Raw genomic sequence first — 72,089 nt, 5'->3', positions numbered from 1 at the left:
GCAGCTGTTTGAGCCACCAGAAGTAAGACCAGGGGGTGGTCAAAGACAGGAGGATGGAAAAACAATGGACATATGATTGAATAGCAAACTTAAAATAATAGTAACAGAGTTTGAAATGGAAGTCCTCCTCTTGTCATTAAGACTCTTATATTTTTCTCTTTAGTTGGTCAAAGTGAGTGAATTTGAGAAAAATACCATGTAGATTAAGCAGGATAATGCAAACTGAAGACAGATTATGACAAATGACAAGAGGTGCCAAAGTGTTTGGATTTCCATGACTTGGATTCAAGAAGGGCACGGTGATGCACACCTGTGATCCTAGCTACTTGGGAAATTGAGGCAGGAGAGCACTTGAGTTCTGGAGCTCGGGACAAGCCTGGGCAACAGAGTGAGACCCAGTCTCTTAAACAAAAACAAAACAAAAAGACAAAATGAAGACTTGGACTCAATTCTATGTCTTAGGGGGTAAAGGAGAGAGAAGAACATAATGTAAATGGGGTAAATGATTCCACTTGCCTTTGCACCTGCTGAATGAGCAAGAGATGAGAGATGGAAACCCCAGGTGTCCTCTGGCGGTCTCAGTTCTTAGGTGCTTCCCATACTGAGCATCTCTCTGCAGCATGGGTGATTCAAATGTTTAATGAGACAATTTTCATACGACATGGCCACTAAAAGCAAGCCGACAACTTCATCTGATGCTCAATCAGAAAAAGAACTGGGGGAAATGGAATTATAAGCCTTCCTAATGGATTTTTTTCCCCAAGAGTAATTTTAGCTTTGTATGATTTTTGCCTCCAGTGCTAACCCTGGAACTCAATTTCCACAAAAGATGTAACTTCACTGGAATACCCAGCCAATGGTTGGCACTAGACAAATATTGGTTAAATAAGTGAATATGTGAATATTTGAACAGAGTGGTAGGGGACCCTGTTTCTAGAATATTCAATGGCTTTGCGAAAATGCCTTTGAGGATTTCCCTGGCTATCATATGTATATATGTATCCTTCCAATTTCATAAATACTTATAGTTACCACCCAAGCTGAGTATTAAAGGCTGACCTTTGTAAATATTTAAGTATTTGAGTTATAATATTGAGTGGTCTGTTTTGTAGTTGCTCATCTTTGGGTTTAAAATAAAATTTAATCAGTCATTGAAAGGAATAAATTCAAGAGCAGTTGTTAAACACATGTATTTTAGAAATGGTCTACATAGAAATTCAGTGTGTGACGTAGAAAGAGCACTAGAACGGGAGCCATTCCAAGCCCCCTGTTGAACCTTCAAGTTGATTGACCTTGGGAAAGATATAGCCCTTCTACCCTCACTTTTCTCTTCTGTAAAGTGAGAGGGTAGGATCAGAGCAATCTCTGAGACTCTTTATCTTTTTTTCCACATTTTTATAGGTATATTACAGTCATACATATTGATGGGACTATTTATTATATATTCATACTTGCACACAATGTAACAATATAATTTGGCCACTATCACTCCCCAGCTTTTTCCCCCTCCTTCCTTACCTTTCACTCCTTGGTCCCTTTTAACTTTTTCTACTGATTTCTAAGGCTCTTTAGTTTAAAAATTCTGTGATGAGTTTTTTTTTTAAATCAACTTAGCACTTTAGTGAACTAAATTTTTTTAAATTTTTTTAATTTTTTTTATTGTTGGTCGTTCAAAACATTACATAGTTCTTAATATATCATATTTCACAATTTGATTCAAGTGGGTTATGAACTCCCATTTTTACCCTGTATACAGATTGCTGTATCACATCAGTTACACTTCCATTGATTTACATATTGCCATTCTAATGTCTGATGTATTCTGCTGTCTATCCTATTCTCTACTATCCCCCTTCTCCACCCCTCCCCTCCCCTCCCCTTTTCTCTCTCTACCCCCTCTACTGTAAATCATTTCTTCCACTTGTATTATTTTTCTCTTACCCCTCCTTTCCTCTTATATGTAATTTTGTATAACCCTGAGGATCACCTCCCATTTCCATGCGATTTCCCTTCTCACTCCCTTTCCCTCCCACCTCTCATCCCTGTTTAATGTTAATCTTCTTCTCAAGCTCTTCATCCCTACCCTGTCCTTGGTTACTCCCCTTATATCAAAGCAGTCATTTGGCATTTGTTTTTTAAGGATTGGCTAGCTTCACTTAGCATAATCTGCTCTAATGCCATCCATTTCCCTCCAAATTCTATGATTTTGTCATTTTTTTAAAGCAGAGTAATACTCCATTGTGTATAAGAATATTTTATTAGATCACTTTCCTTTTTCAGAGTCTTCAGTGTTGTATTTTGATTTTAACACAAGAGGCTGATCTGTGGGAGCTAAAATTCTTACGTATATATCTAATTTGCATCCTGTTAGCAAGACCTAGCAATGTTGTTTGGAGGTCTCTTAAGTGGGATATAATATTTGTACACCTTTATGGAAAATGTTATGGTAATTCAATGCAGGTATATAATTCATAAGTATCTAATGAGGGTAATAAACACTTCTACCTCTTCAAACATTAACCACTTTTATGTTGGAAATTCGGTAGTCTACTTCTCTATTCACTTGAAATATGTTATAGATTGTTTTAGTCAATAGTTACCGTACTATGCTGGTGAAAACCCAGCACTCTTTCTTCCCCTTGGTTTGGTGTCCCTTATTGAACTTCTTTGTATTCTTTCTACTTTTGGCTCTTCTCAGTCTCTAGTGAACACTATATGATTTTGTTCTTCTAAGAGATCGACTTTTTAGTTTCTACAAATGAACGAGAACATATATAATTGTCTTTCCAGAAGTTGTTCCAGACGTTGTTCTTAAATTTTAGGATGTGTAAATGTCAACAAGGAAGCTTGTTGAAAATTTGCATTCTGAGATGTGGCCCAGGAATCTTACTATTTACTAATTACCTTGAGTAATTCTGCAGTGATGTTCCCTGGATTCTTTGAGGAATATTTCGAGTAGGTAGGCAAAAAGTGGGCAAGTAACCTCTCTCCTAGGGATTTGTGCAGGTGTGGACAGGGGCCCAGGTTATGTGGGGTTGGGAAGGGGTGGGAAATGAGTATAAAAGCTCTTAACTCCCAGTGCTTGACTAAAGGCTCCAGTTAGTCTATGTCTAGACTTTCGGCCCACAGATTGCACTGAGAGTTGTTTTGAAGGTCAGGTGTGGCTCACAACTTTGCCTTAGGCGTGGTGGGGGTGGGTGAGGTGTTGGTGGAGCTCCTCAATACCTTTTGTCCTAAGTTTACATGGGCAGGACCCTAGAAGATGTGTTGTTTATTCTGGCTTCCTGACCACCTATCTTTCAGTGGGAATGCTCTCCTGAATCTTACCTTCTCCCAGAGTTTCCACAATGGCTGTCCTGTCCACAATGGTCAGGGGGAATGCAGTTTTGGTTCTCTCTCGTCAGCCCTTCTGACCTCCAAAAACCTATCCCATGGGTAAGTCTGTTTAACTGTCTGGTCTGGAGTTGGAATTAGGAGTTCTGATCAGGAAAAATAACAGAGTCCAGTGAGGTTGTCCCAGGACGTCAGAAGTAAACATCAGTGTTGATAGAGTCTTGGGTTGGTGTTTTCAGAAAACATTTACCACTTTCTTGCTCTCTCTCTTTTCTCTCTCTCTTTTAATGAAGCAAAATCACATTCCTTTGAAAACATTTTTTTTTTATTGAAGCACAATTAAGAGAGCCCTAAAAAGAAACACCTTTTGCTGGTTTGTTAAACACTTATGTGTGAAGTCATTAAGTTTATCCTTAGCTTCATAGCTCGGTACTTACTCAGAATTTATCCTTGTGATAACTTGTCCTAAGAGTTTTAGAGTTTGTTGAATTAAAACAAATGACTTGAATAAATAATTTCCGAAGTGAATGAGTTTCCCCAAATCCTTTTGCCTTTAATGAAATAAAATTTTCTCAATGTTCATATTGATGATATAAAAATAATAGTGTTTAATTGAAATGTATTAGATAAATCAATACTAGGGAAAAAGTCTTTTTTATTCTTTTTCTTCAGAGAAGAGTCAGTGACCTCAAATTTAGACTACATTTCCCCCCCCCCCCAGAAATTTCTGAAGCCTAACTGGGTCTTGTGCTCCCTTTCTTTGCTCCTACCATGTCTCTTAGAGACCTGTATTACAACTCTGTGAGTATTAGGAGAAAGTAGCACAGCAAGTATTTGGAAACTGAGAGCCTGAAGTCCAATCCCAATTCCTTCATTTACCATCTGCATTGTCTTTAGATGAATGAATTAACTCCCTTAGACTCAGTTTCTTCATTTGTCAAATGAGGATATCACTAGTAGTTACTGAGCTAGCATGAACATTCAGTGAGATGATAATTATAAGGTGCTTGAAGTGCTTGATGCCTGGCATATATTGGCTTCTCATTAAAAGTCAGCTAGCTACAAAAATTAATTTTTTGGCTCCTTGTGTGAAGCCTACAAGATCCCATTGATAGGTCAGTGTTCATGTCTGTTCCTCTTTCTTGGCATATATTTGGTGCTCAATAGATATTAAATAAGTACATGCTTTGCTTTGGTGACAGTGTGGGATTGTTTCAAAACAAACTAAACAAACACACCAAGTATTCACACCAAGACCACAACAGGTCCATGTTATCCCCAACCATATTACCTTGCATGTGGCAGGGTTAACAATGGAAGTCAAACAGCATATCTTTTACTTTAGATCTCTACTCTCTTCCAGGACCTCCTGGGCATTACTAAGTTTTAATATTTGAGAAAATATTTGTGGTACTATCAGGTCGATACAAGACTCTAACAGGATTGTGGAATTTGTTGTTAGGAGGGCATCAATCTCTCATTTCATAGATGTGTCTTTGAGCCTAGTGGCTCTGTAGTTGATCAAGAGACATTCAACCAATCATAGGAAAGTCTGAAATAACTACCAGGATACATGACTTTTTGGCAAAGGCTTGTTTGAACAAACATGCATAACTGAGGAAAGAGTAAAAATTTGCTGGGTAATCTTAATCAGTAAAGAAAAGTAAATGGGGTTACACACCAAGCTGAACATAGATTCAAGATCCCAAGCAACAAAATAAGATACTCATGATCAAGGCCCTGGGTTGCTGTTGGGGTAGCAGGAAAGCTTTGGCTTTGAGCTAAAGGGACAGTATTGCTTTAGTGGTGTGAAGCCTTTACTATGAAGTTCTAATCTCAGTTCTGCCACTTATGATCTCTGAACACTTGGAAAACCTTAAACTCCCCAATCTTCTGTTTCCTTAACTTTAAAGTACAGGTAATATCTACCTTGTAGAGTTATTGTCAGTACTAAATAAAAACAAATTTATATAGAGGATTTAATGCTTAATGGCAGATGAGCTGTGTGGCCTTTGAAAACTTCATTAGACTCTCTGAACCTTAGTTTTCATATTTATAAGTTGGCATAATAATATGTAATGTGCAAGACAATTTTGAGAATTAAATGAGATAATGAATGTAAAATTTTAATTAACATTCTTTTGGAAATACATCTGTCTGGATGCATTGTCCCCTTCTCCTTTTCCCTACATTCCTCTCTTTTCCCAACCCCTACTCCAAGATCATGGACCTCATACTACACTGGAGATCCAATGCTTCTTAGTGGTTCACCAATTCAAACCTCACTTTCTTGTCAGTGCCCAGTGCCTCTAGGTTTTATTCTCCCAGTCAAAATTCACGGTTCTTTCCATGTTCATCTTATCTGGGTATCAGTAAGGAAAGCAATTGGATTAAAACAATTCATAATGAGATCTGAATAATTGATAAATCAACTTGGAGACTGTTGCATTTTACAGTCCATGCTAAGAGAAATATTCGTACCCACAGAGTCTGTTAAAGAAGTCAGTGACATCTGTGAGGAAGATAATGAAGAAATGTTTTGTAGGAGAAATATTTTGGGACAGTGTACCTTTCCTCCTTTGGCAACACATTTCCCTCAGTGCATACCAAGAAGGAAATGAGTCAGCATCCTCACTTGTGAAAGGTGGCTGCCAGCAGGAGTGGTTTTTTTTTTCACAGTGAGAGTGGATGTAGATATCTGTATGTGCGTCTCTCCTAGGTTTTACTGGCTCCCATTGGTATGCCTTCCACAGAGATGTATTTTGTAAGGTCCCATTTTTTTTTTTGAGACAGTCCCAAGTACCAAATACATAGATTTTTTTTCCCTTGAGAGCACAATGGAGCCCTCTATTTTTGTCTTGGCTGAAAATGAAAGGGAATGCTTCCAAATGTTTCAAATCCTCAGATGTCTTTAGTTTGGATGGAATAATATGAGAGATGAAGGCTGGCGGGAGTGTGATTGAAGTCTACAAAGTCACGAAGGGTCTGAGAAGAGTGAATACAGACTTGATCACCAAATCTCTGAAGGCTGTACAGCCATGGTCAATGCCTTAAAGTTTAAAGGACTAAACTCATTGCACTTATGGGCAGCTTAATGAATATGAGTTTTCAGTGATATAAAGGGCATATTGTAGCACTCTAAGAGACAGATCAACAAATTCATAGAAATTTACCTCAAGAGATATACACAGCTGGACATGCGATTGATATTTCTCATTGACTCTGGAATTAAAGACTTGCATTAGAATATATCCAAGAGCCTTTGATACTCTGTGGCTCTGTATATTATTAGGGAAAGTTATGGGATATTTGGGGTATATCCCTACTTTTCACAGGTTGACATATTGGAAGAGAGAAAAAGAAAAGTCCCTAGTGTCAAATTTGGAGACTGCCTATTGGATCCAAAGGGTTTTAACTTCCAGGTCCTCAGTTCTCATGAGATGAGTTTATCCCAGGGGAAAGTGAGTCCCCTTTAAATGAATTTATGAATTTGTAATTGCCCATATTGTCATGTGAAAAAGCAGAGCAAGAGATTGTCTGAATATCTGCCTCCTATTCCAAGGTGTTCCTGATTTTATCAAATCCTTGAATTTGTCTGATGCTCCCGATGAGATCACCTTATTCTTCGCGACAAGACAATGATTATATGTGTTATATATCTTTAGTTATGTTCCAATACTTGTTGCTTGACCTGCAGTGATTTTATTAGTCTCAAAAAACATAGTGTACAATTCAAAATGGATTGTGTACTTATTATAGCAAATGTATATTGATTCGATTAAAAATGCATTAATTTCTTTAAATTTCAGTAACACTGGATTCATTTTCAGAAAGAAAAGGCTGGAAATGTGCAGTCATGTAACCTGATAATCTCAGATAAGTGGTATTTAATATTTCTCAACAGGAATTTTTTTCTCTATACATTTAAAGCAAAAATCTCTAACATTAAGTGCTGTATGTAGTGCATATAAAGCATTTAGAAGAAAGGAAAGCTCTCTAATTTAACTCAAGGTCACATGCACATTGTCAGAGTAAAGAGGGAGTTGCAAAATTATCCAGGGAACTTGAAGCAGTCTAGACAGTCAATCCAGATCATTTAAAAAGATATGTTAAAGATTCTCATAAGAGTAAGAGAGTTAGCTGCTAATATGAAGATACAGTTTGGGACAAATCAAATTTGGTGGTAGAAAGCCTTAAGGTCTTTGCTTGAAATCCATTTTAGTACAAACATATACACTTAGAATATTCCGATAAACAGGAAATCATTTAGTACATTTACATATTTTAGTCATTTATTACACACACACTCAGCCACAGAAAAATCTTTTAAAATAGCTTAATGTGTGTGAACATTTGTTTGTTTTTTTCATGTCAAATGGATGGAATTAAGCAAAGCCTGCAAAACTCAGCACATTGTGTAAATAAACAAGCCCCAGAAGAAATACTTGCCTGCAAAGGGGATGAAATGAGGATTCTCTCAGATCTTTCATTGACTATATTCAGGAAAGTCTTCATTCTTATTCAGTTATTCACTTGTAAAATGAAGAAGTTGGAGCTGAAAGGACCCTTAGACTAGATAATCTCTGTGACTTAACATAAAGTCTAATAAAATATATCTGCATACTTTTATGACACATAGACATGCCAAACTATGTCTGTAACAACCGGCTAATTATATAACCAGGAGAATAACTAGAAAATTAATACATTTTGCTTTTGCTTATTCTTCTCCCAAGAATAATTTCTCAGTGGCTCAAGCTTCCAATTAGTAGGAACTCACTCAATAGTTGTTGAATTCACTGTGACCCATAGTACATAAAAATGGGTTTGAATTCTACCAAGTATGCTTAAATTTCACAAATCTTGCACTCAACACTGGGAATCAGCCTCAGAAGTACTTTCACTATTTTCATGGCTTGGATAAAGGTGGTAGATTTCACTAACAAATAGTTATCTTTGAGAACAGAAATATGAACAAAATCACAGCTTGTATGTGAATCGATTCTCCTTTCCAATGCAGACTGAAGGCCAAATGTGTAAATATACATTTCCAGTGCTGAGGCTCTCTCAGATAAGCTGACACACTAATTCTGCCAGTGGAGTGTCATGCACTTGCCTTTCTCGCCATCCTCAATACTGTCATCATTTTCATCACTATTATCATCCTAGATTAGTCCCAGATGATTTCTTTGCTCCCAGAGCTAAAATGTTCAGTATGGTAGTCACTAGCCACTGTGACTATTAAGCCCTGGAAATGTGGGTAATTCAAATGAAATGTGCTTCAAGTGTAAAATACACTTGCTTTCAGTTTTGAAAAGAGGAGTTGAAGGAACATCCTCCAAGGGCTCACATGATGGAAGCTTGGTTCTCAGTGTGGTGGTGTTGAGATGGCGACATCTTTAAGAATGGGAGGTTAGAGGATCATTAGGCAATGCTGAGCTGACGTGGATCTGGGGCGAACAGTCTGGGCCTCTCAGAACACACACTGAGCCTGGATCGGCTGAATTCAAGCTCCCCTTCGCCTGCTTCCCGCAGACAAACAGCTGTGACTCAGCTAATCCATCTGGCTGAAACAACTGGTCAGCCCTTCTGATCCTACGGAGGTAAATGCCAACCGAGCCTTCATAGGTAGTGGCCACAGGATTGAAACGGGGCTTGGGAGAGACAGTAAGGACCCATCCGTTTCATTGGTCACCCGGCAAAGGGAAACGAACTGTCGCCATTTGCAAGAGATACCACCATGGCAGAGAACTGACGTCACCAGACTGCGTCGAGGAGATAACTTCATTGAAACCTGCGGATACAGGTGTGTAATCCCCTAGCCTTCCCTCTCCACACATCGGGGAAACCTTAAGGGCACCTCCCAGCTCTCCCGTGAGCGTGATAGCCAGACCGAGGGAATCCGACGTGGCGCGGGACTGCCGGCTACCGCTCCCACCAGTGCTGACAAATGAGGTCTCTTGCACCAGCTACCACGGGCGTGGCTACCAGAGGGCAAGTAAAATTCGCTGAGGATTCTCAGCCCCAAGCTCTACAAACTTAGGGTCTGAGGGAATGGCAAACATGGAGAGTGTGCCCAGTTGTTCATGAAAACAGGGCTCCCGGGAGCAGCAGACCTGGTGTGTAGCCAGTATTGTGGTGAGCGTCACCGGTGAGAGGGGCCTGGCTAGAGGAAAAGTGGGAAGTGACTAGACACAAGAGGAGGCCCTAGGCACTCAGGATTGGAGACTCGCCCAGTCTGGGAGGAGGAGCTGCTGCACAGTGATTGGTTCCCGCGTATTGACAGGAGAAGCTTGGCCTGGTGGGCACAGCTCCACCTACTGGAAGAGAAGTTAATCGAACTCTAAGACTGCATTTATTAGTTTTTTTTTTTTCTTTTATTCTTTTCTCTTTTTTGTTGATTTGGTTTTTTTTTCATTTTAATTTTTCTTTCTTGTTTTTAAATTTTTTAAATTTTTTTTCTAATTTTAAATTTTTTATTATTTTTTAAAAAAAATTTTTTCTTTTTTTCTTTCCTATTTTTTTTTCTTCTTTTGTCTTTTCATTTCTTTTCAATTTTCTTATTCCCCCTTCCTTGAATTCTACCTGCTTACTCTCATTCTCTTTAGTGACTTCTTCCCTGCCCTTCTAATACCTTTCCTCCCAAGCATCAAATAAATCTATAGGAGTAAATAGTAACTCAGCAGTCAAACAGAACAAGAAGTAACATGAGCAGCATGAAAAAGCAAGGAAGAAAAGGAGTACAAACAATGCAGGACAGCCTAAATATTCAGGAGGACCTAGAGTCATCAGAAAAATGGTCATATAAAGAACTCAAGGAACACCTTAGACAGATGGAATGGAACCTTAAAGAGGATACGAGACAGCAAATTCAAGCAGCGAAAGAACACATTGAGAATGAATTACATAAACAGATAAAAGAAGAAGTTAAGCATCTTTATCAGGTCATAGAGATTACAAAAAATAATCAAACAATAATTCTAGAAATGAAGGAAACGATAAACCAAATTAAAAACTCAATTGAGAGTATCACTAACAGAGTGGAGCAAGTAGAAGCCAGAACATCAGATAATGAAGACAAAATATATCATCTTGAAAAGAGTCTAGCCAACTCAGAAAGGCTGGTAAAAAATCACGAGAAAAACATCCAAGAGTTATGGGATAACATAAAAAAACAAACTTACGAGTCATCGGGATAGAAGAAGGTACAGAGATTCAAACCAAGGGAATGAGTAACCTGCTGAATGAAATAATTACAGAAAACTTTCCATAAATAAAAAAGGAAACAGATACACAAATTGTAGATGCATACAGGACACCGAGCACACAAAATCACAGTAGACCAACGCCAAGACACATTGTTATGAAGATATCCAATATACAGAACAAAGAGAAAATATTAAAAGCTACAAGAGAAAGGAGGCAGATTACATTCAGGGGTAAACCAATAAGGTTAACAACGGATTTTTCATCACAGATGCTGAAAGCAAGAAGGTCATGGAACAATGTATTTCAAACACTGAAAGACAGTGGATGCCAACCAAGAATTCTGTATCCAGCAAAATTAAGCTTCAGGTATGACAACGAAATAAAAATCTTTCATGATAAACAAAAGTTAAAAGAATTTGCAGCCAGAAAACCAGCATTGCAAAGCATCTTGAGCAAAACACTACATGAGGAAGAAATGAAAAACAATAACCAAAACCATCAGTGGGAAGTGCCTCGGTAAAGACAGAGGGCGGGGGGAAAGATAATCATGGAGAAAGAAACTAAATTAAAAAAAAAAAGGATAAATAATCAAACATGGCTGGAAGTACAAACCATATATCAATAGTAACTCTAAATGTTAATGGCTTAAACTCTCCAATAAAGCGACATAGGCTGGTATCATGGATTAAAAAAACAAATCCAACAATATGCTGCCTCCAGGAGACACATCTGATTGGAAAAGACATACACAGGGTGAAGGTGAAAGGATGGGAAAAAATATACCACGCACACGGTCCTCGTAAGCAAGCAGGGGTGGCCATCCTCATATCGAATAAAATCGACTTCAAGACCAAGTTAATCAAAAGGGATAAGGAAGGACATTATATACTGTTAAAAGGAACCATTCACCAACAAGACATAACAATTATCAATATTTATACACCAAATAATGGTGCTGCGACATTCATGAAACAAATTCTCCTCAAGTTCAAGAATCAAATAGACTACAACACAATAATTATGGGTGACTTCAACATATCTCTCTCACCATTGGACAGATCCTCCAAACAAAAGTTGAATAAAGAAACTATAGAACTCAATACCACAATCAATAACCTAGACTTAACTGACATATATAGAATATATCAACCATCATCAAATGGATATACTTTTTTCTCAGCAGCACATGGATCCTTCTCAAAAATAGACCATATATTATTCCATAGGGCAACCCTCAGTAAATATAAAGGGATGGAAATAATACCATGCATTTTATCTGATCATAATGGAATGAAACTGGAAATCAATGATAAAAGAAGGAAGGAAAAATCCTACATCACATGGAAAATGAACAATATGTTACTGAATGATCAATGGGTTACAGAAGACATAAAGGAGGAAATAAAAAAATTCTTAGAGATAAATGAAAATACAGACACAACATATCAGAATCTATGGGACACAATGAAAGCAGTTTTAAGAGGGAAATTCATCACCTGGAGGTCATTCCTCAAAAAAAGGAAAAACCAACAAATAAATGAGCTCACACTTCATCTCAAAGCCCTAGAAAAGGAAGAGCAAAACAACAGCAAATGTAGCAGAAGGCAAGAAATAATTAAAATCAGAGCGGAAATCAATGAAATTGAAACAAAAGAAACTATTGAAAAAAATTAACAAAACTAAAAGTTGGTTCTTCGAAAAAATAAATAAGATCGACAGACCTTTAGCCATGCTAACCAAGAGAAGAAGAGAGAGAACTCAAATTACTAACATACGGGATGAAAAAGGCAATATCACAACAGATGCTACAGAAATACAGAAGACAATTAGAAATTATTTTGAAAACCTATATTCCAACAAAATAGAAGATAGTGAAGACATCGATAAATTTCTTAAGTCATATGATTTGCCCAGACTGAGTCAGGAGGATACACACAATTTGAACAGACCAATATCAGTGGATGAAATTGAAGAAGCCATCAAAAGACTACCAACCAAGAAAAGCCCAGGACCGGATGGGTATACAGCGGAGTTTTACAAAACCTTTAAAGAAGAATTAATACCAATACTTTTCAAGTTATTTAAGGAAATAGAAAAAGAGGGAGCTCTTCCAAATTCATTCTATGAGGCCAACATAAAGAAAACTATAGACCAATATCTCTGATGAACCTAGATGCAAAAATCCTCAATAAAATTCTGGCGAATCGAATACAAAAACACATCAAAAAAATTGTGCACCATGTTGAATGGGCTGAAAGATGGAAATAGCACCTTTGAATTACTGGGGGGAAATCTACCAACCCTAAGTTCTGTACTCATGATTTTTTTTTCACAAATGGCAGCAAAATAAAGATTTCTCAGACAAAAAATAAATAAATAAGAAAGAAAAAAAAAAAAGCTGAGAGAAAATAGCTTGATATTTAGCACATTAATTTTTATCCCAAATTAATTGATCCTATGTATTTGGGTTTATTTCTGAAATTCATTCTGTTTCAGTGATTATTCATTTATTTCTCCACCAGTACCAAGCTTTATTTATTTATTTTTTTTATTACAGTACCTTTTGTATATTTTGATATTTGGTCAGACTAGTTTCCTCTTCTTGGTCTTTTCCCAAAATTTTATGGTTATTTTAACACATTTGCTATTGCATTACATCTTTATATAGCTATATTTCTGTGGGAAACAATGAGTTTTCCAGTGATTGGGATGACATTGAATTTCTATATTAAGTCAGAAGAATTGAGAAATTTACATTATTGTTCTTATCCAAATTATATCTTTTGATTTATTAAAACATTTCTTTGAATTATCTCAGTAGAGGCTTATGACTTTATTCATGTAGGTACTCTGGATTCTTAACTTTATTCTTAGGTATCCCCACCCCATTTCATTGCTAATTCTGTTTTCCTGGATGTATTTTCTCCCAGTTACTATGAGTATGAAAAACTCGATTTTTGCATATTAATTTTGTAAGCATCTAAGAGCAACTAGGAAGTTGAATTCTTATTGTTTTCTAAATTGCTTTTTGATTAATTTTCCTGTTTCAACTAGGTATAAATATACTAGTATATCAGTAATCAATAACAATAAATTATTCCTTACTTTCTTTTATTTTCATCTTGTTTTCTTTCTGTTCTATAATCCAATGGTTGGTATTTTGAGAACAATGTTAAATTGTAATGAGTTTTATCTATTTTATGACCATTAGGCATGATATATACTTTTAGTTAGAAACATAAATCTAATTTCATTAAAAAAAAAAATTGTGCACCATGATCAAGTAGGATTCATCCCTGGGATGCAAGGATGGTTCAATATACAGAAATCAATAAATGTTATTCACCACATCAATAGACTTAAAGATAAGAACCATATGATCATCTCGATAGACGCAGAAAAAGCATTTGACAAAGTACAGCATCCCTTTATGTTCAAAACATTAGAAAAACTAGGGACAACAGGAACTTACCTTGACATTGTAAAAGCTATCTATGCTAAGCCTCGGGCTAGCATCATTCTGAATGGAGAAAAGTTGAAGGCATTCCCTCTAACATCTGGAACAAGGCAAGGATGCCCTCTATCACCACTTCTATTCAATATAGTTCTCGAAACACTGGCCAGAGAAATTAGACAGATGAAAGAAATTAAAGACATAAAAATAGGAAAAGAAGAACTTAAATTATCACTATTTGCGGATGACATGATTCTATACCTAGAAGACCCAAAAGGGTCTACAAAGAAACTACTAGAACTAATAAATGAATTCAGCAAAGTGGCAGGATATAAAATCAACACGCATAAATCAAAGGCATTTCTGTATATCAGCGACAAAACTTCTGAAACCGAAATGAGGAAAAACACTCTATTCACAATATCCTCAAAAAAAAAAAAATACTTGGGAATCAACCTAACAAAAGAGGTGAAAGATTTATACAATGAAAACTACAGTACCCTAAAGAGAGAAGTAGAAGAAGATCTTAGAAGATGGAAAAATATGCCCTGTTCATGGATAAGCAGAACTAACATTATCAAAATTGCAATATTACCAAAAGTTCTCTATATGTTTAATGCAATGCCAATCAAAATCTCAATGGCATTTCTTGTAGAAATAGATAAAGCAATCATGAAATTCATATGGAAAAATAAAAGACCCAGAATAACAAAAGCAATTCTAAGCAGGAAGTGTGAATCAGGTGGTATAGCGATACCAGATTTCAAACTATATTACAGAGCAATAGTGACAAAAACAGCATGGTACTGGTACCAAAACAGGTGGGTGGACCAATGGTATAGAATAGAGGACACAGAGACTAATCCACAAAGTTACAACTATCTTATATTTCATAAAGGAGCTAAAAGCATGCAATGGAGGAAGGATAGCATCTTCAACAAATGGTGTTGGGAAAACTGGAAATCCATATGCAACAAAATGAAACTGAATCCCTTTCTCTCGCCATGCACAAAAGTTAACTCAAAATGGATCAAGGAGCTTGATATCAAATCAGAGACACGGCGTTTGATAGAAGAAAAAATTGGCTACGATCTACATATTGTGGGGTCGGGCTCCAAATTCATTAATAGGACACCCATAGCACAAGAGTTAATAACAAGAATCAACAAATAGGACTTACTTAAACTAAAAAGTTTTTTCTCAGCAAGAAAAACAATAAGAGAGGTAAATAGGGAGCCTACATCATGGGAACAAATTTTTACTCCTCACACTTCAGATAGAGCCCTAATATCCAGAGTATACAAAGAACTCAAAAAATTAGACAATAAGATAACAAATAACCCAATCAACAAATGGGCCAAGGACCTGAACAGACACTTCTCAGAGGAGGATATACAATCAATCAACAAGTACATGAAAAAATGCTCACCATCTCTAGCAATCAGAGAAATGCAAATCAAAACCACCCTAAGATACCATCTCACTCCAGTAAGACTGGCAGCCACTATGAAGTCAAACAACAACAAGTGCTGGCGAGGATGTGGAGAAAAGGGTACTCTTGTACATTGCTGGTGGGACTGCAAATTGGTGCGGCCAATTTGGAAAGCAGTATGGAGATTCCTGGGAAAGCTGGGAATGGAACCACCATTTGACCCAGCCATTGCCCTTCTCGTACTATTCCCTGAAGACCTTAAAAGAGCATACTACAGGGATACTGCCACATCGATGTTCATAGCAGCACAATTCACAATAGCTAGACTGTGGAACCAACCCAGATGCCCTTCAATAGATGAATGGATTAAAAAATGTGGCATTTATACACCATGGAGTATTACGCAGCATTAAAAAATGACAAAATCATGGAATTTGCAGAGAAATGGATGGCAATAGAGCAGATTATGCTTAGTGAAGCTAGCCAATCCCTAAAAAACAAATACCAAATGTCATCTTTGATATAATGAGAGCAACTATGAACAGAGCAGGGAGGAAGAGCAGGAAGAAAAGATTAACATTAAACAGAGTCATGAGATGGAGGAAAAGGGAGAGAAAGGGAAACTGCATGGAAATGAAGGGAGACCCTCATTGCTATACAAAATTACATATAAGAGGTTGTGAGGGGAATGGGAAAATAAACAAGGAGAGAAATGAATTACAGTAGATGGGGTAGAGATAGAAGATGAGAGGGGAGGGGGGATAGTAGGGGATAGGAAAGGTAGCAGAATACAACAATTACTAATAGGGCATTATGTAAAATTGTGGATGTGTAACCGACGTGATTCTGCAATCTGCATTTGGAGTAAAAATTGGAGTTCATAACCCACTTGAATCTAATGTATGAAATATGATATGTCAAGAGCTTTGTAATGTTGTGAACAACCAATAAAAAAATTTAAAAAAAAAGAAAAGAGGAGTTGAAGGCCAAGTTCAGACCTAAGGAACTTACTGAGCAAATATCATGAAGAGAAGGAATGTAAAATATCGTATTACTAACTTTTATGTTGATTACATGTTATAATGATAATATTTTGGATAAGTTGGAATAAGTAAATGTTATTTTGATGATTTTCACCTGTTTATTGTTACTTTTTTAAAAACGTAGCTTCCAGAAGATGTAAAATTGCATAAGTGGGTCCATGTGTGGCTCCCATTATATTTCTGTTGGGTGATGCTGTTCCTGAGTATCTGCTGGAAATGCATCTTTCCTGTGTTCTCTTTCTCAAGAATTTCAGTGGTGCTCTCTTCCCATCCATGTGACCTACAGGTTCTTTTTAGCTTTCAAGGCCTTCCATCTGCATCATTTCTATGTAAGCGTTTTAGGAGGAAACTGCCCCTTCTCTTCTTCAGGGTATCATTTCCTGCCTTTCCCTGGACCCTTTTCCCAGCCCCATCTGTGCCAAGGCCCTGAGCAGTTTCATTCGTGGAACAATTATTGGTTTTGGGTTCTGAGCAAGAGGCTGTGCTGGAGGAATGCAGTTCGGCCCTTTTCTCAGGTTTTAGTTTTGAAAAAAGGAGTTGAAGACCTAAGTTGAGGCCTAAGGAACTTACTGGGCAAATGTCAGGTGAGATGGGCGAGGGAAGGTCCTTCTAGGAAGATAGATGTGGCCTTAAGCCAGGAATTGAGAGAACACCTATGTCATCTAGTGAGATGAAGAGTGTAATACTAGTGGGAAGGAGACAGGAAGCTCAAGCTGTAGGTCAGAACTGTCCAGATCATGAAGGTCATGCCTAAGGAGCTTGGCCACATATTCTTTGCTGTATTTTTTTTTTCTCTTACCCACATGCTGCAGATTGATTCTATTCATAGATTCATTTCTTACCCCTTTGTATATGCTTGTCCTTTGCCAATAAAGTTTTTCTCATTAAATAGATGGGTGTTTTTTTATTCTCCACTCTTGAATCTGGATTTGGCTATGTGACTTGTTTTGATTAAGAAGTCAGCAGATCTTGAGCTTTGGGCTTAGTTCAGTGGTATACAGTTTGTGCTTAGAATGCATGAGGTCCCATCACCATCCCAATACCCTGCTCCCCTCCCAAAAAGAAAAAAAAAAAGAATTAAAAAAAACTAGCAGATCTTATTAAAGAACACTTGTGAAGTTTGCCTATAATTTTGCACTTTGCTGCTGTCTGAGAGGGACATGCCCAAGCTGGTCCCTGAAGGAGAATGAAAGGGAGCCCAGTAATCCTGATCAATCTAACCAAGGCTAGACTACAGCCCACCTAAGCCCCAGACATGAGAGAACCCAGCCAAGATCAGCAGATCTGCCTAACAACCCCAGATACACAAGCACAAAGTGCTTATTTTGCATGTAGCTATTTGTCATGCAGCATTATGGTGGGAATATATAACCAACACCCATGTAACTGATTACCCCAGTAAATTGTATGCTCCTTGAGGGATGATATATTTTCTGAATTTTTAACAATGCTCAATATATAACTAGTAATTGACAGATATGGATTTGAATTGTCAAAGATTTTAATGAAATAGTTGTAGTCATGAAAAATGGGAATTTTCTTGAGCAAATGTTGATGACTTTTCTAATCCTTTCCAGCAAGGGGGAAGAAAGCACCTATCCTTCTCCCTTTACTCTTTTAAAAGGCCCCATAGGTGACTCTGAAAGGGCAAAGATGAGAAGGATGAGTGGATTGTTCTGTGGGTTTTCTGCACCAAAGACAATCACCCCCTACATCCACCAGAGGAATGTTGGACTTTAGGATACGTTACCTGGTACACATACATTTTTTTTTAAAGAGGCTGACGGGAGCAATACCCAGTACAACGTCTGGAATCTAAATTGACAGTATTTCAAGAACACCTGCCTTCCAAGGAGAGCTTGGCTCTGACAGATGCTAAGTAGACAAGACGAGAAGTTCGCTGAGCTTTCTGGACCTTGCTCAGGTGGGTCAGAGTTGATGGCATTGTGTCATAGTCATTTTTCATCATCAAAGGAGTAAGGGCCATTCTCAGGATCCAACTTCACTCTGTTTTACGTAGCTATACTTCAGAATGACACCGAAAACCTAAGAATGCTGTTAGTCTCTGTTTCAGATCTCTTGGAAAACTTGCTGAGATTATCAGGACTTATTGAACATCTGAAGTCCTTTCCAAAGATAATAAGCCAGGTTGATAAACAGATCCTGAGATGGGCATGCCCAAGAAGATATATAAAGATAATCAGTCCCCTTTGTGGATCAGTATAATCCTCTGCTCTGAAGAATGGATTCACATGAAATCAGGTACCAAAGTCCACATCAAGGAATTTCTACCTTTATGACAGGAATCTTCCTTTTGTATGTCAGAGAGATAAAGTGGCTTTGGGGCCACATGGTCTGGTGTTGAATCCAGCTCTGTTAACATCATGTTATCTCAAGCAGGAAAAATTATTCTTTGAGCTCACTTTTTCCTCTCTCATAAGATGGAAATAGTCATAGTAGTGCCTGTGCTGAGTTGTGGTGAGGACTAAATCAAAAAGGGCATGAAAAATACTTCACAAAGTGAATGACAGTGAATGAGTTCTCAGAAAAAGGTAGCTGTTTTTATTAATGATTTCTTCAGTCTGTGTTGACTCTTAAGAACCAGATAGTAAGAAAAATAATCCAGTATCTTCTATTGGGGGCTGGCTGGCTGAACGCTTTATTGGCAAGAGATGAATCTTCGGGGGAAGTGAATCTTCAGTTGAACAGTGTATTGCTTGTTCCCCTATCATGCTTGCACTGACTATAGATAATGCTGTAGCAAAACCAAATTGTCCTGAGGGTCTTTTATGCTCACCTACTCTTACTGTCTCCAGGATGGACTGTAGTCTACTGTAAAAGGAAATTGTTCAACTATAGAAGCTACTTGCCACTTTCACTGCTCAGGGATAACTATTCACTCCAATTGGCTAGAGTCTGGGCATGACAGTAACTTTGGATGATACAGAGCATTGCCACAATCCAGTGGCCACAGATGTCTTTTATGGTTTTAGTAAATGCAAAGTATGTGTCTATATAGTGTTTGTTTGCGTGTGTGTGTGTGTGTGTATACTCATAAAAAAGGATAGCTGGTTTTACTTCTTTGGTGATTGAATCTTTCAATAAATATTTATTATATGCTAGGTGTTATGGTCTCAGTGTAAGTAAATTAGACATTTCTTTACTGTCAAGCTGTTTGCAAGCAGATTCATTTATTGATCTCTTCTGCAAACTATTTCCAGTTTCCCTTCCCAGGTAGCTTCTTGCGAGGTTTGATCAGTGGGATACATTATAAAGAAATAGTAGAGCAGAAAGATGAGAAGCAATAGTATTTCTCACTGTACCCCCACTTCCTACTTTGAGAAGTTATAGTATCTTCTTTGTGTCCCATCTCTTGCCATAGCTTCTGCTATGAATCCAGCCCCCACAAGATAATTCAGATCTTGTGATCATGTAACAGTTCTTTGTTCTTATAGCTCAAGGGATGACAGCAGCATTTTGTTTTTTGTCTAATTTGCTTTTGTCTAGGTTATTTCACTCTCAATTTCTCCAAAATTTTTGTAACTAGTTTCCTAAGTTAAATTCCTTCTGTTCAACTACCTGTTATTGCCTCTTTACCTGTTCTAGACTTTGAGTGATACAATTTCAAAACTTTACATTACAGTTTTTTTTTGTGTGTGTATGTGTGTGAAACAGATATCATTCAAATAGATCCACAAACATGTAATGACTACTATTATAATGACTTTATATACTATGAAGTTCAGGTACAATGTAAGCAAATAACCCAGAGTCTAGGTCTTGCTAATCCAAGGTCTTGCTATAAATGAAAAACTCAGATCCCAGTGACAATGGATTCATAATTTGCATTTTAGCAAGCTCCTCAGCTCAGAGGAGCAATCCCATGACATAGCATCTACTTTCAGCTTGATTACTATGGCGCAATCTTCCCAGCTCTCGTGTATTGGGATTGTACAGAGTCAGTGGCATCCCTGAATCATAGCGCCATCCAAATGATGAAAGCTTGCTTCTTGATCCTGCCTGAGCAAACACTGCAGGACAGATTCTGGCTAACACAAGTCAGAGAGGAGATTAGGGTGACTGTTGGGATAATTCCCTTAAAAACGCCAGAAAAATTGCTTCTCTGATGGCTATTTTGGGGTAGCTGGAAGCCAAGCTCTAGAAGACTGAGTCTTTGAAATGCATTGAAGCATGTTGTGGGAAAGCACATATTTTCCCCAAAGTGACCATATCTTGTATCACCAATGTAGCACATTTGCAGCTCCATATCTTTTCCACAGCAGTAAATTTACACACTTTGTGTTGTGAACCACAGTGGAAGAAGCTATCAGAGAGACAGACATGGGCATTTGAAGCTAAGGCAAGGCAAAAGTTATAAGAAGGTTTTTAGTGATGATCTTTTTAAACTGTTTGAAACTTCCCCCTATCCCTTACCCCCAGACCTAATCATTGATTTTCAATGATCACTTCCTTTTTCTTTGTCCATCACTGAGAAGTGAGTATAGTAGAAAAATAGAATCTGAAAGTAAAAATCCATGTCAAGTTCTCTGGGCATGTAATGCAGTTGGTCTTTGTCCCCAGTTTCTGTCACAGAGCTCCTAAAACCTTTGAATTTCTTGAGTGACAGGAGTGTTCTTCACATCCTTCCCCCATACTTTGAGGACATGTCTTCCTTCATCTGGGTGTTCATCCACATCCTTTATGATAAACCAGTAAACATCAGTGTTTCCCTGAATTCTGTGAACCATTCCAGCAAATTAATCAAACCAAAGGAAAGGGTGGTAGGAATACTGATTTCTTAAATGAAAATTTAAAGTTTTCTTGGCAAAGAAAAGTCACATACAAACGATTCTATTTTATGCTAATGATGGGTCAAAACCACTTAATTTTGTAATTGAATTTGAAAGAAAAATGCATACAAATCATTATAAACCTGTTAGTGGGTATGTGATATAAAATAACTGAAACATCAATAACATAACTTTGAAAGGATATATAAATATACTGAATGTTTACAATGTATTCAAGTTAATTTGTTACCATTTTAAAATGCAGTGTAAACTTAAAGTGACCTGGATAAAATTTCAATGTAAATGACAAACTACCATAGAATATATAAAGAGAAGTGGGAGAGGAAACAAAACATGTCACTAAATCAGCAAACCACAAATTAAACTATTAAGAAAAGTAGGAAAAACAATTATAGAAATATAGAAAACAACTTACAAAGTAGGAGTAGTGAGTGCAGCTCAATTCATTAAAAATAAGCTATAGTGTTGGTAAGGATGTGGGGGAAAAGGCACACTCATACATTGCTGGTGGGACTGCAAATTGGTGCAACCACTATGGAGAGCAGTATAGAGATTCTGCTCTCATATCTGACCCAGCTATCCCATTCCTTGGTTTATACCCAAAGGACTTAAAATCAGCATAATATTGTGACACAGCCACATCAATGTTTATAGAAGCTCAATTCACAATAGCTAGACTATGGAACCAACCTAGGTGTCTCTCAATAGATGAATGGATAAAGGAAATGTGGTATATACACTCAATGAAATATTACTCAACTTTAAAGAAGAGTGAAATTATGGAATTTTCCAGTAGATGGTTGGAGTTGGAGAATATCACACTAAGCAAAATAAGTCAATCCAACAAAACCAAAAGCTGAATATTTTCTCTAATATGCAGATGCTAATTCACAATAAGGTGGGGGTACTAGGGAAGAATAGCATTACCTTAGATTAGGTAAAAGGAAGTGATGGGAGGGGAGGGGAGGGGATATGGGGATAGGAAAGATAATAGAATGAAACAGAAATTATTACTGTATGTATATATATTGACTGGATGACCAGTATGATTCTGCAACATGAACACTCAGAAGAATGAGAAATTATATCCCATCTATGTATATCAAAGTGCATAAATGCATTCTACTATCATGTATAACTAATTAAAACAAATAATATATATTATATATATAAACTAAGCTATAATTATATGTATACATATATATAAACTAAGCTATAATTCTATACACACACACACATACTAATACACACACACAGAGCTATAGAACCAACTGAGGTGCCCTTCAACAGATGAATGGATAAAGAAAATGTGGCATATATACACAATGGAATATTACTAAGCCATAAAAAGAATGACTTTATGACCTTTGGATGGCTCTGGAGACTATATCATGCTAAGTGAAATAAGCCAACCCCCAAACCAAAGGCCAAATGCTCTCACTGATATTCTGATGCTGGCACACAATAGGAGGAGCAGGTAGAGAAGAATAAAAAGTCCAGTGGGTTAGACAAAGGGGAATGAAGGGAAGGAAAGGGGGATGGAAATAGGAAAGACAGTAGAATGAATTGGACATAACTTTCCTATGTTCACATATGAATACACAATCAGTGAAACTCCACATCATGTACAATCACAAGAATGGAAACCTAATTAAAATAAGTTATATTCCATGTATGTATAATATGTCAAAATACACTCTCCTGTCATGTATATCTAAAAAGAACAAGAAAAAAGAAAAAAGAAAACCAATTGAATACTATAGCTTTTAATTTGTTTTTAAGTCAGGAAACAGCATTCTTCCAAAGTTATTTGTATTCTGAATATTTTTGAGGTATTCATACAATTTTGAGATTCCATACAATTTCTAGAGTAGTTTTTTCTGTTTCTCAAAAAAAAAAAAAAAACCATTGGAAATTTGATAGCTATTACATAGCATCTCCAGATAATTTTGAATAGTACAAACATCTTTTAGTTTTATCTTTCAATTCTTGAACAAGACTATGTTCAAGAGTATTCAATTAAATGCCATATATTTATGGATTTTTGTACATCCCTTCCACTTTTGATTTCTAAATTTATCCTATAATATATACAAAATAATTTTAATATTCTCATATCTACTAACACTTTTTTATTCTTGAAGAATAGGTCTATCCAGTATAATATTCCATTTGGTATTGAGAACATGAAGTATATGAGTATAATTGGTTTAAAATATGTTTCAAAGTCTTCTGTTTTGTGATTATCATTTTATGTGACTTTCTTTTCCTTTTTACTAAGTGGGGGTTGATGTATCCTAGTCCCATAGTCATGCTTTCTATTTCTAATTCTCTCCATCTTACCTTATTATATTTGGGAAGTACGATGTGAGTTGTGAGTGTATCTATTCTTATTGCAGTATCCTAGGGAAAGTCCCCTTTTATTTTTATTAGATATTCTAGTTTGCTTCATTTAAATTTATATAAATTTTAAATATATTTTATCTCATATAACTTTTTGTTTTAAACTATGTTTTGCCTACCATAATTTTGCCACTCCAGCTTTCTTTTGGTCACTTTGTATGTAACATTTTTATGTCCTTTTGCTTTCAGTATACTTATGTCCTTAGATATAGAGTTCCCTGTAGATTACAGACAGTTGTATATTTTTTAAAGATTTAATTCTCTAAGAAAAGCTTTTTGTTTTGATTGGTGTTTATTAATAATGCAGTTATAGTCAAATTTCTAAAAGGAATACTGATTTACACCCAATGAATCAGAAGGTGCTACCTATTCTAATTGGCCTCTGAAGTCAGTGGGATAATCTTGTGGGACTGAACCCTCAATCTGTGGAATCTAACGCAACCTGCATTTGGATAGTATCAGAATTGAATGGAGTTATAGGATACCCAGTTGTTGATTCCATTGCTTGGTTTGTGGGAAAAAAACAAAAAACAAAAAACCTCCACATATCTGATCACAGAAGTGTTCTGTGAGTAGAGAGAAAAAAAATTCATTATTCTTTTAAATCCTCTTCCCAAAACATTTAGTGATCTGTACTGCCTTGGGCAATTGTCTTACTATTTGTGATACATTTTTTTTTTTAAATGTTCCAAATGGGACTGAAAACACCTGAACTCATTGGTTTCTAGTGTGGTTCAAATGGTATAAAAATGTGCTCTATAAAATGAAAGGAACTAACTGGCACTGAAAATCCACATTTAAAGCAAACCAAGCTGGCAAAGTTCTTAAGGAAAAATGAAAGATGTCACAAGTGTGATTGAAGTGACGTGCTCTGTAGCTTTTGTGATTGGATCAAAAACTAAAGACTGCACAGTGTCCTCTTACCATGTTTTGTTTTGTTTTTAAATGTTCTCTTGTATGACTTTAAACTGTCCCCTGCCTCTTGAGCTTGTTCTGAATTTGTGATTCCCAGTACTCACTTTTTTCTTATTTGTGGCCATGTATGTTGAGATTCATTCAGCAAAATACGTACTGGGCACCAACTCTGTACTAGGCACCAAAGTATGAACCAAGCCTCTCTCCTCATTCAGTTTATAGTTTAAGGAGCCCAAGCTGACATAGTAGTGAACCTTCTGGTTAGGTTTGAGCTCATCAGTATCCATCAGTTCTGCCTAAAGACACAGATCCCCAGCTGGTCCTAGGTGGATGAGCATGAAAACCTGTTTGAATTGCTTGCTGGTCACAACTGCTGTTGTCCAGCTATGACCTTACAATGAGCAAAAGTATTCCATATTCATTTTATTTATGGGTGTTCTCTCTTTATACTGTCTTCTCTGGTGACAAGCCTACTGTCAAACTTCTGGGAATAGGAGTCATTCTGCTTGTATGATTTTCCTTTATTCATTCATAAATATTTTTCATTCACTCATTCCTTCAACTGATATTTACTGAGAGTACCATGCTAGGCACTGTATTTTACACTGAGGAGATATCTCCTCACATGACAGAAAATGATGTCTTCATGGAGCACCTCTTCTAGCAGGGAAGGCAGTGGTCCAATTAAGCACTCAATTATAATTATGAAGAGGACAGCAGAGAAAAAGTGTGTGGTACTATCAGAGTCTCTCATAGGGTGCTGGACTAGCCTGATTAACTTATCTCCTTGAGGAAGTGACATTCAAACTGAGTTTTAGAGCATGGGTGGTGTTGACCAGGTAAGGGAAGGAAGAGGAACAGTGTGTGTAAAAGTACTAAGGCAAAAGAGAACGTGGTACATTGGAGGATTGGAGGAACTGAAGACTGTATGACTGGAACTTAGTGAGTGAGTGAGTGGAATTAGGGAACAGGATGAGCTGCAGAAGCACATAGCCTTGTAGTTCAAATTTGGCAGTTGGCATTCAAGATTCTAGCTTGAGCATCTGGGTATATGGTGGTATTGTTCACTGAGAGGAGACAATGGCAGAGGAGTAGGTTTTCTGGGCAAAATGATTTTAATTTTGAACACATTAGATTTGCACTGCCTTACAAATATCTAAGAAGAGATTTTAAGCAGATAGTTACTTATAAACATACAAAGTTTAGACTGTGAATTGCTGCTAGTAGCTGTTTTATTCATGGTTGGGTAAATACTCAGGTTCTGGAACCAAAACCTCATATCTATACTGATGGCAAAAGTACCTTATCAGTCTTCTCCCTGAAGTGGAACTTCTAATTGATATTATTTTCATTGCCTCTTGAGATACTGTTAGACTTTGGCAATGCCTCCATATTACATCCCAGGTTTTTTAGATGCAGGATGCTATGTTGGAATATACTGTCAATAAAACTGCCTGATGTCTAGTTACAGTTAAAAATAATGAATTATTGTCTGTTGCAGATATTACTTATTACCTCCTAATATTCACTCGCCCTTCCTCCTTATCAACAGAACATGAACTGCATTTCCTTGGCCTCTTTTATAGTGACCTGTAGCCCTCTATCTGAAGTGACTGCCACTAAGACGTGAAGAGTAGCTTTGTGTGGAGAGAATCATTAACAGGTAGGAGGCAGGGGTGGGGAGAAGCTCATGTCCTTTCTGTTGCTTGGAGTTCAGATGTAATGGCTGGAAAACAAGCTGTAATTTTGGACTATAAAAGTCATGTGGGGCAGAAAAGAAATAAACAAGGAATGTGGGTTCTTGATGACTTTATTGAGTCCCAATATTAGACTTATGTTGATTAAAGTGTCTTTTTTTGTTTTGTTTTTAACCTGTAGACTGGAAAGGAAACTAAGGGAATTTAAGACTTATTTAGATCTCCATCAATACTGATTGAATTGTTTTACTCCATGCATGGCAATTACTTTCATACATTATCATAATGTGACTTATTATGGCATGAAATTTGGTATAAATAGAATAAGTTTGGATCTCATCTAAAGTGCTAGTGGGATCTTGTTTAACATTGTTATCTGTTGCCCAAGGCCTGACCAAAAGCAGAGTAAAAGAAGGGATCTGGAAGATGAGCAAGTGGAAGTAAAGTAAATAGGAACTCCAATGGACAAGAAATGAATTAGTTAATGGTCGCTTTTGTTCCATAGCAAACCAACCAACACTTAGTGACAGCAATGGAATGAGTGTTTGCATCTCCCCCAAATTCATGTTGAAGCCTTAGTCCCTAATGTGATAATATTTGGAGGTGGGGTCTTTGGGTGTTAATTAGGTTAAATGTGTGAGGTGGAGTCCCCATGATGAGATTCATACCCTATATAAGGAGCTTTCTCTCTGCCATGTGAGAACACAGCAAGAAGCCAACTGTCTGCAAATCAGGAAAGGGATCCTCATCAGACCGCGCATTTGCCAGAATCTTGGTTTTGGACTTTCCAGCCTCCAGAATTGTGAGAAAATAAATGTTTGTTGTTTTAGCCACTCAATCCATTTTTTTTTTGAGAGAGAGAATTTTTAAATTTTTTTTTTTTTTTTTTTTTTTTTTAGTTTTCGGTGGACACAACATCTTTTATTTTATTTTTATGTGGTGCTGAGGATCTAACCCAGCGTCCTGGGCATGTCAGGCGAGAGCGCTGCTGCTTGAGCCACATCCCCAGTCCTCAATCCATTTTTTTATTTCAATTTTTTATTTTAGCTGCCTGAACTAACACAGTGACTTAGAACACAAACTATTTATTTAAATGATGCTTTTGCAGATTGATAACTTGGGCTGGGTTCAGTTAGACTGCTCTGTTGATCCAGGCCAGGCTTGGCTGCTCTTGGCTGGAGCTCAAATTTGCACCTGTAATTGGGAACCAGGTCAGCTGTGCTGACTGACCTTTGATTGAGTGCGTTGCTTTTCCTCTACGTAGCCTCTTACTCTCTAGGATTCATTCACATGGTGATAGGGGTAAGTGTACCCCCAAAATGAGAGCAAGAGTGCATAGCTTCTAGAACCAAAGTGCGTCTGCATCCATCTATTGGCCAGAAGAAGTCAGAAGCCCAGCTCAGACTAAAGGGGTGAAAAAAATTTTATTTCTTGATGAAAAGAGAATGTGGGAGTTTTGGTAACTGTTTTTGCAATCCACTACCCCAATACCTAAATATCTAATTTCAAAGGAGAAATGGGAGAATCTAGGGCCTAGCTTGAGTAAGATATCTGAACACCCTCAGTAGGAAACATAACCCAGGGCTTAGGAATGTGGCAGTGAGATAAGCCCTGACTGTGTTGTTGCTTGGCTAGATTCCTTATTTATAATGGCTATCTCATGGGCTTGGGAGTATTATATGTATGTAAATCTCCTAGAACAGTACCTGGCATGTGGTTAAGCAGTAGTAAAAGACAGTTGTTAAAGTTATTAAAGGATGTTGTTGTGGCATAGGGTCTGGACCAGGATCAAGAATGGAAGCCTGGGCAAGAAAGAGGTTGGTTCAGGTTGGCAAAGAGAAGTTATCCTAGGATCAGACAGTGGAGTAGGGCAAGACAGGGTTCAGGTCAGATGGTCTAGGGGCTCTTCTTGTAGGTATAGGAACACAGGTTAGCACATCTTCTAGTACTAACAGTAAGAGCCAACATTTATTGAGCACTTATAAGCACTAGTCTAATTGCTTTTCAGGTATTAACTCATTCAATTCTCATAACACCCCACAGAATTATTGTTATTTCTGTCTTATACTCAGGGAAACTGAGGCACAAAGAGATGCTAGCACTTTGCCCACGGTCACACAACTCACAAGTGATGAGCTAGGATGCCAACCAGATTTGTCTCACTCCCTGATCTAAGCATCCTGCTTCCTCACTACATCCTGGAAAGACTCAAAGTGGAAGCCAATGGCAGGCAAGAGAAGCCTAGAAATTTCTAGACAGGGAGGGGCAACTCAAACAGGCACTTATGGCATCCAAAGAACAACTGAACATCTGCTGGAGGGTGGGGGAGAGAGAATTGTCTTAATAATTGAGACTTCTATGTGGCTCAGTGCTGCCATTTGCACTATTTTTGGCATTGAATTTTCTAGTCCTTAAAATGAGGAAGGTGAGAATTACTTTCCTTTAACAATTGAGCTATTGGAAAGGGCAGTCTCTACTTCTGGTCTTCACTTTCTTCTCTCCTACTCTTTTAGCTTAAGGTGGCCTGACCTGCCAACCTCCGCCTAGGTCCAGGTCGTCAGTGGCCTGGGATGACCACAGCCAGTGGATCAGTCCTCATTGCTTGGCATTGGAGAGCTGTGGGTTATTCATTTACTGAAGGGCTTTCCCTGCTGTCCAGATAATGTGGGCCTGGAGGAAGAGCCTCTTACCCTTTGTTAAGCCTGTTCTCCAATAATCTACTCATTCTCTCTGAGGGGCCAGGGCCAGACTCCTGCCCTCATCTCCAGCCTGTGTTTACAGTAGCTCATTCCTATGGCCAATTTCAGGCACCTTGACTGATTGAATTTTTCTTTCCTATTCCTTTGAATGATAAAAACATAAATACCTCTACAGCCTCTGACTCATGGTCTAGACTATGGGAATCTGAAATGGGAGTGGTAATTATCATCTATTGAGCCCACATTATAGTACTTTACAATCTATGAGATATATGATTCTGGTCTTATTATACAGATTAGGAAACTGAGGCATACAAGAAAATTAACATATATCTGGTAAAGGAGAAACCTGGATTCCCAGGTCATTTGGACACAAGAGCCTGTGCTTTTCTACTACCTCACGCTGCCTCTAATAATGCACACATTGTAAACCACGGGATCAATAGCTTTATCTGCAATAGCATGAGTCTAATTTGCATTTGTTTAGTTGTTTATTATTTGTTTACTACTATTGCTTTTGGGACACAGCAGAACCTAGCTGACTGATTAAGAATTTCAGACTGCTTCCCAATTGCCCAGGGTGTGAATGCCAAAGGTCTGAATTCTATTTGAATGCCCGAGTGCCTCTTTTTCTATAATTTGTAGCCAGAGTCTATCTTTAATTAGAATGTTCCTGGGATTTTATGAGAAGAGGAAAATGTACTGGTGAGATTACAGATCAATAGCTTTTCCACAGGACAGATACAGAGCAAGCAACAGTTCAGGGATTAGAAATTGCAATCCAGGCATGAAGGCACCTTGGAAAAACACATTTTTTAATTGCATCCCCCTTTGGGATCATTGAGTGTCACTGAAGCCAATAAGTTAAAACTTAATAAGTGAAGCTTAATGGGCGAAGCAGCGTATTAAGGGAGGAAAACTAGAAGCATTTCTTGACCTGGTAATTTGGAAGGAGAGTAGGTGAAGTGTGTAAATTAGAGAAAATTCAAAGGTGAGTCATTTTGGAAATGTATAGTAGACATATATCACACTAACTGCATCTCAGAATTGTGAATCCCACCCATGAAATCCATTAAAGTACGGCTTCCTCACATTTTTACTTGCATCATTATTTGCTTGATTTTGTCATATGTGGTCTATGTTTATTTAAAACTTCAAATGAATTAAAATGATTCTTTTGCTGAAGTTTTAATGATGCTCCCTTGAGGTGGTAAGAGGCACTTTGGTGGTAAGAGTCCCAGGGCTGAGAATTATGGTATTATAGAAATGAAACCCACGTGCTACCTTCTTTCATTTGTAATTTAGAAGGAACAGCTGGATATAGTGTTTCAGAGCTTAAGGCAAAAAAGACAGGAAATTCAGTGTTCTAATAGCCTGGACTGAAAGGAGAAGTGAAAGAGTAGTGACCAGTCACCTTTGACCTTCTTGCCTAAATCTAATCCTGTCATTTCAGGAAAGGAAAAGATATTCTGTAAGGAATTTCATACCGCCCAAGTCTTAGGATCTTATGTCTAGAAGTTTATTTATCCAACAAATATTTAGTAAGGCTCTATCATGTGCCAGGTTCTGGGCTATACCACAGGCATTCAGTGGTGAAGCCACTTGGGCCGTTGTCCTCAAAAAAATGACATTTTCTTGTGGGCTAGACTGACAATCAAGAAATAAGTGTGGCACTCCAGTCAGAATGACAGTAATCAAGAATACAAATAATAATTAATGTTGGAGAGGATGTGGGGGAAAAGGAACAATTTTACACTATTGATGGGACTGTAAATTAGTACAACCACGTTGGAAATCAGTATGGAGGGTTCTCAAAAGACCAGACATGGAACTGCCATATGACCCCAGCTATACAGCTCCTTGGTATTTATCCAAAAAATTAAAGTCATCATAATAGAATGATGCACACACACCCATGTTTATAGCAGCACAGTCCATGATAGTCAAACTGTGGAACCAACCTAGGTGTCCATCAATGAATGACTGGATAAAGAAAATGTTATATATTATACAATGGAGTTTTATTCAGCCATCTGAGAAATGAAATTATGTCATCTGCAGGACAATGGATGGAACTAGAAACTATGTTAAGAGAAATAAGTCAAACTCAAAATGGCAAGGGTGGTATGTTTTATCTTATATGGATAAACTAGAGAGGAAAAAGGAGAAGAAAGGTGAGGAGGAGGGATCTCATGAAAATCAAAGGGAAGATGAGTAAAGAAAAAGAACCAAGAGGAGGGAGAGGGAGAAAGAGAGGGAAGTGCTGGGGAGGGATACTGACCAAATTATATTGTTATATTTTGTGTGTCTACAAATATGTAACAGCAAATCCCATTAATATGTACCACCATCATGCACCAATAGAAAAAGGTGAGAAGAAATAAGTGTGGTATTATGTCAGTTTATGCTAAGTACAATTTAAAAAGAAGCAGGATAAAGGGAGATATATTTCTAGGGAAGAGATGTTCTCTTATTCAGAGTGATTAGGAGGACTCTCTGAGATCATTCTGCTGTATTTGAACAAAGAATTGGTCTGTACTAAAACTCAGTGGAGTAAAAAATAGCTAGTACAATGGACTTGTAAGTCTATATCACAGGGAGATTAAGAGAGAAAGATCACCAGAATTCCTTTTGAAATCCATAATGCCTTTGCTGTACTATTGAATTAATATTTAGGAAAGGACCTTAGGTCCCACAGATATCATTGCCAGAAAGTTCCCACATCCCGGGCTTGAAAATGCAGAGTTCTATAGCCCTGCTAAAAATAGGAATCTGTGACGGTAAGGACCAATGAACACCCCCAGTTTGGATGCTGACTTAGTTTATCATTTTACCTGGTTTCTTCCCAATGACAATAGAAACAAGCAAGGCAATTATCCAACTCTAGGCAAAGACAAATCGAGATGCTTGGACTACACAATGCACAGTAGTCATTCTTTTTGACAGGTTGTCATGGTGTGTTAAATAAAATTTCTAATCTAATATCTGAGAGTGAGAAATAACATGGCGTACAAACTTCAGCAAGAACAGAACTGGCTATTTGGGGAAGTTTTACCTTCAAGACAAAAATCACTTGTTTACTTAAGCAAGCCATTATCCATCTGCCTTTGTATGCTCAAATCTTCAGTCTATTTAGGACTTTTGCCTTGGTTAGAAATCATTTGTTTATAAGAAACAACCCATTCAAATAGTCTTAAGAAAATCTGGAGAAATTATTTTAGGAAGATACAAAGCAATAGCCTAGAACCCAAGGGAAGGAAGCCAGTTTGGCTCACAGGATATTGGAACTTTAGAAACTCAGAAGAAAGGGGAGTCCTTTCTCTAACTTTCTGCAGTCTTGTGACATCTTGTCTTTGCCTTTGTTGCTCATCTGCTCTTTTGTGTCTCTCTGAAGGATGTGTTTCTAGGTTTCTTTGAGCATACAGCTGCTTTACTTTCTTGTTCATTCTTAAAAAGAGACTGAATAGAACTAACCCTACCTAATGAATAAATATGTGTAAAAAAGCAGGTTATAAATAGACATCCATAGTGCAATTCTATTCTATAAACAAATTTCATATGTGTATGTATGCTTAGCTCTAAGAAATGCACTGAAGTGTTTTTTTTTTGTGTGGTTATCTCTAAATGGCGGGATTATGGGTAAATTTATTTATTTATTTTTGTGTTTACTGTGTATGTACTTTTCTAAATTAGCATGGAAATTGTTACTTTTTTAACTGTGAAAAAGTTATTGGATAAAAAGTTAAGATGAAACAGATATAGGATATCCAAGTGGTCCCGAGTCATACCTAAGAATGTAGCCATTAGTTATGTGCCAGATCAAAGGTTCAGGAGGGAGGGTGTAAAGAAAAAGATGACCAAGTATACTGGGAAAGAGAGCAGGAAATACTGCATAGGCTCTTTATTTCTAAGCTTATTTAATGGTTTTCTAGAAAACACCCTCTGATAGTTGTCAGTACCATGGTAGGAACAAAATTTGTAAACACTGATACCACACTTACCAGACCTCTGGATCTTCTCTCTGTTTTTTTTTTTTTTCCTTCTTGGTTTACTCATGCAACTGTGAAATACGTTGTCTCAGACTGTCAGTTCTAGAGTATCCTGTGTGTTGTAGGGTTGACGGCACAGTGAGAGCCAAGTGTTAAAGTTGAAGCTCTGCATTACATCTATTCCCTGACTTGCCCCTTTGGAAGACATCAGAGTGGAGCCTGTCAGTTCCTCTCCCTGGTACAAGACACCACCTGAAAAAGCTGGTTCTTAGAGCCTTTCCGGGACTCCTATCATTACCCTGACCAAGTTCACACTGCTTGGCACAGCAGAGAAAGCTAATGCCTGGCTGACATCTACTCCCCATCTCATTTCTTGCCACCTTCCCCTTTTCATTCGCACTACAGTCACACTAAATCGCCAGTAGCTCTCTTAATACACATGGCATTTCACACCTCCTTGCACTGGTACTTGCTGTTCCTTCCTTTGGGAATGTTCTTCTCCTCCTTTGTCCCCTTGGAAGCCTTTCTTCTGCTCGATGTCACATGTTTGGGGGAGATTTCCTTGAAATCTTAAAGAAAACGTTCTTCTGGTGTACCTTTCTGCCTTACAACACCCCTGACTTTGCTTCCTTTACAAAGTTGCATAGTAATTTGTTTATGCCCATCTATTCTGCTAGAGAAGAGGCAAGGACCACAGTACAAGAACTATCTTCTTGGGGGCAAGAACCATATTGACGTTTTCGGATTCTCAATTTTTTTTTTAGCTCACAGATGCTCAGTAAATATTTCTTAAATATTTAATACATAAATAATTCCAACTTGGACTCCTGCAAATATTGTGTATTGGAAGGTACAGGGGATTATAAAGTCAAAGGGGAAAGAAGATAAATGATAATAGAGGCTTATAGACATTATCTCCTTTAATCTCAGTAGCTCCATGAGATTTTTATTATCCATTCATTTTCCATGTGAGGAACTGTAACTCAGAGAAGCTAAAAATCTTGCTCAAAGCCATGCTTTCTGAAAGTAGCAGAACTAGGATTTGAACCTGGTGACAAGCCTATGCTCCTTTAATGATAGAAACCGTGTGAATCTCAACCTTTGTGTGCTGTTAATGAGCTTTGTGACCTAAAGCAGTTCATTTAGCCAATTAAGGTCAGGTTTCCCATCTATGTAGCAAAGTAAACTCAAAGGAAGTAGTTCTCACACCCTGGTTGCACATTAGTGTCGCTTGCCAAACCTTTATAAAATACTCATGGGCAGCTCCCAAGCCAAGATATTCTACTATCATTTGTGTAGGGTGGTACTTGGAGATTAATATATATTTTTAAATCTCCAGGGGATCCTAATGTGCAGCCAGAATTAAGAAGCAATGCTTTAGCTCACTATTTCTCAAACCTTAACATGCATATATAACTCATCTAAAGACCTCGTTAAACGAAGATTTCAATTCAGTAAATTTGCAGTGGGGCTCTAGTTACTGCATTGCTAATAGGCTTTCAGGTGGGGGTGCCACTGGTAATCTTCACACTGTACTTGGAGTGTCCAGTCTTGAGGGGAGCAGACTGCAGCCTAAATGATCAGATCTAAATTACTTAAACAAAGTATTTATTGATACATCACCTCCTCTCCTTACACAAATGGTGCTTCCTTTGATTTTTTTTTTTGATTCAGTCTCTATGAACCTGTAGTCTTTGGCCCCAAGTGGCCCTATTCATCATCATCTTTATTGTTAGGAGTGCCTAGCAGTTACAGTTCTTCTGATAAATTCCCAGGGGTTAGGAAGCAAGGTAGAAGACCCAACTAGGAGCACAGCTGGAAAAGGATCTTAGGCAGGCAATCAGGGCAGCAGGTAATACCAACCCAAACACTCAGGAATCCAAAGTGGACCCTAATGGAAAGTGTGGGAACTCTGGTTTTTGTTCAGTACTCAAGTGCCTGGCTGGTTGAATCTACAGGCTAGTTCAGTAAGGGATGGGTTATGGGGGTAAATGCAGGTGAGGCAACGGATGAGGAAACTGTTAAATAAAATTGAGTCAGAGGCTTAGGATGATCCACAGTGGCTTTCCACGAGGTCAAGCTGTCAACAATCATCAACCAACAGATATGCAGTTATTCACTGTCTCTCCTACCTACAAGTCCTGGGCTGTTATTGTGTTGTGTGTGAGGGATGAATGAGTTTTGTAAATGTTTGTAAATCAGAAGAGAAACCTTGTTTGTAAAGGGTCTACTGCCATCAGATCCAGTTCCCAGAAAACCTCCCGGCACCACATCACATCAAAGACATTTGAGCAATTTATAGACTGACAACTGTGATGCTTTGGTTGAACAATCTACTGGGACTCCATATCTACACTGCTACATGAATATGGATATAGTACATAGAATGTTTGGTATTCATATTACCAATGAGAGGAAGATTTGCCCCTTTACGAGGAAACACACAGAGAAAAATCTAAGACATTAGGGAGAATTTTCTTTCCCCAAATTTGAGGAGCCATTGGTGTATTCACTTAGAATGGAACTTCAAGAGCTGATTTTTTTTTTTTTAAATTTCAAAGTTTTCTTTTAGGTTTAAATTTTGCATAGTGTGGAGACAGGGCAGGACTTGGATGACCTCCTGGAACCATCTTCCAAATTTGGTTATGTGTTTATGGATTGGAAAACCCACCACCTTCACTGCCTGGGTATCCTAGACACTGAATGTTTTTCACAGATTTGGTAGCAGGAACACCCAACCTCTTTGTTTAACCACTTGAAAAGGAGGATTAAGGGAAAAAAAATCAGAGACTAGCTACAACTAGATGGAATGGAACTTGTTTTGTGAAGCAGAGCCTCTCATTTTGGCTGTATTCCTCATGAAAACTGAGGTCAAAGCTTCATTTGCTTCATTCAAATCCAGTACCACTAGGACCCTGTGGCAGAATGCCACATCACCCCTTGCTTAGGCCATGTTTGGGCACAATCTTATTGGTGAGGTCTTGCTTTATTCCAAGGAACAAACAGGGTAAAATTCCTGATCTTCCTTTGTGTCACCAGTAACCTGACCTGCAGGCTTGTATCTGAATCCTGAAACCTTGGGGTTCACTGCTCAAATATAATACTTGGGAAAAGAAGAAAAGGAGTAAAGAGACTCTTCTTAACCTTTGCAAATGTCACACACTATTTATATAACATTTACCACTTTTATTTTTCACAGCCCAGGATTTTGTGAGGAGAAAGGGGCAGGCACCTTCAACTAAACCACATTCCTACAGGTTTTAAATTACAGACTCTCCTTTCTGCCTAAACTCATTGTATGGACATCATTCCTCAGGGGCTGATTGTCTCATAAACAACTTGAATTCTGTTTCTTGGATAATTGACAAAACTGGTTTTCTAATAGCTTCAGGAGACAAACATTTTCCCTCAAAATTAAATGAATCAACTGTCCTAAAAGACAAGTCACTATCTGTTGGTTGGAAGCTTTGGAATTCTTTTCGTCTGGTCATAAAAAAAAAAAAAATGCACCGAATTTTCATTTTCAAATCCAATCTTATTACATAATATTGTTCTTTTTCAAAGACTGGACTTAATCTAAGGTTTCTTCTGTTTTGCTTGTGTAATCACTTGAGGCCTAAACCTAACTGAATGAGTTGTCATATGAAGGCTAAATATTTCATAAATGCTAGGAGGAAGCCATGGAGTTTCATTTTGACAACCATCCTACCTGCAGGTAGATGAAAAAAAAAAAAAAGCAAATACAAGTTAATGCCATTGAAGATAAAGGGAACATGTACCTCCAGGAAATGTGACAGACAAGTATATAACTGTTGTGCTCCCATTGAAAGCACGTGTTTCAACTGTAGTGCAGTTTTCATATATTTGATCCTTCAATAAAAATAGAGATTTTTGGATCATGAGCTTCTAAATAGCTTAAGTGTTTGAGTGTTTTAGAATGACACACTTCATTTTGTTTTAAAATGGGTGCCACAACTCAAGTCAGAGATTGTCTGCTGGCAGTGTCTCGGGTACCTTGACCCAGAAGTATTTTGTTTGGCTCTCACTATGTTTAAAAGTGAATTGGTTGCCATATTTTAAAATGAGGTGTTTCAAAAAAAGATAAAGATTCCTCTACTCTCTCAGAAAATGGGTAGGTTCTAAAAGGGATTGGTTCATATTCCCATTTGGTCTTGATGTGCTGGGACTGGGTAGGTCTATATTTTCTCTCCAGTTTGCTAGTGGCTGAGGACCACTTTGCTCATCTCTGTTGCCTCCCTGATCCCTGTAGGCTGTTGGCTCCTGTAGTACCTTGTGGCATGGTGGCCCATAGGTGTCCCCTAAGACATTGTAAATCTCTCCCTTTAATTCTTTGGTGGAGACATTATTTATCTTTTTCTTCTTGTGTAAGCATTGCAGCTTACATGAAGGATCCCTGAATTAAGGGCCAGGGACTAGTGCCTAGTGATAACTTCTTTTATCTAACAGAATGAATTCAGAGTCGTTAATCTTTCAGACTCTTCTTCTTTATCTGTATCTTCTTCTTTATCTTTTTATGAGGGGTTCACTGATTCATTGATTCATTCAACTAAGATTCAAGACACACCCTGATCCACAGATTTGAGTATGCACCAAAGGACTCAATTTAAAAATGACACAAACCAATCTGTAGACATGTCCCCGGTTGATGTGCCACATCTTTTGTAGGAAGAGTGACCTAGAAGGCCTTTAGATGGTTTCCCATAGCGTCTGCCTCTCCTAATCAATCACAGTCTCCATTACCTGCCTGACCTGTCAGTCATGGAAGTTCACCAATGGTTCTGCACCTCTGCAGCTCTCTCCTGCTCTAATATCCTGTGGGTTTTCCCTCTCTTCCAACACTTGCCTCTTTCTCTACCTTGTCTCTTTCCTTTTGTTCTCCTTCTGCCTCCATCTCCCCCAGCCTAAGGCTTGCCAAGGGCTTGGCTTTTAAAGTCGGCTGTTTCTGGCGAGAGTATTCTGGCTTCGTCCCTTTGCTGCTTTTCATCCTCACCTTGACAATAAGGACACCATTCTCAGTTTTACTCGGTGGCTTGGTTTACTGTTCACAGCAGTTTCCCTCCCTTCTCTGCAGCAGCTGTTCTCATTCTTCTAACTGGTTTTTAAAAGGCTTGAATTCGGAAATACAGTCGCTGTGAGCCTCTTCAGAGATTCATCCATAACTGTCAGAGCCTTTTCATTCCCTGTCTTTTGTATAGGTTTCTTTTATGAGCACAGTAATTTGCATTTGTCTTTAATTCTTAATTTGTCTTTGCATTTACTGTGGATGTAACATGCAGCTGAATTTGCATTTTCTTTTCACTTCCATTCTCATGGACTGGGGCTGTCTGAGGTGTAAACTATGGAGAGATTCAGGAGTATGTTTGCTGAGCCGTAAACTTGGCTGCACTGGCTTGATTTTATTTTCTCCTCCCATTACTCTGGTTGTCTTATTATATTCAGATGCTCTAAACTAGAATCAAACACAGCCTATACTTTCCAATCCATTGGTTCTGTATTCCCATTAACCGAATATTAGATCTTTAGCAGTTATGTTCACTTCTCCAAAGAAGCCCCATATAAGAAGCTATTGTTAGATTCTGGGGTATAGAAAGCTTAGGATTTATTTTTTGCCTGCCACCAACCACTTGGGCGCATATCATATAACGCTTGGGTCCTCAGCTTCTTTATCTGTAAATAACTTTTCTGGCTATTTCACTGTCCTTCTGAGGTGCAAACAGTAGGATGGGGGTGGATTCATTCTGCACCAATATAAAATTCAGTGCACTAAAGAGCCTGGCAGTACTGTCCTGTAGCACTCTGTTTACCTTCTCCTTGGCTGTTGGTAGAGATTTGGTTCCATGGAGTTTCACCAACAATGACCACTGTGTTTCAAATCATATCAAAGTTTCCCATTAGCAAGGCAAAAAAAGGCCAGGCTAATATCCACCCACAGCCTCCCACTAGGGGCTTCTCTTTAGTGCTGTGAAATAACATTTAAACAGAAGGTTAATGCCTTACACTGAACCTAGAGTCCTGATGTTCCTATGAAAAGCATTAGATCTAATTACTCTTCCTAGAATGGTAGAAACTAGAAGTGGCCCTATATATTCTAACATTCAATTACAAGGCTGTTCTTGAGAAATAGATTTTTTTTAAACTGCATTATAGAATGTTGAGAAAATTGTTAGTTGTTTCCATCCTCGTTCTGTAGCAATATGTAATTTTTAGCCTCTCTGAGAGGGAGGAGTATTTCAAGTCAGTGTGAACTAACTGTAGGATAGCTCTCAACAAAGTCCAGTGGCCTCCTTACGGTTTCCATTCATTAGAGCTCTATCTCCAGAGGGGCCTTTGAGCCAGTACTGAGGCTTGGAGATTTCCAGTAAAATCTATTTGGTCTGAGAGAAAAGGCCAGTCCCTTAAACCATGAGCTTCCCCCTCCCTCCTCAATGAAAAGAGACTTTTCTAGATTTGGAACTAGGCCCTGAGATATGGAATTTTTAATGGATTTAACTCAATCAGCGGGTTGGTTTGACAGTTCAGAGACCAGGACATTTTTTTCCCCTTGCTATGTATTCATTTTCCCCTAATTCTTGTCACCCTTTACCACTTGAGAAACTCTTCTTTTTGGGTTTAGGGAGAGGGCAGAGCTCAGAACAATTTGCAGAGATCTCTACTTTAGATGGTTCAAATGTGGATAAAAAGGACTCTGAGACAAACTAAGCCCATTACTCTTGAGACACACATTTCCATACTTGGAAGCCAGAAAATAAAGGACTCAAGCTAAGGAGTCAGAAAAGATGCAGAGGATATAACATGCCTGGAAAAAAAAAAAAAGAAAAGCAAAAAACAGTAATGTTTGATAAACTAAAGAAAATGTTTGTTTGTTTCCCTTGAAATTTTAGAGTGAAATGGTTGGGTGCAGAGGGTTGTGTTTTATTTTGTAACTTATGAACAATATTTCATTGTTGTGAGAAGGTTCTCTGTTGCGATCTTTTTAAGTGCCAAAGACCCCCCTTTTTTTTTTTTCGTTTCCCAGATCTTTTTGCCACTGTTAACCATGGATCAGAGCTTAGGATTTATTGTCCTATTTACCCCTGCCTGGGTACATGAAATGCAAATTTTATATCAACTTATTTCTCTGGAAGCAGTTGCCCAACTTCTGTGGATGGGAGGACAGGGCATTTGTTCTTTTAAAACTTGATGGGCTTCAACGGGGCAACTATAGATTCTCTTCTGACCTGATCTCTCGCCTAGGGGAGGGTCTTTTCTTTCCAGATTGCTGACTGACTTCCTTCCTGTGATGCTGGAAAGCCTTGTTCAAAGATCTCAAAGCCTGGCTGCATCTCTTTCCTAATGAAGCACCCTTAGCTCTAAGCTGGGGGAGAAGGTCCATCTGGCTTCTGCCATATGTGTGTATGCTGTCAAACCAGTAAACACGGCAGAGTTTGCTGACAGTGAGGAGTTTCAGTTAGTCAGTCATAAATTAGAGATGAGATATGCAGTGTTCCTGCTGCTGCGAGCTTCCACACTCCAGAAAGGAATCTCCACTTACCTACCCTGGAGAAGGCAGTGTGGAGCTAGGAGCCAGGGGGTGTCACACAGAGTCAAGCACACAAACACTCTTCAGAGAGTGCAGTATGTACAGGATTAAGGAACCAAGTCATTTCCTAGGCGCCTGATTTGTATCTGTTTGCTTGTGCAGTTGGTACATTGGCTCTTCTGTTTCAACACATACATATCTAGTCAATTATGCTTTTTCTACTTGGGGTGGGTGTTGGGGAACATCTCTGTGAAGAGTCTTTAAAAATATTCCTGTGCTGGGTGAACATATGTGTATTTTCCTCCTCAAATGTGATTTTTTTTTTCTTTTTTTCCTTGTCTGATAATCAGGTAGGGAGACAATAATTAAATTTTAATGCATCTGTCTTTTTAAAGAGAAAAGTGCTTTCTGACTCTTAATGGCAAATTTCATTATTATGATCTTAATGCTTTTAGACTAAAGAGGAGTTTACATTTAGACTGCAAGAGGCATAGCTAAACTATTCCTCTAAGACATCTTTGTTTCATTTATGGGCTTGTGTTGAGGTGTGTTTTAATGTATTACATTTAAAACAGACTGTGATACATTAGGTTATTTAAATATCTTAAACCAGAATCGCTTCAGATAATATTGCTGTCTGCATTTGAAGTTATTACCACAGGAGGGTCACAATTTTTAAGACAGATTCATTTTTACCATAAATACTCCTTTCATCCAATAGGTCATGTGACCACCATCCCCACCCCCACCCATCTTCAAATTATTTTGCTCTAAGAAAGAGTAAGATATTAAGATACTTTAAATAAAACAAGAAATGGGAAACTATGATGATCTATTCATTTCGTTTGATGAATTCAGAAAAGAAGAGGTCCTAATCTCAGCAGTGTTTTGTTTCTTTGAGATTGGAATTTAGGCAGGAGAAAAAAAGGTGCTGATGGATGGGAAGAGAAGAGTTCAGTTTCTAGTTCATAAAAAAGCACTAACTGGGGAAAGGGTAGTGGTTTAAGGGTGGGGGCATGTTGTCCTAGTCCCAGAGATAAATACTATGGGCAAATTCCCTCTTTGTTTCCTAGTATGAGAAGGAATGACATGCATATTTTCTTTGCACATGAAGCTGATTTTAGCCATGTATTCAATAACATCAAAATTTGATATGTTGCCATAGTGAATTAAACAGCATTCTCTCAAAATTCATGTCCACCTGAGTCTCAAAACGTGTCCTTGTTTGGAAATTGGATGTAATTAGTTGAGGATCAAGGTGATATGTTGGATGGGCCCAAAGTCCAATTATTAAAACCCTTATAAGAAAAGGAAAGGACACAGAGGCACAGAGAAGAATGCTGTCAGAAGACACAGACAGAGATTGTGAGGACCTATCTACAAACCAAGGAAGGTGAAAGATTGTGGTACCTGCCAGGAGTTAGGAGAGGACTGGGGCCAGATTTTTTCTTAGAGTCTCCAGAAAGAATCTATACCATTCATGGAATCACATTATGATTTTGGATGGCTGGCCTCCAGAACTGTGAGAAAATGAATTTCTGTTATCTTAAGCCACCAAGTTTGTGGTATTTTGTTATGGCAGCTCTAGAAAGGAATGTTGTTGCTTAACAATTTCATTCTAATAGTTAATAACCATAGCTTTAGGTACTTTACCACGACAAACACAATTATTTTACTGACCTTAGACATTCAAACCACTATTGAAATGAGATTTATAAAAACTTTCTATAAAAGGGATTTTGCAAGGGGGAGTAAGGTGCTTCTAGGTTTTCCATGGCTAAGATGGGATCCACCATGTTCCCCAATGATGCAGTTCTCCAGTTCCTCTGTGTCAGTCGTGATCTCTTCATCAGTCCCAAAGAAAGAGAATCATGGAACTAATGGGTATGGTTTTGATCTCCATGCTGCCATAATCCCATACTCTGCATCAAGGTGGAGGTGATGTAGACAATCTAAGGAGAGTTATTCTGTAGATCAGAGAGCTTGGGGGACATCTGATTGACACCTCCATGTTAGAAGATGTGATATGAAGGTAAATCATTTGGCTGCATCTCCCAGAGTAGCACTTCTAGGTGAAAGCATCCAATAGTCACTAATACCTGGATGTGGTTTGAGATTTCTTCAGCTTTGTCCATGTAGATACCCAGTTCTATGATCAGAAACAAAAAGACAATTTGTATTTCCAAAGACAAAGATTTAGAATCAATTTCCCTCAAATCCAAGTACATTTGTCTTCTATCTATCTGGCTTCCTGGTTACATGATCTGTTAATTCTCAGACCTTCTTAATTTAGAGCTGGCTTAGAAGTGTTTAGAGGGAGGACCTCCTTAGGACCTCGTGAAATCCAACTGGAATACTCATCTGTTTGAGATAGTTTAGGTGCACTCTCTCCAGAGGAGAGTAGTCTTTGAAGGAATATGGATCCCTGTTTTGGTAAATAAAATTGCAATCAATCTAGTTGCTCAAGGGCAAATCTGGAAATCATCCTTGACTCTTTATTCTCTCTCATCTCTCATATCCAATCAATCACCATGCCCCTCCCTGCCCATTAAGGGATTTTATTTGTATGTATATTTTACATTCCTAGAAAAAGAATCCCAGGATTTTTCCTCCTGGGTGTTTTCATCTTGCTTCTTCACAGTCCATGATGCCAGTTTAAATTGTCAATATAATGAAACCAAACAGATGGGATGGGAGCAGATTATTCTGCCATTTTTCTAGGTCTTTGAGCTGCACATGAAATCTGGGGCTGATCACTCCACACTTGTTCAACCTGCCTGTGAGGTTCACAACGATTTTCCCAGCTCTGTGATCATCAACGATTTCAAATTTGCCAATGTAACCGTGCTTCATCACCACAGCTAGAAACCAGATGATGATTTTGGAGCACAACGTAATAAAGACTTGACATTTGCTTGTCTTCTCAGCATTGTTGTTGCTCTTGAGAACACCAACCAAGACACTCACTCACACTATTATGGAGGCATGGAAAGATGTGGAAAGAGTTTGATTCCTCCTTTTTCAATATTCACTCATCCCTCCATCTCTCTCTATCCCCTCTGTCAACACCCTATTTCAACCTGCCATAATCTGTTGCATTGAACACACCTGTTAAAGCCTCTACCCCTTTCCAGATTGTCACTCAGTAAGTTTGGGGCAGACCTTAGGCATGCATATTCTATTAAAATTTCCTAGATGATTCTGGAGCACAATTTGACTTTTCATTCTTTCTAAGTGTGTGAAGCAACTATTAGGAAATGAAAGAGAATAGTGGAAACTCATATGGGTCTATATGTTAAGTGGGAGGAGACCAAAAGGAGAAAAAGAATTGTCTACCACTTCTGCTCACCTATTAAGGCTCTGCCTTTGTACCTAGGCATGTTTCCCCATTCCTAAGTATCCATCCAGGAATTGACTCCTTTTTTCATTGTCTAATCCAGAAGAGTGACCTCACTGTGGCTCTGTTAGAGGGCTTGTAAGGCACTGGCAGACCAAGTTAGGAAAGATCTGGGCTTGCTAGAATATTATAGGACTCTCCCAATTATGAACAGGGATGACCACTTTTGAATTTCAGGTCATAGGAATGTTTTCCTTCCAGCTGTCTTGCTGAGGTTGGTTTCTGTCAATTTTCAAGAAAGGGGACCTTGCACTTGCTATGGTGTCACTAAGTGTTCCCCTTTATGTAACACAGGCTTCAGAACATTGCTCTTAAATATATGTTAGGGTTGGGCTATTTAAAGCTCAAGACTTATGCTGCTCAGACATGAAGCACAACACTCCAACATAGCTTTAAGTTATGCAAATGGCTTCTTCTCAGTTGCTGCAAGAAGCTTTGTTTGGTGATACTGGCATGGGGCCAAACAGGTAGCGTGATATGAGTAGGCAGCCCTCCTACTCCTTCTCAAGTGGAAGGCTTCCGCCAGTGCTGTTCTCAAATGTGCAAACAGGGCAGAAGCAAGCCTGAAGAAAGACATGTTTGGAAGGTAGCATGATTTTGTTAAGTTCATCCAGAGCCTGACTAGAAGGTGGAAGAGCTAAGCTTTCAGTCTTGGCTATGGCTTAGGGGAGGTGATGTCTATTCTCCATTCTGCCTCTTGGAGAGCTGAACTGGATCTTCTGTTTCAAACATAAGATTTTACTTTGTAAAGACTAATATTGGCAAGTATGCATAAATAACATGCATCAGTAGACATTACATATCTATATTCTAAAGTTGATGGTGCCCTTTCTCCTTTAGAGATTCAATCTGATTAATTTGGAACCTAGTCAGTGCCAAGGCATGGAAAGTCCAGAGTTCTCCATGATTTCTGTAATTTCCCAGGCTCATCACCTTGTCTGTTTCTCCATTCCCATCTCTGGGTAAAAACTCAGCCTAGTTATTAAAAAAAATCCACAAACTCCAACATTTTATAAGCTTAAGTGGAAGTTTTTCAAATCTGGGAAGGAAGAATGCAGGGAAGAATCACACCCTAAGGTCTATGGCCTCTTGCAACTTCCTGGCTCCAGTTTTCTTCCTCCATGTGTGCTCCCTCCTTCCCTGTCTTTTCACACTCCCTACCTTCCCTAACCCCAGATCACCCTGTTATGCAGAATGAATTGGCTCCTGGGGGCAGTGGAGGCAGGTGGGGCTCAGCCTCTATCTCCAAACTTGCAAGCCCACCCACAAGCCCCTTATTGCTAATGCAATTCACTCTTCTTAGAAAACAGGTTTGGATATAGATAGTTTTCTCTCCCTTGCTGCATATTTGATATCTTACCATGTGCTCAGGTGTATCATGCATATGGATACAATGGATACTGTGGAAATTTTAGAATGTACAGGTGGGTTCTCCTGCAGGCAAGCTGTGTGATGTTATTAGCCTTGAGCTATATAAAACCACCAAGATTTTAAAGTTTGGATCTGCACTATTTTGAGGCAAAAAAGAAAGCGATGTTGAGGAAGAGTGTGAGAAGAATCGGAGTGTTTATGTATAGATGTGCAACTTTCAAAGTAAAAGGTGAAAAATATATAAACTATCCTATGAATATTAATAAGAATACTTGGCAAAGCACTCTGAGTTCTCAGAAGAAAGACGCTACCTAAGCACAAACTTTACCTCATTAATCCTAACAGCATCCTTGTGAGAAGAGAGCCAAGGAAGGTTTTCCATTTTAAAGAAGAGGAAATGGAGAAAGGCGGAGACATACTTGTTCCTGAAGTCATCATTATCTCTGTTGCAAAGGACCTGCAAAGCCCTCCTTTAGAAAGTCGCCTCTCCCCAGCCAGCCTCCTGCTTCATGATTCTTCTTTACTGCTAGATGCTGCTCACCATTTCACCTGTCAGTCTCATCCAGCCAATCAGATGAGAGTTTCCTGAGGGTAGAGCCTGGGCCCTCTATCTCCTTGACTTCTCTTTCTCTCACTGCAACCATTCAACAGAAATTAGGACTTAATAAATATTCAATAAATGATTGTTCGTTGATGGGCAGTGAATGTTGTGTGGAAATGACAATGGTTGAACTAGCTTTATTTCCCCTTCCAGTCCTTTAAATTTTTTTAGTGATTTTTCTCTTTTCATATTATGTTTGTAAAAAATTATAAGTAATATGAATGCTTTACTTTTGTAAAATAAATAAAACATTGTAGACTTTCTTCTGTCTATCGCTCTCCTCCTAGACTTAATCACTGCTTTATGAACAGATTAGGGAGAGCTTTTAGTAATATAGTCAAATATTTTCTTTCCCATCCTCCTGCCTTGGTCTTCTAATGACTGGGACTATAGTCACATATCACCACATCTGGCTAATGATAAATTTTTACAAATACTACATGTATATAGTGAAAAACTCAAAAGGTGTTTTGAAATACATTCTGTGAAAAATAATTTATCACTATGCTTTTCCCCAGGGCCACCTGGTTTGACTCTGCAGAGGTAATTGCCATTCACAGTCCCCAGTGTGTCCTTTTAGAGATGTCCTATGTTTCCATGAGTATATATGTGCATATTATTTTTATTCTAAATAGTAATATATTATAGAGATTTCTCTGTACTCTTTTTTTAAGAGAGAGAGAGAGAAGAGAGAGAGAATTTTTTAATATTTATTTTTCAGTTTTCAGTGGACACAACATCTTTATTTTTTTTAATTTTTATGTGGTGCTGAGGATCGAACCCAGTGCCCCGTGCATGCCAGGCAAGCACATTACTGCTTGAGCCACATCCTCAGCCCCTCTCTATACTCTTTTTATTTTTTTAATGACATAGCTTGGGGATTTTTCCAGGTCTATATTTATGATTGACTCATTTACAGAAGTCCTGTATGTCCATATCATTGTTTACTTTCCTACTAATGGAGGACAGTATTTTGTTGTTTCAAGCAATATTCTAATAAATGATTTTCTACTTATATCACATTAATATGTGGTAGGATATCTATATAATAAATTCCTAGGAGAATTATTGGCTCAAATAATTTTTGCATTTAAAATTTTCATGGACATTGCTATATTGCTATCCATATAAACAAGTTGTCCCAATGAACACTCCCAATCACAATGTAAGAGAGAGTGATATTTCATTAATTTTTTTTTTGTGGTTCTGGAGATTAAACCCAGGGCCTCATGTATGTTTGGCAAATACTCTACCCCCGAACTACATCTCCAGCGTAGCTAGAACATGAAACATTTTAGGAAAGCTGTATGTATGAGATGAAAGCATGGGGAAAGGTGTATGAATTAGACTGCAGCACAGTAGCATGTCCCAGTGTAGTGGCTGATGGCCAAGGTTCACCCATAGAGTTAACCATGTGTTTAGCCCTTTTGTGAGCTCTTGTATTCATCATCTCAAAACAATTCTGAGATTTCTGTGTGATTTTATTGAAAGGACTTTAAATTGGCACCTTGTTTAATAGTTAACGTAGCTATTAAAAAAGAACAAACATTTATTGAATATCTCTTGCAGGTCAGAAACAGAGATAAACCCTTACTATGCTGTATCAGTTAATCCTAGGAAGTAAGCATTATTTTCCTCTATTTTTTTTTTGATGAGGAAACTGAAATTCATGTTAAGTAACTTGCCCAAGATATACCATGAAATTAAAGAAGGCCTCTGGAACTCTTTCTTCTATGCCACATTGGCTTCCTATGTTGCTTGTGTGATTTGGAAGATTAAGGAAGTCCTCAGTCAACTGAAACTGCATTTTTCTGAGGAAGAAGGTTATAAGTCCAGCGGTATTACAGCATGAAAAATGTCTGAATATCTATATTTGAGCTTGTCAGTAGAAACACAAATCACCTGGTAACCAAGGGATGTTTTCTGCTGTGAAAACCTCAACAATTTTGCAGCTCTCTCCAACATGGGGAAGGTCATAGAGACAGTTATGTCGTCACAGATGATGACCTGCTCAAGAAGGAGTGGATTTTAATCTCGGCATTATTTTAAGATTTGGCTACCTGAGGAAAGGGAACATAAGGGAGTGGAACATATTATTTTCACATTAAGATTCAAGGTAAGCTGAGACACTAACAGTGGCCAAAATTCATGCCCTGTGGTTACTGCTATGTTGAAATCCTGTGGAAAGGGGAGTTTCACTTCCAGACACAGATTGACCACCAACAGTTCAAGAAGACCTATGCAGTCATCTGTTGGTCTTCCCCTCCCCACCCCCCAAAAACCCCCAAAACTGTCATGTACTTTTACAGGAAGCCAGGGATGGCACTGTGTGTCTCTTATGGACTTGAGTTCAGAAGATGGTGCCGGCTCTGAAAGTACCTTCTTTTTTAAATTTTTTTTTTAATATTTATTTTTTAGCTGTAGTTGGACACAGTACCTTTGTTTTATTTATTTATTTTTATGTGGTGCTGAGGATTGAACCTAGGGCCTTGCACGCACTAGGCGAGCGCTGTACCACTGAGCCACAACATCAGCCCTGAAAGTACCTTCTTAATAGGGGTATATTGCACACTGCCCCTGATGAGCAGCTCTGATACAACTAATTGGCTTAGTTACAACAATTACTTACTATATTCTTGCCAGTCTGTGAATATCTCCATGATGAGTCACTGGAAGATACATGGGATGTAAATTCCTGTCTTTATGTACTGCATACCGAGGCGTTGCCAGTCTCTTTGGACAGATAAAAACACAGACACATGAAAAGTTACGAGAAATTCCTCCAACAAATATTTGTTCACACTGTTTTGTAAAAGGCACTGAGCTAGATTTTCAGACTACAATGAAAAAGAAAAGAGATCTGGTCCTTGCTTTTCTTATTTACATGTAGATGGTGGCGACAGGCTATCAAACAGTTAACACTAGGTGAGAGTAAGTGCTGGAGATAATTTAGGCTACATTAGGTTGGCTTGGTGGAAGAAAGTGCTAAATACAATGTGAATGTGGAAGTCAAGAGTGAGCATGTTCTTCCTTCTGGGTGGAAGGAATCTTCTAGAAGGCAAGTGTGGAAGTCCTAAGTTCTATTGACCAAATATTTCAGTCTTTTGTCCTTCTGGTTCCTGTAGGATCATATGTTCCCACCCTTTGAACTCAAGCTTGACCCTATAACTTGTTTTGAAAAACACAAATAACATTGATATGCATCTCTTCTTGCTGGAAACCTTGAGGCACGTTAGAGTAACCATACCTTGGCTTTCCACTGTTGGGCTGAGCCTCATGGACACGTATGTTGAGAGGAAGTCTCTGCCAGTCATTGTTCCCAGAGGACGATAATGAACTGACCTCCTAGCATTTAGAAGATTTACGCTGTTGTGTTTTTGACTCACTGATATTTTGGAGACTTTGTGCTTTTAAAGTCCATTCTGACTCATGAGTTGGGTCTACCATCCACTTAATTTATTTTTAAGGGCTAAGAACAAATTCATAGAAAGCTACAGGTAAGAGTCTTATTATTTTAGAGCTTCTGATTTAGTTGTGGGGAAGTTAGGAGATGAAACTAGACACAGAGCAAATAAAAACATAATTAGAAAGACTTTAGATTATGATAACTCTGATCCAGGTATTGAGATAAGAGAGTACCTTTTTAATACAGACTACTTAGAGAGGGTGGTCAAATGGCCTCTCCGAGAAGATGATATTTGTAGCTGAAACCTTGTGAGTGATTATGGATCAACCAGATCAAAACCCAGCAGAGTGTTACTGAGACAGGAAATAGTAAAATCCCTGAGGTCAAGAAAGCTTGACTTGTGTGAGGAATAAAAAGAGAACAACGTGGCCCAAATAAGATTCCTCTTAGGAGATGAATGTGGTAACAATTGAGGTATCAGAGAGGTAGAGACTGATGTTCAAGCCTACAGTACAAAACTTGAATTTTATTTTATTTAAATATTTTTAAAAAATTTATTTTAGTTTTATGTGGTGCTGAGAATCGAATCCAGTGCCCCATGCCTGCTAGGCGAGCGCGCTACCACTTGAGCCACATCCCCAGCCCCTTTTTTAAATGTTTTAAGCAGGGGAGTCATATGATGTTATTTATATTTTAAAAAGATCACTGTGTGATCTTTACAGGAGAAGGTCAAGAGTGAATTGAGAAAGACCACTTAGGAGACAACTGCAACCTTCTGCAAAGAAATTTTGGTGGCTTGGTTTAGTGTAGAAGCAGTGGAAATGGAGAAAATGGGACATATTTGAGACGTATTTTGCTGATGGATTGAATGTGTCTGGATTTTTGGCCTGAGTTAAGTGGACAGTGTCATTCACTGAGAAAGAGGACAGGAGTAGAATTAGGAGGGAGATTGGGAGGTAAATGAAGAATTCTGTTTAGATAAATTTAATATTCACAGTAGATATCAAAGATAACAAGACTGTCTGAGACTCTAAATAGATATTAAGCTGAAATAAAACAAGGAGTCATCGGCAAATAGATGACACTTGAAGCCATGAAAGTGGCTGATATCTGGGGAATGTGTGCAGATAGGAGAAGGAGAGTCCAGGACTCAGCCCCTGGGAACTCCAAAATTTGGAGGCTGAGGAGAAGAGAAGTTATGACAGAGGACTGGGAATGAGTGACTAATGAGATAAGAAAAACAGCAGAAGAGTGCAGTGTTGGAATCAAGAGAAGGAGCATTGAGAAGGGAGGAATGGTTAGATATGCTGAACAGTATGGAAAGCAGGATGGGATTAGAAGATGGATGTTTTCATTGACTTGGCACAGAAGAGATTGTTGGTGAACTGAAAAGAACAAATTAGTGGATCTAGAAGCTAAATTGCAAAGGGTGGAAGAAGGAATGAATGTAAAGTGGAAAAATATCAGAAGCTATGTGTATAGAAGTTGCAAAAGCAAAGAAAAGCAATAGACTGATGGATAGATGGTAGGCGGATGGGTCCTTTGTAAGGATAAAAGTTTCTAAAGTATGTCATATGGTCATAAGGATGATTTAGGGAAAAGAGAATGAAGTGGGAGGAAGGGAGGGAGAAGGAAGAAAATGAGAAGGAGAAAAAGAGGAGGAGGAAGAAAGGGAAGATCTTTAAGTGCAAAGTGCTTGAAAGCCATGGAATTAAGAGCATCAGCAGAAAAGAAGGCATTGGCTTTGATCTTGATGGATGGTTAGAAGTTGTGAGGGCAGAAAGGACATTATTAATAAAGGTGCATATGATAGTTAAGATGGTGTCTTGGTGCAAAAAGTAGAATGGACTGAAGCCATGATTTATTAAAGATATATTAGAACTCAAGAGTGAAAATACTTGATGAAATTGGAGAGTTGAAAGGGAAGTTTGCTCCATGCAGAAGTGCCTCCTACCACTGATCAATAGATGCCCGTCTAGGCTCTCTTCAAAGGGGATGATGGATTGCAGAGATCCTGGTATCTGAATCGGCTATTGAATTCATAAATTAGGCCATGAAAATCAGGATAGATTTTAGAGTAGAACGGAACTTCATAAAAGAGTACTTTTAGCAGCTTCACAGGAGGAAACATTTAAGATTAGAGCAGGGAGGGCCTGGAAGCCAAGAAGCTAGCCTGGAGGCCAGTGGAATAGAGGCCAATAAGGATGGCACCATTGGGATTGGAGAGGGAGGGAGGTAATGTGGCAGGAGATATTAAAGGCTACAAGAGGAAGTATGTCGAACGGAAGGAGATTTAAGAAGGGTGAAGGCAAAATGTGACGATGTATTTTTGAGCCTAGGAGGACAATGGTGGTTTGAACAAAACCAGAGAAGCTGTGAACAGAATAGTGTAGGTGAGGACTAAGGAACTTGAACTTTGGGAGTGTGTTTCGTATGAGTGATTCTGGAGCCAGGATACTAGATTAATCTATACAAGGAAAATGTGGAAAGAGAAAAGCTGGACACAGAAGAGAAATGGGTGAGTGAGGGAGACACAGGAGAGCAGTGGAACAGAGAACAGAGTTCCCAAAACTTGGTCTTTGGTGTCACATGTGGCAAAGAGAGGCAATTAGCCTGGGATAACCAGAAAAGCTACATGTGCTTAGTTTACAAAGGGCTTTCATCAGATTTCACTTCATTTACGTTTTAGTTCTACTTCATAATTCTGAGGTAGTGAGGTTATGGACTCTCATTTTCAGAGAAGAGAATTGCTCAAGGTCACACTTGCTTCAGGTCCACAGAATGGTAGATCTCTAAGTGAAGTTCCATGACCAGCAGCACCTGGGAGCTGGCTAATACCTAGGCTCCACCTCAGAACCCCATCAGTTACACTGGGGCTGGGCCCCGGGTAACCTGTTGTCCAACAAAGCTTCCAGGTGAATCTGATGCACACTAAATTTGAGAACCACCAGCTGCCAGAAAGAAAGCCTATTCGGGAAGGAAGCCAGATGCCAGAGGGTTAAGGACTGAATGGGAAGTAAAACACAAAGGCAGCTGGAGTAATCACTTTCCCTAGTTAGCTCTGACCTCATTTCCTGGGGTTGTGGCTGGAGGACACTCCTTTAGGATCTCTGGATTCTGCTTATTTAGTAATAGATTTTTAAATTTCTCTTTAAAAATTTAGTAATATTTTGCTTTCCATTTACCCATATATTATTTTGCTACTGCATTATTTGTTCAGTGCTGTTGTATTGGTGGCGATATTAACTCTCTAATTAGAAAGCATATTTTATTAGTAGAAGGAAGAACTTCATTGTTTTTTAAAAAAAGCACTCTCATGGAACCTAACATAGTAGTGATCAGCATTCCACAGTTTCTTTAAGTAAAGGCTCATTAACATGTTGATGCCTCTAGACTGTAACATGCGGGCATGATCCTGCTATGGATATTTAGGAAAGACAGGAATAAAAACTGGAGCAATTGGGGCCTCAACAGTGTGGACTGGGTATGGGACTCTTTCATGGTGCTTAGAAGCTTTGAGGAACATTAAAAAGTAAGACCGACAAGAGATAAATGGTGGGATGATTGCTAATTTGGCAATGGTTAGGGAATTAACACAGTTTTAGTTCAAAAAGAAAAATCTGAAGAAGCTTTTCTCCTTAACTGTAAGCTCTTGGTCATAGAAGAGAACAAGTACATTTAAAGCAAATGCTTTCCATTCTCGCCTGTTTATCCACAAGATTGGCTGCTCTTGCTATTGTCAATAAGGGCAGCCTGCTTTTTGACTTGATGGCCATCCAATGTTCCTTTCAAGCCCAGGATCTGGGTCCTGACCTTCCCTCCTTGGCATCAGTTTGATTTCTTTTCTAATCTTGCCTCAACATTAGCTGTGAGGTTTTCTGCTCCTTTTAGGGATTAAGATGGCTGATTTTCTCTCCTTAAGGACATGGTTCTTTATCATTTAGTTTGTGTGTCTTTGTGTGTGTGTGTGTGTGTGTGTGTGTGTGTGTGTGTGTAAAGAAAGGAAGTAAACAGATTCTGAAGGTACATTTGTTTTCTTCCTATTCTGGTCAGGTATGTCTTCCATCACTCCAAGAGGTCAGTTGGGGTAGGAACCATCACATTCTCAGTCCTCAAATAACTTCTGCTTGAAATAATTTTTGATTGACTAACTTTATGGGGAAAAAAGTAAAAGAGGTTTTGGCAATCTTCAATAGGACAGATGGAAATGTGCCTGGCAGGGTTTGATGTTCTAGGATGAAGTTTCCATCATCTTTTGTCTAATCACAGAAGGTGCTTTGGAATAAGAAAAGTAAAACTGAGTTTGATGTGGGCTCATTTGGCTAGATATGTACTATTCGGACATGAGATTTTTTGGCATGGATGTCTGAAGTTTTCTGTAGTAAATAGGGATCTCAGTGAGCATTTGATGAAGAAAACATGAGACCCCAACAATTGGAGTATTGAAAAGAAAACATTAAAATAGGAAACTAAAATATACACATATGTCTTTAAGGATCTCTATACGCAGACAAAAATATATTTATGGACCAGACAAGAGCCGCAACTCAAGGAAAGACCTAGGATAGATACATGAATTGACAAAGCAGTGAATATCACTGGCAGATTCACTAAGCTCAGGGGAATGAGCAAAGCAAAATATAAGTGCAGCTTATATTTTAATTAATGAAAACACATGCAGCCGTCCTGTGAAGTGAGTCAGTGTTCCTCATTTCACATATGAGGAAACAAGGGCAGAAAGGATAAATGACTTGCCATTTTGCCAGTCAGAAGTATCACCCCAGCCATATTGCTAGCATTTTCAGTGAAGTTTCAAAGAATGACTTTAATTTCAAATTCGGTCTGGGTTCATGCAAGACCGCTGTGGTGACATTTCCAGTTCTCTGAAGTCACTCGCCCTGTCCTGCCTGGGAGGTAGATAATGGTCAATTAGGATTCACATGGAAGATATGGAAATTTTAAGTGCTTGTTATGATGACTTAAATTAGCACTTGTCTTGCTTTTTTTAATATAAACTTCCCATCCCTGAGTGCCACTTACGTGCTATATAGCACAAAGAGCAAGCTTGCTGGAAAATTAATTAATTCAATAATTGGTGGCAAAGGAACTTGAAAACTTGCCAGACCAACAGCCAAGTGTGATTTGTAGCAACAGAATAGATAAATACCTGAGGAATGACTTTCATGGTTTTTTTTGGGTGGAGTGGGGTGGGGTTGCTGTAGTAATTGGTAGGAAGGGAAAGGGACATTGAAAGAAGACATTATGGATTCAGTTTTTCTTTTGCATGATAAGAACTCTGTGTAGAGTCATCCCTAGATCCTGATGGAGCACCTGGACCTGGGGTGTTAGGGTAGAGAAAGAAAGTAATGGGAGAGCTAGCTATGCTTTGGAAGACTGACTCAATCCACAGACATCAAAGAGAGGCATGCAATTCCTTAAATGAACTAGGCAGAGAAGGCACAGAAGACAAAGGTCTGCAAATGGCTTGATAGTTAATTTTGTTTCAACGTGGCTAGGTCAAGGAGTACCCATGTGTTTGTTCAAACATTATTTCCAGGTGCATCTCTGAGGGTGTTTCTGGATGAGATTAGCAGTTGGAATTGGCAGTCTTGAGTAGATTACTGTCCCTGATGTGGGTGGCCCTCATCCAATCAGTTGAAGGCCTGAATAGACCCAAAAGGCTGACACTCCCTCATGTCACAAGAAATGCCTTTCACCTGACTAAGCTGGAATATTGGCCTTTTCCTGCCTTCAGACTCTTTCTGGGTTTCAAAGCCTGTTACCATTTGGACTAGAATTTACACCATGGGTTCTCCTGATTCTTCACTTTCCTGATGGTCAACTGCAGATCTTGTACTTCTCAGCCTTTGTGACCACGTGAATCAATTCTTTATAGTGAATTTCTTCCCACTCACCCCTGATTTTGTTTCTCCAGAGAAGTTTAATGTAGATGGAAATAGAATTTTATTAAACATCCAGAAATTTGAAGAATAAAATGTCACCTTTGGACAGAGGTAGGCAGTGGCAAGAAGAGAGGAGAATGAAAGTCCGGTGTTTGGCTAGAGAGGCACACCTGTAGATGGGAAAACTTAGACCGGTGGAAGATTACAGATGTGTGCCTCATTTCTCAATCTGTAAACAAAGAGGTGATCACTTGCATTTTGCCAATGGGAAAGGGAACTAATTAATTAGAGGAAAGGAGGATCTTACAGTATTGGGAAATTTTGAATATCAATGGAGAAGTTGTCAGAACGTTTCAGAATGAGTCAGAGGAGCTGAATGTTCAGGGGTGCATGGTTTGTGAGCATATGATTCATAGGGGGAATTTTATGTGCTAAAACTGTCAATTGAGTAAGTAGGTTTTCCTGGTTTTTTAGGAGTTCAAAATTGCCTTATTAGCAACAAAGCTCTTGAAATTCTAACAGTTTTAATAGATGAATTTTAACATGATAATTTCTTATAATGACCTTTCTTGAATGAACCTTGAGAACAAACATCAGCAGGTGTTGAATGGCTGGGTGAAGAACATTTTGTCGAGTTCTAAGGGAGGTTCACAAAGGAATAAGAAACGATATAGTCATAACCTAAACTCCTACTTTCAAGATGTATCAAAATAGCTAAAGACTGGTATACCTTTTCTTCCTTTAAGCTCTTTCTGTGGGTTTATTTTATGAGAATAATCATGAATAGAAAAAGATCACCATATTGATATTATTCATAATTGTGAAATATCAGGAAAAGTTGGAAACATAAGCAAGCATTTTTCTATTTCTTAGAATAATGTCCAAATAAATTACAGTGTACTTATTTGATAGACATATACTATTAAGCATCATTAATCAATTTCCATATTGATCAGTCTTGTAATGAAAAACATGAACATATGTTAAATGAAAAGATTAGGATGATAATAACTTTTATTTACTATCTATTAGGTAATTTTCTTTAAATGTTTTAACTCATTTAGTTGTTATAATAGTAAGTGGCATTATCTACCCAATTTTGCAAATGAAAGAACTGAGACATGGAACAGTCATTTTCCAAGGTTACACATCTCACAAAGAAGTAAAGCTTAGGGTTGAAATGGCCATCTGAGGTAAGATATAAAAATATATTAACTGTACGATTAAAACTCTCTACTAAGCATATATTAAGAGAACACATTGATTTCAAAAATTGAAGATTCTTCCTATATGTAATGCTATTTGTACAAGGCTATTATCTTCTATGTTCTAGCTACTTAACTAGCCACCAAAATAAACTTGGTCTTGTTATGCCTGGAAGTACCAAATGGATTGTGTACATGTAGTTATTTTCCTGGCACAGTATGGGTAATCTGCAGTGGTACTAACTATATTTCACCATTTGGTTTCTTTCTTGTAAATCTGGATACACACAGTTGGAGACCAGATGAGATGCCAAATATTGGCATTGACAGAAAACTTTGCAAGTTGCTATTCCCCTTGGAGGCCTAAGCTTCAGACTTCATGAGGCTATCTTCTAATATATTAACTGAGTGACAATTTGTTTGCTATCTATAGTTCACAAATAATTTTTATTATCACTTCATTTGATCATCACTAAATGATTATGTTTATTTTGCAGATGCACAAATTGAAGTTCAAAGATTCCTTAAATTGCAAAAGCAGAATTCAAGCCCCACTGCTCTATTCTTTCAAAGATGGGATAGAATTATATATATGTATGTAGCTGTTGCTTTTCTCCTTATCTACCTTTCTCTCCTGCAACTTGCTTTCCCCACTGAATACTATGTCACATACATACAAAGTTAGGGTATAAATGTGACTCATTCTTTCAATAGCTAGATGATAACTGGCACCACAGTATGTGCTGCTATTTAGCCTTTCCATCCTTTGTAGACATGTAAGTTGTTTCAAGTTTTTGCCATTACAAATGCAACTGTAATAAACATTCTTGTTATGTATGCCTTATATACTGGTACTTTAATTTTTACAGGATTGATTCCCAGAAGTAAATTTGCTGAGTCAAAGGATATGTGCTTTTAAAATTTTAATATATGTCAGATTCCTTTCCAAAAGACTGGATCAAAGGCATTCCCATTGATGACATCTAAAAGTACCTTTTTGTCTCCCTCCTCACCAGCCCTGGAAGTTGTCCTTTGTACATTTGTTTTAGTCTCTTATAGAGTGAATCCTAGTATTCTAATTGTAAATCTAGGCCTCTCAATCAAGGTATTTCCAACAACAGAGATTTGGGGCAAAATCTCTTAAAATAGTTACCTGTAAGAGATTCTTCACCATCTAATAGACGTGAGCTCTATTCAGAGGCTGCTTTTGGCCTCAGCCCCTGCTTTGTATACACACAACATATCAATAAATAATAGCCATTGTGGTTGAGCATTAGAGTTGACAGTATAGTAAGTTATGAACAAATATCCTCATTAGCAGCACTATTATTTTGGTGTTTGCAGTAATCTACTATTCACAGCTAAGTTGAAACAAGAGCCATTATGTATGTCAGACATTTTTAGCTCATTTACTCTGAACCCATTTTGTATACAAGAGCACTTGGCCCACACCATATGGTATAATGTCAGGACAAGATGAAAATGTAAGTGAAAAGGAAACAGACCTCTTTGACATATTATCATGTATGTGAATGCTCATGACTTTAGAACTGAGTTCCTGATTGTTTCTAAATGGATTCAGATTTTAATTTCTAGCTGAGTGATCCACATATTTTCTTGTCAGAAATGGAAGGATTCTGTGCTAATATATTTTCAGTGTATGCCTGAATTTGCCAATTAGTTAAGATGTTGGAATTGTGACATTGTGTCATTGGGCTTAATTTCCCTTTGTAAAAATGTTTGTCGTTAATTTACTAACTCAGTTTGGGAAGTTGATTTGCTTGATTTCATTTTGGGGAACTGCCTCTCCCTAGCTCCTTCAGGATATGAGGTTTAGATGGAGATTATAGAATCTCCCTCTACTCTCATTTCCAGTGTATCATATTCCCTTGACATATGGTTGGTTCAGGGATGGTCATGTAACCTAGTCTAGGACAATGACACTCAATTCATGGACATTTGTTAGAATTATGGAGAAGAGATAATACCTTTATGCCATGAGTACTAGCTCTAGGTTACGGGTAAACCTGAGCTACAAGGTCTCCATAAGCCTACTCAAGAGTGAAGTCAACCCAGAGGTAGAGAGAAACTGAGTCCAGGAGTTCCAACTCTGGTACAGACTGCTCTGGATTTTACTGTGTTTTGAGCCAGTAATTTCCCTCCCTCTCCTGATTTTTAACATCACCAACTCAGAATAGTGTCTCTTTTACTTGCAAATGAATCTTAACTAGTTTAGGTTTTAAAATTGTTTTTATTCTTCTATTGCATTGTTATCTGGATGACTTAAGGGTTACACTGAATAAACCAATGTTATTTTAAGGCAATTTCTAAAGCAAAGTATTGATTAGGTTAAAAAGAAGCTGAAAAAGAGCCATAAGAGCTGAGGAATGAGCTCCTGTTTGACAGCTCTCCAAGTTAAGAAGTTAGCCTCTCTGGTCTACCTAGTGTTTGTTTGGTACGTTGTTACGTCAAATGTGTGTTTGAGCTTCCTTCCTCCTTGGTGACCATTATCAACCTTATGGGATTTCTGAATGTTTTTGATTATTTATATAATGGCACATGAATGATTATTATCCCAGCACATTTAATATTATTTTGGAGACTAAGAATAGGGCAAAAACTACGAATAGCACTAAAACCAGGTTCCTTCTATGGGGAAGTATTTGTGTGACTCACAAATGATTTCTTAGCTTGTCTGTTATTTTGTCCTGGGCCAGGCAACCAACATGGACTTTGAAAATTAATTTTATTCCTCTGAGCTGAGTTAGATCATGTTTTAACTCTCTTAGAATACTCAGTAAGAATGTTTATTTGTTTCAGAAACTAAGTGTAAGGATGGATAGGGGAAGACAGCCTGTTTTCCCACAGAGTTGGGAGAGGGTTCGTCATTCTCTGTTTAGATCACTATCTGAAAAATGTTACTTATTTATTTTTTTGAACAAAAGGAGCAAAGCAAAGTAAAAACAAGTATTTCTCCAGTGGCCTCAGGGTAGCCACACACGGGACAAGAATGGGAGTCATGTGAAGCAGGGTCATACAGACAAGAATAGCACAGGAGGATCATGCACCTTGAAAGAAGAGCCTCTTCTAGCCGAAGAACTAAAAAATGTGCCGGAGAAAGCAAACATTGTTAAAAATACTACTGATACATTTTGATATATATGATTTTTAAAAAATATTTATTTTTCAATTTTAGTTGGACACAATACCTTTATTTTACTTATTTATTTTATGTGGTGCTGAGGATTGAACCCAGGGCCTTGCATGTGCTAGGCAAGTGCTCTACCGCTGAGCCTCAACCCCAGCCCTGAGCCTCCACCCCAGCCCACTTTGATATATTTATACAATAAAATACTATACAACAATGAAAATAAACAAGCTAAATCTTTACATCATAACAAGATGAAACATGTGAATATGTTTATGACCTAAAGAAATCACATACAGTGTAATACATTCTGTCCAAGTCCATTTATGTCAAGTTCACAATTAGGTCAAACTTCTCACTGCTATTAGGAGTTAGGGATTGATCACTTTTGAAGAAGAGGGAGGGAAAAAGAATTGGAAAAGTGATTCCTGGGGGTGTTTCAGAAGTTGTATTTTTAAAATCTGGATGTGGTTACAAGACAGGTTCACTTTGTCATATTCCTCAAAGTACACACTTGTGATTTATGCATGTTTATGCATATTTTGAGAAATTGCTTATTCAAAATAAAAATGGTATAAGATGACTGAGTAGAGCTTATTCCAGAAATGTAAAAAGATAATTTAACATTATAAAATGTATATCATTAAAAAATAAAGTGACTATCATGGAAAAAAAAGAAATACTACTGTTTAAACTCTATACTGAAGCCATGTTCCATGTAAGGGTAGAATAGAGATTAAAAATTTCCTGGATTTAGCAATGCAGGAATTTACCCAAGGAAATGACTTGCCAAAGCATAGGACACAGGTATGACAAGGATAGTGTGGAGTACAGAATATGATGGACAGTGTAAGGAGAGACCTAGGCAGATTAATACTATCGGCCACATTGTATGTTGTGTAGTCCAAGATAATATGAATGCTTGATATATATATATATATATATATATATATATATATATATCTCAATATAATATATATTATACATAAATGAATATAGATATATTATATATAAATAAATGCTTGATAATATATTTGTATACATTTATATTTTGTATATACACACACAGAAAGACACATATGTCTTTTGCTTAAGTTAAGTTATAGAAAACTGTTTATGCCTTATTCCATAGAGAGGAATGTCACTGTAGTTAATCATCTGCAGTCTCCATGAAATGTTTAACTTCTCAGTGGCACAGTTAAGATTCAGGTTCCCAGAGTGAACACACAAGAAAAATAACACCTGAGGTGGGATGATGCTCTTCCTGGGATGGTTTCCAGGTGGTCGTGCTGTCTGGGCTGTCCCCACAAGCAGCATATTAAAGAAGTTACACATTTCATCTCCAAGGCCACAGACCTGGGTAGGTAAAATGCTAACCTTGTGGATACTCTCTTTGATTGCTAAAGTGATTGTTGCAAAGAAGTCTTCTTAGTGCATTGCCTGCATCTCTTTATTCATCCAACTTTCTTTTAGGTAACATTCTAGCTGGTCAGGGAGAATGGGAGGTAATGTGTTTGTGGAGCTGTTAGAAATGTGACAAGGAAGGACAAGGCCTATACTCTGTTAAGAATTGAACACAGTTACTTGTGTGACCTTGCACAAATCCTTAACCACTCCGGCTTTAGTTCTTCACTTATAAAACAAATAATAATAGTACTTACCACATAATGAGTTTTATAAGGAAGAAATTAATGAATACATATAACACATACAGAGCAGTCCCTGCACATAGTAAACACTAAATAAATTTTAGTGATGATGATGATGATCTCTCACCAGAATCACTGATCAACCAGTTCAAGTAGGAAATGAAGTGATGATAGCTGACACACCCCTTTCGTGTGGCAATGGACTAGAAATTCAGCTGTGAGAATAGTTTAGCTATTCCAATGGCCTATGTACTAGTTCATGGTTATGTCATCTTATTCACATTGTGTTAATTTGCAGTGTTATTTTTGGTTGAAAGTGGCCTGTGACAATGTGAAGGACACAAATAAACCAACACTTCTCATGTGTCCATCACTGAGGTTAATGAACATTTTGATGAACATACCATTATCTGGAAACGTTTAGCTGTTACCAGAGAAAGTGTCCTAGGAGCTAGTAGAGAAATTGACACTTTGCCATAGCAACATCTTTTGCTTCTTACAGTTTGGGCTTTAAATAGTTCAAGAGATGATATGGTTTGAGATTAAAAGGCCAAACTGAGTGTATGCTGACACATGTTCAACTTTTGCTCTGCAGATAGTGACTAGAGCGTTTTTTTTCATTCCATTCCTACCTTGATGCTGTTATTTGTTTCCATGACACACTGGTTCTGGGAATGAGAGTGAGCACATTCAGTCATTACAAGTGATGGATTAGATAGTAATTGATGTGTGTTATGAAACTCACATCTGGGCCTTCCACCAACTGAGAGTCACTTTGATTTGATCTAGCAAAAGGAGTTTCAAAGCATTTGGTTTTTAAATTGCAGTGATTTATAGAAAAGTGCCTCTTAAGATGACTATCAGCTGGTAACAGGTTGAGTTCCCAGAAAAAGTGTGCTTTCATTGTCCTGATTTCTCCAAATGGTTAACGTACTGGGGTGCTCCTCTTCAGCACAGATCCTGGGGCCATCACTTCCTCTGGTGTGCTGCAGAATTGCTAAAGGGAACGCGTAGTTCACTAGGCGATAAATTATTTGGGGTTATTGGGTAATACTTGCGTTATTTAAATCAGGAACAAAATACTTTGATAATAAAGTTAGAATTTGAAAATCTTCATAAATTTGTGTGGATAGCAATAGATTATTTTCTTTCAATTCAAAACAGATAGGGTTTGCTGAACAAAAATTGTCATGACCTTAAATTTTATATTCTGGTTCCTGTTCTCCTCCTTCTATCATATTATTTTACTAGTGAATAACCTATAAGCATTGAATACCCTTTTCCTCTCTCAACTCCTTTGTCCCTAGCAAAATTTGCAGAAATCCAATCTTTGCCTTTTATTCTTGGTGTTCAGTTTCACCTTAGTATGATTAAATTTCTTGGTTTTACCTTTTCTGAGTATTTGCACTTTAGGCTTTTTTTTTTTTTTTTCTGGTTGTAAAAGTAAAAGGTTCCACTTCCTTGTTGAAGGAATTTCAAGCATCAATAAGCAGGGAGTCTTTCTGGAACGAGGTAAAAAGGCCTTCTGATACCATTCTAGTCCTAAGGGATCTAAAAGCAAATCATCAGGAATAATCTTCTACTATCCTATGGCTACTAGACATCTATACTAGACAAGGAAGTTTGTATCAGGGAAGAAATTTTATAGATCCCTACGTCAGTGCTTCTCAAATTTAATGTGCATTTGAATCACCTGGCGTTTTGTTAAAATAGTGATTCTGATTCAATAGATTTGGGGTATGTATGATGTACCCCAAATGTGTAATCAAAAATGATTACACATTTTTGACCATGCTAATGTCAACATTTTATGATGCCAGCGTTACCAGGTCTTAGGCCAAATGTTTTGAGTAGCAAGAATTTAGAAGGCTTAATGCTTACAAAGCTTTAATCCTTGTCTTTGTGACCTTTTCTCTTTTTTCTGAGATTGTTATATACACACATAGCACCCACACACATACATATGATTATGAAACAATGTTATTGTTATTAATATTTGATAATATTCCATATAATAGTCTTTTTAAAATCAAATATCATTCAGTTAAACTATTTATTAAGCACCTACAAATAAACTAGACTTTTCCCTACATCCTAGGCATATAAGGGTTAATAACACAAACAAAAATCCTGCCCTCATGAAACTTTCATCCTGTTGGGAGAAAAAAAAATAAAACAACCAAATAATAAACAAGCATGTAAAATCATGCCAGGTGGGAATGAGTTCAGACCAAAAGGCCAGGAAGGAGGATGAAGTGATGGGGTGGGTGAAATGTAGGTACATTGGGAGGGTCATCCTGAATAACAACTCACCCTCCTTTCTGAAACATTACAAAATTTAAATTATCATGTCAATTATGAAACAAACCAATATTTAATTCAAACACTAAAACCAAAGGAAAGATTTGTTGAATGAAAACAGAAAGTTGTACATTCTCAGTACCTCAAAATTTGAGTTTGCATATGTAGTATACATTGAATAATGTGTTTCTCTCTAGAAGCAGACGGTTCACCACTGGATGATCTTCCCAATCTGACAGGGCACCAATGAACACATCACCCATTACCAAATCTAAATAGCCTAGTACATTAATGACCTCTGGAAAGAATGAAAAAACCTTCTCAAATAGGTTTATACAACATCAAGAACCAATTGAGGGGCTGGGGTTGTGGCTCAGTGGTAGAGTGCTCGCCCAGCACATGTGGAATACTGGGTTCGATCCTCAGCACCACATAAAAATAAACTAATAAAATAAAGGTATTGTGTCCGTCTACAACTAAATATATATATATATATATATATATATTAATATATATATATATTAAATATATATATATATATTAAAAAATATATATATATATTAATATATATATATTATATATATATTAAATATAAATATATATATTAAAAAATATATATATATTAAAATATATATATTAAATATATATATATATTATATATATATATTAAATATATATATTAAAAATATATATATATATATATTAAAAAAAAGAACCAATTGAGTCGCTTGCCTTTCTTCACTGTGTGATCACATGCTGGTATTGTCTTCTGTATTCATAACTATCCAACCTACTCATTTTATTCAGGAGGGTGCTGAGGCCAAAAAGGTGGATGCTTCTTGGCCAAAGCTCCACTAGGGAGGAGCAGGAGTGTGGGCCCAGGACAACACTGGACTCGGAGTTAGCAGCTTCCTGGTATCTTCACTGCATTATTGCCTCTGGCAATGGAGATTCAGTGGATAGAATTGAAGAGCTTTAATCACACACTTTTAAGATGATTCAGGAAAGGATGAAATAGGGATGGTACTTTGGAACTTTTTTTTTTCTTGTGAATATAGAGAACAATGTGATCCCACAGTATAAATTTCTAGGGTCCCTGGATTCCAGCTCCTGTAGCTGGTTGGTGAAAGTAGTAAGGAAGTCAATGTCAACACTGAAGACTAACTGGCATCTTTCAAACAAACTCTTTAAAAAAAATAAAAAGAATTGATGGAGTGAGGTAGATGGTTTAGCTTGACAAAAAACCAAAAAACAAACCAAAACAAACAAACAAAAAAAGAATTTCTTTTGAGAAAAGTGACTGGTGCTATAAAACGCACTTCTGAAAAAAAGAGAAGGAAGAAACAACTTATAAGCAAGTGTACCACTGAGGGGGAATGCGAAATTTGTGTCATTAGTCTGAAAAATTGATAAATCAAGAATTATCGTTTACATTTTAAAAAGTGTGTATATGGTGGGGGTGGGCAAGAATTATTGAGAATTCTCTTTTTTTTTAAATTTTTTTTTTATTGGTTGTTCAAAACATTACAAAACTCTTGACATAATCATATTTCATACATTAGATTCAAGTGGGTTATGAACTCCCATTTTTACCCCAAATACAGATTGCAGAATCACATCGGTCTCAATCAATAAGCTCTTTTGGTGACAGGTTTGTTGAGTGGGTGAGTTGCTGAAATGTTATCAGCTCCACTTTAAAGTTTCTTAGCCTCTGAGCTGTTTTATACTTGAAAACTGCATAGGTAAGAACCTACTAAAGTCCATCTGGTATGTGTCCTTCTTCTTCTTTATTTTTCACTGGGGATTGAACCCACAGGCATATTATTACCAAGTTACACCCCCAGTTGTTTTTATTATTATTTTTAAATTTTGAAATAGGGTTTTACTAAGTTGCTCAGGGTCTTCCTATGTTGCTGAGGTTGGCCTTCAACTTGTGACCCTGTCTTGGCCTCCTGAGTTGCCAGGATCACAAGTGTGTGCCACCCTGCCCAGTTATATCCTTTGATGGGTGGTTTTGTTTTGCTTTTTACTTCTACTAGGTTGTTTTTTTTTTTTTTTTTTTTTTTTTTTTTTTTTTTTTTTTTTTGCTTCTTGATCCTTCAGCAAGGGAACTTGAACTGGTTTGTATTTGTTTGTTTTTGGAGTCCATGTACATACAACAAAGAAAATTATTGTAGCAAGAACATTTCCTCAGTTGTTTAAGGTTTTTAATTTTTAAATTATTATTATTATTTTTTGACCAGCAAACCCATGGTTTTACTACCCCTGATCACTTTGGGACCATTATGTGAATTGTACTCATGGTAATTCCTTTAGAAAGACAATTTAAAAAAAAAATCTTTGCCAATTGAAATATTCAGTATAAAAACGGATTTCTTCAAGTGTAGCGAATTGCTGATTCATTTACTAACCATGTTTGTTTCATGTATTTGCATTTGCCAGGCAAACACTGAGACTACATATATTTTAAATTTATTGCAAAACCACCACTTCAAGGCATACCATGAAATTAAAATTTATGTTCCTGAGATTTTTGTAGCTCTAGAATGATCATTTCAATTTTGTCCTGGGTACCTTATACCATTATGCTAGGAGCTCTTCCAGTTTAAACCTAAAATTTATTTTAAACAGATTTTGCTTGGGGTACATAAAAGAAATGTAACATGTAACAGCCATTACAGAGATTGCTTTAGTTCATTTACTAGGCATAATCCAGGTTCTCAGTTTCCCTGCTCAGAAGCTTGGTTTCTTTTCCTGTCTTGATGTAAACTGCAGGGAGAAGAAGGCTCACAGCATGAGTCCTCTATTCAGGGGAGAGTGCAGTCCTGGCATGGGTATGTTAATCACATATTCTGCATCTCTGAAAAAGCACATTTCTAAATTGGTCCTTTCTTCATTCCCAGCCCTCACATGTGGGACCCTTCTTTACTTCAAAATCCTCAAACAAACAGGCTTGATCTTGAAGATGACGGTTTCATCTTTTGAAACTCTTTTACCTTTATTCAGAAAAAGTTATTCAAGACTTCTAATTAAAGTCCTCACCCTCTCTCAAGCACAACAGATCAAAGATGTGAGGGTGGAGATTCTGTATATCACAGCCTCATGAGTTTACAGCAGGAATCACACAGTGTTAAGCAAATGGATTTAAATAATGTAAAAACATTGTGTAATAGGCTGTGTAGTGAACCTATGCACAGCAAGGTTTGACTTCCAAGTATTAATATTGGGGTTGTGTTACCTTCATACAACACATTTTGTCATTTATTATGAATCGTCAAGCTCAGAACACATGGCATATGAAATATTTCCCTTTTTTCTAACTTAGAAAAATGTTTGAGGAAAGCCTCCATATAAAATTCTCTGTTGCTAGAGCAGATTTGATGCCATTTGAAATTGGAATTATATAGAACAATTATCAAGAATGTAAGAGATTTTGGATTCGACAATTAGGTGGAGCTCAGAAATTAGGTTTCATCCTTTAGCAAATGTATCTCTCTAAAGGATTCAGGTAGCAGAGCAAGCTTACACATTGTATACTGAGTTTTCCTAAGACACCATAAGGAGTCATATAACTTCCCTGGCAGAAGACAAAAAAATAAAAGATGTGATTCTGTGAGCATTATGTGTAGTTAGGGGACTTTGCCTCAGGCCATCAAATGAAAATGGCATATGCCATTAGCCTTACAGCGAGAGGATTTTAAATATCTTAAAAATTAAGTTCTCTTTTGATTTATTTTGTGGTCCCTTTATTTGTCTATTTCTGAAAGAGTCCCGTGATGGGGTGCCCCAGGGATCATCCCTCCCAGAATGTGACATGTTGATTTCTGTATAATCCACTTTTTCTTTGACATTGGACACTTTCCAAATGTTGAATTAATTTCTCTGTTAACACACACACACACACACACAGCACAAATAAAACAAAAATCCCAAATCAAAAATAACTTTTCTTAAGAGAATTAAGAATTAAAATATAGTTGTGTGTCTTTGCAAAGCAAAAGGCTGAGGATCATCTTTGAAAAACTAAAAAATTAGTGGGAGATTAGAGGCTCTGGCCTCTACTGGATGTTTTGATGGTGCTTGCAGCCATTTATTTATGCTCAAACCTCTATTACCTCTGAGATTCAGGCTTTTGAGGAGAAAGATGAGGGGTATCTTCAGAGGGAGGTAGGTGGGCACTCAGAAGATGGAGGTGACTTGTTCGGAGAACAAGGCCTATAGGCTCCCATTACATGGAGGTTAGAAGGGTGTAATAAAAAGATCAAATTCAGCAGAGATAAACGACACACACCAGCATCATAGGTGATCGATAACCGGCTTCTGAGTGTAACCACTGTTAACTGAGCTGTATCAGTTCCTATCTGAGACTTACTGAGAAGTGAAGATTATATTCCTTTCAAGCTTGGAGGCCTTTAAAGTACACAAACCTATAGGGATACAGGCATGTTGCAATGATTTTTCTATAACATTACAAAAGTCTGCTTTATTGATAGAAATAGGATGATGTTACCAATGCAAGTATGTGAAATAAAACGAAAACAAAAGCCAAGATAAATTATACTATTTTTGCCATGTTTTGCACCGCCGTCCTATTAAACACTGACCTTTGAAGAACCATAAAGGAGGAACATTATTTTTTGATACAATACAGAATTTGCAGGTTACTAAAGTGCATGCTTTAGGACAGAGTCTCAGCAAGTTCTGACTCGAACAAAGTCTTAGCAACAGTTTCCAGTCAAGCGTAGCAACATATTTCATCTAGACATTTCGAGAATGAAATCGAGGGAACTTTTAAGAGGCCTTAAACCCTATCTCCCCACTCGCTCCTTGGCGTATAAATTTAGATAAGTGTAATGTACAGAACATAAGCATCCAAATAGACTCATTTGATTATATGGCTTTTCTGTCTAGGAATTATGGAAACAGGATGTTTTATTTGATCTTGGGATATAATATTACTGAAAGTTTTTGCTAAGGTTAATAAAAAGGAAATTCAATAGATACATTAAAATGTCTGAAATAGGCTTATGAGTTAGAACACTGAGCTCACTGCACTTAAAGCCTGGAAGTCGGAATTCTGACGCCACTGAGCAGTGAGTGAGTGTGTGTGTGTGTGTGTGTGTGTGTGTGTGTGTGTGAAGGGAAGTTGCTCTAGGAAAAGAGATTTCTTTGGCTCAATATTTTAGAACATGTTGCTTCAGAGAAACACTTTTAAGTGGCATTTAAATTCTTCTATTAATATAAGTTGGTATAAGAATGACAATTTTTCTTTTCTGGAGACCATTTACCATCATTCTCATCAATATTTAACCACTGGGAAGTTGGGAAGGCCTATTAGGTTATCTCAAGGACTGTTTAAAAAATCTTTGATAATTTGAGTCAAAATTCAGTCTGAGAAAACTCGGGGAACCTGTCTGTCTAGAAAGCTTTTCTTCTTTTCTCCTTCCTCTCCCCTCCCCTTCCTCAAGTTCTCCTGATTTGTAAGCCCAGGGCAAGTTTAATTATAATTAGTTAATGTTAGTTAATTAGGTAATGTTCATATAGTGCTTTGAAGATGAAAAATGTTTTAGAAATGCTAAGTGCTATCATTAATATCAGCAATGGGAGAAAATTAAGCATGCTGAATACTTTTAGAAACTGCAGAATTTGAACATGCAGTGCTTGGTGCCACGTGACTCATCAGTTCCACAACCTCAACTCTTCCTGACAGAATGTGAAACAGCCTTTTGTGTTCATTGTTTGGGTGTCCAGAGCTCCCTTCCTCCTTTCCTGTCAGATGCTGTCACTGCTCAGAGAGGTGAGCCCATGAATCTCAGTTTAAATACTCCCTCAATACACATATTAGAGAACACATATTCACATGTATATATGTTCACACAGATAGATCAGCCTCGATGTGAGGTCACATTCATGGTTCTTTCTGAATTCTGAGATGTTCCACAGGCTCCTACTCTTCATATTTTCTTTCATCTTTTCTGTCCAGAAGAACAGGGGAGAAAATTAACAACAGCGAAAATAACCCAAATTAGATTATCTAATTTATTAAAGAAAATGAACCTGCCAAGTACAAATAGAATGTCTTACTTGCCAACATGTGTGGAATTCTCTTAGTTGTAATTAAGATGCAAACTTTAGGCATATGGCCCCTAAGCTTTAGAAATGCATGGCTGTCCCATGCCACTTGCAGAACATACAGCATTTATAGGCCACGTTGTATCTGGATGGTGCTTCACACAACTTTTTATTAGCTATGCTCAGAAAAGTAGGTCAGTATAATTTCTGATTTATAGGGAAGGAAAGGGGGCCCTGGCCAGAGCTAAGTCCATGTGAGGGTGAGATTTCTCTTTGGAAAAGAATGCTAACTGAAATCAGGGTCTTCTCCCACTCATCTTCCAAAAAGAAATTACATACCTCTAGATTAAAGATGCTAATAATGAACAATAGGCTAAATTTCGTAATCTTGGAATGAAATAAATCAGTTTATGATGGTGGAGAGAGAAAGGGGCAGAAAAAGAGCTGAGGGGCTGCTTAGCTATCTGACGATGGCCTTCTACAAAGAAAGTTCAGCTGATGTTTGAGGGATCCAAACTCACAGAAAGTCAGACAGGAAACTCGCAGCTCAGGATTCCTTACTTCTTTGTTTAGCTCATCAATTCCTTGCTGCCTTTTCTTCATATAAATTGTTTAGGTGGGAAGAATACCAGGGAAGTGGCATTGAAGTATCTTGGAATTGAGTTAAATTGTTCCCAAGGGTCCAAATTGGTTCCTTACTGTTTGGTGGAGTAATTTGTGCATCACACGGAAGGGCTAATGAATACTTCACTTTGGCACTTGGAAACAGACACATTCAGATCATGTTAATCAAACATAATTAACTTTCAAGGAAGGAGGCTGGCAGAGCGGGCCAAAACAAATATGCTGAAATAGAACAGGGATGAATGCGACGTCCTGCCGTCAAGGAAAAAAAAAAAATTCAACTGCACACTCATAGAATAGTTATGTAGTTTATTAAAGCAAAACAAATCAAAATAAAGCAAGACAAACCAGCATCCACCCCAATTTAGAAGCTGTTGTGGACTAAAAATTTAACATGCATGCAGTTATGTGACCTGAAGGCAAAGTGTTCAGGCTCCTGTGCTTCCTCCTGGTGAATGTCCTGTGCCAGGGCTCAGTAGGGCTCCTCTGCCTGGGGAGACCATATCCCAAGAACTGAAATTTTCTGGGTTCCAGTTTTTGAGAAAGCATCAGGCTCTTATGAGGAATGATTAAACTGTGAGAGGTTTATCCTAGAAGACTAAATATTCTGGAAAATGGATGGTTGTTTTAAAATATTTTACATTAACAACTTAAAATATTAAAAAACTTAACATCTCGAGGAGGAATTGGGGCTCAGAATGGCTGGGTCTGAGGAAGAGATGATCAGCCAAATTGTGGTTCTGGATTTCAAGGCCTTCTATATATGTGCATTCAGCCCTTCTGCTCTTTTCAGAATCTCCTGCCCATCCCTCTGGGCTGGCTCACTGGTCCCCAAGTGCACCTACTATTCACCTAGGCATCTTTCCCTCACTTTTATGCTTGTCCCCACTGCTTTTCTGTCCGACTGACTCCCTCTAAGTCTCGACTAGTGTTTTTCAACCCTGGCGCATATTAGAAATACCTCGGGAGCTTTTAAAATACTATGCCTGGGCTCCACTTCCCGAGGTTCTAATTTAATTGGTCTGGTGTGGGATCCAGGTATCAGTATTATTTTAAAGCTCTCCAGATGATTTTAATGAACCTGGACCACCAGTTTAGTCCCAACTCGACTTTGGTGATGCACTTTTCAATTTCAGTTGCTCCTTTGACCTCCTGCTGGAATATTCACTTGTAATTAATACAACATCTGATTTAATTCAGTCAATGGAAAACAACCATCAGCTGTATGTTATTAATCACCTTTAGAAGTGCATATTTCCAATTTTCTTTTTCAGTTGAATCCTAAATCTTTTGGTTATTTTATATTCTGTATTCCTTCCTCCCTGATATACACTATATTGCTTTACCATATATTTGTGCATGTGTGAGTTTTTTTAAAATTATTATCAGAAATCAATAAATATTTCTTACTTCATTGGCAAATAAATTGTGGATTTTGGTAGTTGATACTAAACTTATGAAAATCATTATATCCAGAAATGTGCATTAAGAGGGTGCATGGAAATTTAGCTAAATTATTGAGTTAAGAAAAATATAATTTTGAATGCATTTATTTTTGCAGTAGATATTATGAAAGATAATTGTGATGGTTTTCCAGAGATGCCACCCCAAAGGAACAGAATTACATGGTTTGGCTGACCCTAGGGGTGGCTTAGTGTGACTCCTTACAGGTGTAATGTGAGGTTCCAACAGCATGAAAAGTTAATTAGCTATTTCTAGCTAATGAGAATATCTTCACTTTATTGTTTGAGAGAGGGTGGTTTTTTGGATCATTGGACCAAATTTTGTTTTAGCCCTACAGGTGGATTTGTGCGAGCCAGAACAAAAATTACATCCTAAGAAACTGAAGAAGTAACTAAGCCGTTCATAAATTCCAGTGCCACCTAA

At 37.7% G+C, this 72,089-nt stretch overlaps 1 pseudogene across 1 annotated transcript; it reads right to left on the bottom strand.

Annotated features, from left to right (window-relative positions):
* Positions 1 to 43,108: 43,108 nt before the first annotated feature.
* On the bottom strand, positions 43,109 to 49,208 carry LOC308630526 (small ribosomal subunit protein uS8-like; annotated as a pseudogene). Its single transcript has 3 exons — positions 49,142 to 49,208; positions 48,611 to 48,627; positions 43,109 to 43,465 (listed from the first exon to the last, which is right to left on the bottom strand). The product of its transcript is annotated as a small ribosomal subunit protein uS8-like (transcript).
* Between the last annotated feature and the right edge of the window lie 22,881 nt (positions 49,209 to 72,089).

Source organism: Spermophilus citellus (genome assembly GCF_964194105.1).
Source record: "Spermophilus citellus genome assembly, chromosome: 11".
NCBI lineage: Eukaryota > Metazoa > Chordata > Mammalia > Rodentia > Sciuridae > Spermophilus > Spermophilus citellus.
This window is presented reverse-complemented; position numbering and strand designations above follow the sequence as displayed.